The sequence below is a fragment of the Vombatus ursinus genome, unplaced genomic scaffold (assembly GCF_900497805.2).
Source record: "Vombatus ursinus unplaced genomic scaffold, bare-nosed wombat genome assembly UNPS02000580.1, whole genome shotgun sequence".
Classification (NCBI taxonomy): Eukaryota; Metazoa; Chordata; class Mammalia; order Diprotodontia; family Vombatidae; genus Vombatus; species Vombatus ursinus.
The window spans coordinates 4,736,625-4,808,713 of record NW_020940358.1 but is presented as its reverse complement, the minus strand read 5'-3'; the positions used below and the strand labels follow the sequence as shown (position 1 = coordinate 4,808,713).

The following is a 72,089-nucleotide window of genomic DNA, read 5'->3' as shown; positions in this document are numbered from 1 at the left end:
CATAGGATTTGGAATTTAGTGTTTATTTGGTCCAACCTCCTCATTTTACAGATAAAATTGAAAACCAGGGGAGTAAAGGGACTTGTCCAAGGTCACACATGTAGTATATAGAAGAACCAAAATCAAAGAATGTCAGAGTTAGAAGGTATCTTAAAGTTATCCAGTCATTTTCTACAATCCCATTTGATAGATGAAGAAGCTGAGTCCCAGAATAGGGGATTGACCTGCTCAGACCCAGTGGCAGAGTCAGGACTTAAACCCAAGTCTGAGTTCACAATCGGAAATCTTTTCCATGGGGCAGCTAGGTGGTGCAGTGGGTAGAGCACCAGCCCTGGATTCAGGAGGACCTGAGTTCAAATCTGGCCTCAGACACATAACACTTACTAGCTGTGTGACCCTGGGCAAGTCACTTGACCCCATTGCCTAACCAAGAAATAAATCTTTTCTATTCATCACACTCCCCGCCTCTTTAGCTCAGGTTAGAGTTCTCTGAGCACATACTGTTAAGGAAACAGCAGCTGGAGAGACAGCCAGAGACAAGAGGACATTACTCCTGAGTCAAGTGGAAAGGTCATTCTCATGGGCCACCTCTGTGTATTGTATCAGGCCCTGTTCTCCCATCACTAGAGTTTTGTAGGCCAAACCCTGGTCCATTGAATATCTCTTCCTGTTCTTACCTCGAAGGAGTTCCAGAAGGTTTCCTTTGAGCATCAGTTCAGTGATGATGTAGACAGGGTCCCCAGTGGAAGAGATAGCATACAAAGAGAGAATGTGTTTGTGGCGCAGCTTCTTCATGGCCTCAATCTCTGAGTAGAAGGTATTCTGATGCATCAGGTTATCTGCAGGAATAGAAAGCCAGCCATGGAGTGAATTTATTTAAACTTCATAAATAAATGCGTTATACAGGGAAAAGGGAGAAGATTCCTTCTGGGCCAGCCTCTTAGAAACAATCTTGAATCAATGGGGATATCTCACTAGGTCCCATGAAAGAAGTAAGTCATAAGATTTAGAGCTAAAAGGAAACAGAGATTTACTCCAACACCTTCATCAGTCAACCAAACACTTATTAGGCACCTCCTATGTGCCAGGCACGATGGTAGATGCTGGGGATGAAAAAAAAAAAAGAGAGAGAGAGAAGCAGTCTCTGCCCTGAAGGTTCTTACATTGGGAAACAAGATATAAACAGATAAATAACTCCTCCCTCTTTGGGGGAGTGAATCCATTTTGGACCTCCACTGTGGCTCAGCCATGCTGATTGGTGAGTGAGTGTCATCTCATCTAACCCATCCTATGGTCTTCCGCTGTCCATGTGTATAACCTGAGCCAGCTTTTCACCTCTTAGACTGGGAACAGCAATCAGATCAATACTACCACAGTTTCCGGAAAGGTCCTGACAATCTACTGCCCTATGGCTCTACTTACCATTCCCATGACTCCCAAGGCCAAAATTTCCTTCCCTGGCCACCATGCTCATATGCATGTTGTCTACCACCATTAGAATATAAATGCCTTGAATAGAGGAATTGTTTAACTTTTGTATTGTGTCCCTAGCATCGATCATAGTGCCTGGAACATCATAGGCATTTAAATGGTTTTTCATTCAGTCATTCATTCATAAGTACATACAAGATCACTTAAGAAGGGTGCTGGTATTACAAACAAAAGATATGAGGCTGAGTGAGGTGGCATGGGAGGAGAAAAGTCCTCCTTCCCTAAAAAAGACTTGAATAGATATGGACTAGGCTAAAAGAAGAGAGATTGGCCTCCTGTCCCTGACAGAATATATGGGTTGGGGGTGGGGAGTGAGACCCCTTTAGACCCCAACAAGCACAGAGGGGACTGAGGAAAGCAGAGCCCTTCTACTTCTGATTAGATATGGATAAGGCAGAAAATTCAGTTACAGAAGAGGCTCAGGAATATGTATATATACAATTAAGAGATTGCTGGTAACCTTGAGGAAGAAGTTTTAGTCAACTGGTTGGGTCAGAAGCCAGATTATGACAGATTGTGGAGTAGGAAGAAAGGAAGTGGAGGCAATATAGAGGACTTTTCCTAGGAGCTTGATTATCAAAATGTGGTAAGACATGGGATGATGAAGTCAAGTTAAGAGTTTTTAAGGAAGGAAGCAAACATTTATTCACAACTACGATGTGTCCAGCACTGTGATAAATAATTTTTATAAATATTATCTCATTTGATCCTCACAACAACCCTGGAAGGTAAGTGTTTTTTTTATCCCCATTTTGCAGTTGAAATTGGGGCGGACAGAGGTTAAGTGACTTGCTCATCATCAGACAGCTAGTAAGTGTCTGAGATCAGATGTGAACTCAGGTCATGCTGACTCTAGTCTCAGGGCCCTATCCTCTGGGCCACTAAGGTTGCCTCTAAGGGAGATCTGGGTTTTAGTAGGCAGCAAGAAAGGAGCCAATAGATAAGGAGAGATCAAAAATGAGAGTAAAATGATCAGAGGGATGAACTCTTAGAAGAGATAAGGTCAAGGTTACAAGTAGAGGTCTTTTTTTTAAAGGTTCCCTGGAAGTTCTCTGACTTGGAGAAACAAGTGGGAGGAATGGTGAGAACATGGGTGTGGAGAAGAATGCCATACCTAGGGAGTGATATCCATATGCAATTATAGATCAAATAGGAATCAAGGCTAAGTTGTGACCACCCAGCCAAGAAGAATGGTACTTACCCTTAGCAATGACCTTAATGGCCACTTTGACTTTCCCTTTCCAGTATCCTTCAAAGACTTCCCCGAAGTATCCTGAGCCCAGCTTCCTGGTCAGGCTAAATTCCTCCCTGGGTCTTTCCCAGTCATCCCAGTGAGGCAATGGTTTTGACTCATGCTATAGAAACATAGGAACAGGTTGGAGGCTGGTTACACCCAAGGGAGGAGAGCATGATTAAGAACTTACTCTAAAGCTGGTTGAGCAGGATGATTAGATTCATCCTTGGATTCCTCTGAAACCAACGATCATAATGGAAAATCCCTTAGAGATCATCTAGGACACTTCATACCCCCATTTTATAGATGAAAAAATTTGAAGCCCAGAGAAGACAGATGACTTACTCAAAGACACACAGGTAGCAAGTAGTAGAATCAGACCTGGAACCCAGGTCCACAAATTTTAATTCAACATTTCTGACACTATACCATGGAACAAGCCCATTCAATAAACATTTGCTGAGCCCTACCATATGTTCACCCTTACAGAAGGGGACAAAGGAGACAGCTTCCATATCAATTCTCAGGGGCCACCATTAGTTATCTCATTGGGGCAGTACTTTTTGATTTGGGGAGTACCTAATTATCATGTGGCCTAAATTTTCCATAACAGAATGGTCTGACTTTGGAATAGGTTCTTAACATACTACCACAGCCTCCCAGAAGTATATCATTCCCTTAGCAAGTGAGCAGGCGAAGCCTATAGAGGACCACACCTAATAGGCACCTAATAATTTATATTTTTATTCTCTCTATGGTTAATCCCTTAGTGATCAGTTCCCATGGGTTTAATTTTCTCAATGCTGATGATTCCCAAATCAATATAGAGTCTTAATCTCTTTCCTGAACTCTAGTCCTGAAATACCAATTATCTGCTAGATATCTCCAAATGAATGTTCCATAGGCAACTCAAATTCAGGGTGGCCAAAAGAGAACTTCTTATATTTCTACTTGAACCCGTCTTTCCTCTAAACCTTCCTATTTCTAATGAAGGAACCAGCAGCCTTCCACCTACCCAGTTTGAAAACCTTAGAGTTATCCTTAACTTCTCCCTCATACCATACATCCAATTGGTTCCCAATTTGTCAATTCTACCTCCACACCATCTTTGGAGGTGTGGTATAGTGGATATAGTTCTGGACTTGAAGTCAGAAAGACTTCTGTTCATATCCTACCTCAGATGAGTCACATGACCCTGAGAAAGTCATTAAAATCTTCTTAGGAAACTCCCTCAATGTCTTCTAGGTTCTCATACAACTCTAAATCTATTAATCTATAATCTTTCATCTGTTCCCTTCTCTCCACTCACATAGCCACCATTCTAGTTCAAATCCTCATCACCTCTGCAATGGATTATTTATTGCAGTTGCTTCCTAATTGGTTTCACTGCTTTCAGTCTTTCCCTGCTCATTTCCGTTCTGTTGCCAAAGGAATTATTCCAAGTCACACCTTTACTCATAAATATTCAATGGCTCTCTATTGCCTGTAAGGTAAAATATGAAATCCTTAGCTTTGCATTTAAATCCCTTTACTATCTGACTTCCACCTACCTTTCCAGCTTTATTTCATATTACTCCCCTTTGTATTCCCTCCATTCTGTTCAAACTATTGGTCTGCACGTGACATTCCTTTTCTGGCCTCTGTGCCTTTTTCTCAAGTAGTATCCCATGTTTGCAATCTTCACCATTGCCTCTTAGGAGCCCTAGCTTCCTTCAAAATACAGGTTATGTGTAACCTCTTATTCAAGACTTTCCTGAGCCACCTCACCCCCACCACCCCAACCCCCTTTTGAAATCACTTTGTATTTTCTTATCTGTCTACATGTTGTGGGAAGCTAGCTGGCATAGTGGATAGAGCTCTGGGCCAGGAGTAAGGAAGACTCATCTTCCTGAGTTCAAATCTGGCCTCAGACGCTTACTAGCTGTGTGACCAGGGGCAAACCTTGTTTGCCTCAGTTTCTTCATCTGTAAAATGAGCTGAGAAGGAAATAGCAAACCAGTCCAGTATCTTTGCCAAGAAAACCTCAAATGGGGTCACAAAGAGTTGGACAAGACTGAAAAATGACTCAACAACTATATGTGGTAGAATCTATGTACCGCTCCCTAATAGAAGGAAAGTCCTTTGAGGGCTAGGACAGCTTTGCTTTTATCATTGTATCTCCAGCACCAGTCAAAATACTCTGTACTTCATTGGTACTTAAAAACTATTTGTTGCATAGAATTGATATTTACTTACATAAACTTCCAAATTAAGGTTGCTCCCTAGCAAAATAAAAGAACAAGGTTGTACTAGAGACCCCTAATCTACCCCCAGCTTTGGGTAACTACTTATTCTTGAACTTTTCTCTCCAGATGTTCCTGAAGAGTCTATCTCTAGTAATGGAATAATAATATTAACTCACATTTACATAGCACCTACTAAGTGCCAGACACTGTGCTAAATGGGTTCCTTTAGCAAAACTCTCAGGAAAAGAGAGCCCTCGATCTCCATTACCCACCACCAGTATTGTAAAGCAGCTCAGAAGATGCCCCTCTTATGTACAAAAGGAGATCCTTGCTGAGTTTGAGAATCGAATTCTAAATAAATCAACATACTGATTCTTCCACCCACCCCTATGCTTCTTCCACATGAGGCCCTAGTCTACGGATCCCACCAGAGTACTAAAATGAGAGAGGAGAGGTGGTCTTTCAATGGTCCCCAGGCTAAGTGAGGGATGAAGACTAAGATTCTGGGAGTTCTCCCACTACACCTGTCCCAATTCTTCCCTTGCTCCAAGACAATCTTGTGCCTGAAGATTCCCCCGTGACCCTCCCAATACAATTCCCACATCCCCTTTCCAAAAGCCTGAAAGACCAGCTGATTCTAGATTCTCTCTGCATTTGACAAATTTTATTGAGAAAAGATCTTGCATGGTTACAGTAGGTGGAACTTACAACACAAACCAAACAAAAAATTCACCAACACAAGACATAAAACAGTGTAAGAATCAGGTGGGAGCAGGCGAGGGTTGGTGGTAGAAAGTACATCTCAGGAAAGGTTTGCAAATCTAGCTGGACTGACTGAGGACCTGTGACACTATGGCTAAGCTTGGAGGCAAATGGTTTACCATAAAAGTTCTAAAAGTGCCAAGGCCCATTCTGGGTACTCATAGCCTGGCAGGGGGAGGTGGTCCTCCCAGTCAAGAATTGGAATAGAATCCTGATCCAGACCTCAATTTACCTTCCAGCAGGGTGTGGCAAGCCTCAGGCCATGGGACAGAGTCTTACTTTTGTGATACTCCACTAGGCCAGCAAGATCAGGGAAGGACATAGCTGAATTCATGTGGTATCTCCCCTCAGCATTCCTCCAAATCTTGTAGTGTCTCACAATGTGGTTGTCCCGAACTGTGAAATCCAGAAGAGGGAAAAGGAGAAAAAAAGGTACATATACAGAAGTCATTCTTGAAAATTGGAGAGCTCCCCAAATCCAGGACTGGCAGACAAGCACAGATTCAAACCAGTGCCCACAGGGGCTGCATGTTTTTCCAAGGGAGTGTATTTCCCATCCATAAAAGGAAAGGCCTTTCATTTTCTGTGTCCAGAAGTGTGGAAGAGGTTGGAGCTTCTCTCCCAGGTTCTGTATGAATTGGAAAATTACTTAGCCTCTCATTCTCCTCATTTTCACATCACGAATATATTTTGGTTCATATCTTCTTCATCAGTATGCTATGAGACAAAGTGATTGTGAGCTCTAGGAGGGCAGGGCCAATATCTCAGGGAAGATTCCATCCCCCGCCTAGCTGCTAAATTGATATTCCTAAAACACAGATCTGATTATGTCACCCCCTACTAAAAAAAAAAAAACCAGTGATTCCCACTGGCTTCCTATTGTCTCTGTGATAAAATACCAAATACTCAGCTTGGCACAATCTGGCTTCTACCTATCTTTCCAGTCTTAATTCATATAGTAATATGAATATTCCCTTCCATTTCTTCAGTCTGGCTTGCTAACGGTCCCTTGCATATGACATTCTATCTTCTGCCTTTTTAACTTCACATAAATGGTTTCTCATGCCTGTTCTCTGACCTCCCAGATTCCCTAGCTTCCTTCAAGAACAGCTTATGGACTTCCTATAATCCTTTGTATTAATTTCATTTTGAATATGAGTTAACCATGGGAGGTGCCAGAGCTTCCCTAGAATTTTGTTATTGTTCAGTCATTTTCAGTCATATCTGACTCTAAGACCCCATTTGGGCTTTTCTAGGCAAAAATACTGGCATGCTTTGCCATTTCCTTCTCCAACTCATTTTGCAGATGAAGAAACTGAGGCAAACAAGGTTAAGTGACTTGTCCAGGGTCACATAGTTAGTAAGTGTCTGAGGCCAGATTTGAACTCAGGAAGATAACCTTGCCTGACTCCAGGCCCAGTGCTCTATCACCACCTAGCTTAAAATACTCCATGCATCCTTGATCTCCTCCCCTCCTATCTTATCTAGTAAATTAGAATTTAAGGAATACCCAACATATTTAATCAGGGAAGATACCAAGGCTAAAACAACAGGCCTAGATCTCACTTTTTAATCCCAAGCATTTTGAACTCACAGAAGCTTAAAATGAGCATAGATTCAGAGGATCACTAATTTACAGCTGGCAGAGACCTCAGAGGTCATCAATCAAGTGACCATTTAGCAGATATTTCCTATGTGCCAGGTACTGTGTTGAGTGCTGGAAACACAAAGAAAGAGCAAAAATGGTCTCTGTGGGGGCAGCTAGGTGGTACAGTGGATAGAGCACTGGCCCTGGAGTCAGGGGGACCTGAGTTCAAATCTGGCCTCAGAGACATAACACTCACTAGCTGTGTAACTCTAGGCAAGTCACTTAACCCCAATTGCCTCACCAAATAAATAAATAAATAAATAAATAGTCTCTGTATTCAAGAGTCTTACATTCAAATGGAGGGGGACAACATATGTAAACCAGAACATAGAAGATAAATAGAGAATAGATAGATAGTAACCTTAGCAAGGGTGGCATTAGTAGCTGGGAAGACCAGAAAAAGCCCCCTGGAGGGGGTAGTGCTTGATCTGAGTCTTAAAGGCAGTTAGGGATTCTAGGAAGGTGGGAGGGAGAACATTTTATTCGTGGGAAATAGCCGTTGGAGTCTAGAGATGTAGTGTCACGTTCAAGAAATAGCAAGGTGGCAAACATGGTTAGATAGCAGAATAGTGAAGGGTAGGATGTAAGAAAATTGGAAAGGGAGGATAAGGTCAGGTGGTAAAGAGCTTCAAATGCCAAACAAATGATTTTACACTTGGTTCTCAAGGTAATAAAAAGCCACTAGAGTTTATTGATCAGGAAGCTGACGTGGTCAGACCCGAATTTTAGGAAAATCACTTTGCCAATTGAGTAGAAGATGGATTGGAGTGGGGAGATATCTGCAGAAGAGAAAATTATTTTAAGGCTATTGCAACAGTCCAAAGGCCTGAACTAATGTTGTAGTTGTATGAACAGAGAGAAGGAAACATGTGTGAGAGATATTGTAGAGAAAGAAATTACAATATTTGGCAATAGATTTTTGGATGTGGGGGAAGTGGTGAGAGAAAGTGAGGAGTTGAGGATGACGCCTAGGTCAAAAACCTGGGTGACTGGGAGAAAGGTGGTCTCCCTTGATAGTACAAGGGAAGATCAGAAGAGGGGAAAGGGTTTAGGGAAAAGGAAATTAATTACGTTTTGTACATGAATTTGAGATGTCTATAAGGTTAATATAGTTGATATAGGAATGGTGTTCAGGAGAGAGCCTAAGGCAGGATATATAGAATCATCTACATAGAGATGATCTTTGAACCCTTGGAAGATGATGAGATCAATATATGATAGAGTATAGAGGAAAAAAGAGAACAGGACCCAGGGCAGAGCTTTAGGGGACACCTACCTTTAGTAGGCTTGACAAGGGTGAAGACACAAGAGAAGAGACTGAAAAAGGAGCAATCAGGCAGGTAAGATGGGCACCAGGAAAGAATAATGTCATGAAGGCCTAGAGATGAGACAGTATCCAGGAGGAAAAGATGGTCAACAGTATCAAATGCTGCAGGAAGGCTAAGAAGGACCAGGGTCAAGATTTGCAATTGATAACTTCATCTGAATGATGAAACTGAATGCCAGATTACAAAAGGCTTAAAAGGGAGTGAGAGTAAAGGAAGTGGAAACACCTGCTGTAGATGGCTTTTTCAAGGAGTTTAGCTGAGATAGAAGAGATGGTAACTAGTGACCATGGCATTATCTAGCGAGGGTTTTTAAAGGATAGGAGAGATTTGGGAAAGTTTGTAGGCAGAAAAGGAGTTAGTAGATAGGCAGAGTTGTTAGATTAGAGAGTGGGAATGATGGTGGGGGTAATTTACTGGATAAGATAGGAGGGAAGGAGATCAAGGATGCACGTAGTAAGGTTAGCCTTTGCTAATAGAAGAGCTACCTCATCATTTCATCCTGGAATAAAGGAAGAGATAATGGTCGATGCTATTAGAGAGATGAGATCAAGAAGGGAGAGAGAAGGAGCTCTCAGCAAGTGATCTCAATTTTTTTTTCTGTGAAGATGTGTGTGAGTTGAAGTCCTTAGGAGATAAGATGTAGAGAAGGAGCTTAAAGACAAAAGAAAGAGGCAGCTAGGAAGCACAATGGCTAGAGCACCAGCCTTGAAGTCAGGAGGACCTGAGTTCAAATCTGGCCTCAGACCAAACACTTGACACTTATTAGTTGTGTGACCCTGGGCAAGTCACTTAACCCCAATTACCTAAGGGGAAAAAAAGACAAAAGAAAAGGTCTGGAACCACCACTACTGTGTGGTGAGTGGGGATAGGGAAACAATTAGGGAGGAGTAGTAAGATTGCATTGCTGCTCTTGGGGCCCAATTGAGATTAATTAACAAACATGTATAGTAGCCCCAGTCAGCAGAATTTCATTACTTCCTCCAATTGTCTCTCTCTCTCTCTCTCTTTTTTTTGGTGAGGCAATCAGGGTTAAGTGACTTGCCCAGAGTCACACAGCTAGTTAAGTGTCAAGTGTCTGAGGCTGAATTTGAACTCAGGTCCTCCTGCCTTCAAGGATGGAGTTCTATCCCACTGCGCCACCTAGCTGCCCCTCTCCAGTTCTATCTCAATGATCTCAGTCATCCAGTCCAACCCCCTCATTTTATAAATGGGGAAACTAAGGCCAAGGGAAGTGAGATGACTTGCCCAAGTTCACAGATGTATTAAATGGAAAAATCAGGATTTGAACTTTGGTCCCTGACTCCAAATCTTAAATTGCAATATGAAACTCGTAGAGTGTTAGATCTGGAAGAGATACAGAGGAGGAAACTGAGGCTCAGAATATTGGAATAATTTGCTTGAGATCACATGGCCAGGAGGTGACAGAGCCAAGATTCAAATTGCCCAAGCCCAATACCATGTTTAAGGTAGCCCAGTTGGTCTTGGGAAACATACTGTCCTAGATTTTACCATTAGTGGGAGGGAGAAGGATCCTCCATGGTCAAGGTAAAAAGTCCCATTAAAGGGAGAGGGCATAAGGATGCAGAAGGAGAGGTGGATTGTGGCAGTGGGGATGTCCCAGGTCAACAGACAAATAGTAAGGCCAAATAAAGTTCTGCAGACTTTCAGAGGGAAATCAGCAAGTCAGCGGCCTATTCTATCAGAAAAAGAAGAGAGTTTTACCTGAGAGAACATAGTCTGCTCCTGTCTTCTCACTGATCCTGATGAGGAAGGTGCCAGTTCCATTCTCTTCTGCAAGGAGCCTATGCAGAGCTTCTGAACGAGAGATCTGCCCAAAAAACCATCTGCAAGAAAGAAATAAAAATAGTGTCCTAACACCAAATCCTCAGGAATGTCCTGGTCCACAGAAAGGTCATTTGTGCTCCCTCTGAGTGAGGGATCTCTGATCCTTCATCCATTATGCCATAGTCATAGAATGACTTAGAATGATAAAACAACAGCCCAGGAGCAACCCTAGTGGCTTACAGGGAAGCAGGGGCAGCAGCAGTGACTTGGTCTGGAGAAGTTGTGACATCAATTCAATTTAATTTAACCAGTATTTATTAAGCCTTTATTGTTCACCACTAGTCACCTAATTCTGCCCCTGGCTTGAGATGGCCCTAGAAACAGTACCACATAGAGTGATTTCTACCCACCCCCTTCATTTTCTTCTACTCCATGTAAGCTGAAACAGCAAAGCTACATTAGGGCAGAGCTAGGGAGGAAGGGAAACTTGCGGTATATTAATTATTTAATATATTAATTAATATAATTATTTAATATATTAATTAATATAATTATTTAATATATTAATTAATATAATTATTTAATATTACCCAAGAACCATATAACTCCTGGAAGAGATTACACTTCAAGGGGAATTGATTGAAAAACTATAGGAATAAGTTATCAAAGATTGTGAGGGGGAAAATAAGGCCTTTAGCACAGAATCAGTGGGATAGGGACAGTAAGGAGAGGTAAAATGTCATAAAAGTTCCCCTGACACATGGGGTTTGGGACTTGGAGGTGGAGAGGGGAGAGCATTAATATGTATACTCTCTGACTATGGGAGTGTTGCTTTCTTAGTTACTAGCCCCTTAAGATATATCACTAGTCTTCAAGTCTTAGGAATAACCTCAAAGTACAATTTGGGACCATGAGCTAGGGAAAATATACTGCCATGGTTTCACAGTCTCAGCACATTCATCCCACCAACCTTCCCCCACCCATTTTTTTTTTTTTGGAGAGGCAATCAGGGTTAAGTGACTTGCCCAGGGTCACACAGCTAGTAAGTGTCAAGTGTCTGAGGCCAGGTTTGAATTCAGGTCCTCCTGACTCCAAGGCCTGAGCTCTATCTACTGCTCCACCTAGCTGCCCCTCCACCTACCTTTTAACTGCTTGTGCTACCTCCTTGATCTCTGGATGGTACTACCTGCACAGTTGTTCAGCTCTTATCTCTAGGCCAGTTTCATGGAAACTTCTGCCTTCCTACTGACATCCCCTATTCCCTGAGAGTGGAAGGCATTCAACGGAATCTCTAGGAGCTGCGTTCTCAAACTGTCAAAGTGAGTTTCTTTCATAAATGTTCAGCTGGCTCAAATGTTAGAGAAAACAAATGATGCCAAGAGGATTGTAAAGAAGTCATAGCTCAGGTCATCGGTGTTCTTTGGGTATACATACTCACTAGTGGAGACTGCAGTAGGGGAGAATGGGAAAGGAAACAGGAAACTTATTTTGTTCCAAGGTCTCATCTCCAAACCATAACTACCAGCCATGAAATTACATAACACAAGCTCAAATGCCCAGCTGCTCATTCTCTAATTAATTTGGATATACTTGAGGGCAGTAGTGTAGCTGGGCCAACATCTTCCATCAGTTTGTTACTGCCAGTGGCGCACTGGCTCCTCAGAAGTTCTGAAGAAGCCACGTAGGAGGGGAAAACCCAACAGAGGACACCCACCTGAACAGCTGTCCATATTTGGCAACACAGCCTTCTCTGCCCTGCTCCTCCACCCTGCAGAGCTGGAAGGTGTTGCAATCCTATTTCCCTCCCCCACTAACTAGGTTGAGATTCCAGTTTGTGGTTGTTTTGAAAGTGAGTCCTGCAATGTCCCTCTTTCTCTGCACTTTGAAAAGTCAATGCAGGATTTCTCTCTATCTCAAACTGCCCCTATTCACCCACTCAGAAATTAATACCAACTGATTCTGTGTTGTCCTTCTCCAGGAAGCCTGGGCCACCATGACTGAATGACAATAGAGTTGGGCTAGTGGTTTACCCACTCTTCTCTGAACAAGGAATTCCCAAAGCTCCTAATCCCATCTCCTCCCAGACCCAAATACAAAACTATAAGCAATTGATTAAGCCCTAAAAGAATCAGACCTTGCTCTACTTTGCACTGTGAAATTTATGACTGTAACATGGAGCCTTGTCTTTGGTTCAGAAAGGTTAAGTGATTTGCCTATGGTCATGCTGTTAGTAAATATCAGAGACAGAATTTGAACCCAGCCCTTCCTAGTTCCAGATCCAGCATCTAGTATATGATATTGCCTCTTGTGAAAAAGACAGTCAGGCTTTTTTTTTTTTTAACCTTCATTTCTGTTTATGGCAAAGAGGATTGGGCTGCAGACAAATCAGTAATGATACTATAGCGATAACTTTAATGAATTTGTTTGGCCACTACAATTGTTTAAGCTGCCTGCTGAGGCAAAGAGGAGTCATAATCTATACTGGTGAAGGGAGCACCCAGGCTAGTGAAATCACAGCTCTTTGAGGTACAGACAGTGGTGCCAAGTGTTGTGCAGCAATATGCACAGTAATTCCTTGGGATGGCAGAAAGTAACCAAGAAGAACAGCAAACTAGCAGACCCTGGAGTGCCTGAATCTTTTTCCACTTGGGGTGGAAATAGCCCCACCCCACCATATACCCACCACCTTCAAAAAGCCCTCCCTACATGCCAAGGAAAGCCCCATAGGTCACTACAACAACTACTTTCAGGTTTTCTCTGGCTTTTCCTTTAAGATGCTCTAGGATTTTTAGTGGGACCTGATCCACTTCTCTGAGATTGGTAATTATAGAAACTAAGCACTAGCTCTGGAATGAGAAGGCCTGAGTTCAAATCCTTCCTCTGATGTTTACTACCTGTGTGACCCTTGGACCTCCCTGAAACTCAGTTTCCTCATCTAGAAAATGGCCTTTCAAGCACTACATCTATGATCTTATGATCCTAAGCCACATTGCCAATGCTAAAGGAGTAACTAAGGACCTTACTGGAAGCTACTTCCCAGAATGGGATCCACAAGCAACTAATGTGACATTCCAAGAGACGAATGAGTCCAGGCTCCTTCCCTCAGTTGGCTCTTACTTACAGTTCTGTCTCCATCGTCTCTTGTTCAGCTAAGTAATTGTGAGGGACGTAGCCTTCCCCCAGTCTCCTTCCAGCAGCATCAAGTTTTGTCACTTTCCACCAATCTTCCTTCTTCTCTGTTACGTGAAAAAGGTCCCCAGCCTGAAAGCTCAGCTCATCCTCTGTCCGTGCCTCAAAGTCCCAGAGACTAACGTAGAGGTACTTGGGACCCAAGTGCGAAGGACTTTTTGAATCCATGTTGAGAGGAGCTTCAGGATTCAGACTCTGGAATCCTCCTTTCTCTCAGGAAAGTGTCACTCAGAACACATTTCTCATCCCCTGGGAACTTTAAATATTTTGACAACAGAGAGTTGACCCAGTTGATCTCTGGACCTCACCCTGACAGAACATCTCAACTAGGAGTAAGTGATTGCCACCAACCTGCTGGGCTCTTCCCACAAAAGCTACACCACTTCATTCTGACTTCAGAGGCAACCTGCTCTGTAAGCCACTCCCCTGCTGATATATGACAACAGCAGAACCCCAACTAGACGATTGCCTTGTCATTAAGGTCCCTGGAAAACATTTCAACTCCAAGCCGGGATTCAATAGCTCCCCACGCCCACTCACACCACTCCCTGACCTCACTATCTTATGCATAGATGGACCTGAAAGGGGCATCTCCATCTCTACAGTTGTTCATTAGATTATTGTTTTTCTTTTTTTTCTGGTCTAAAGTCACTTCTAAATAGTAAGATCAGGGATGGAGAGGGAAGAAAAGGAAGAGAAGGACTGAGAAAAGGAATAAGCAAATGAGGGACCAGGCAATAGGGAATAGATGAGAGGTTAAGGTAGACAGAGGAACAAAAGGAATTGGCTAGCTAGGTGTGTCACTTCAGAAGACAACAACCTCAAAGCAATGAATTTATTGCATTCCTCCTTAAGCTGCTCCTCTCTGGGCACTATGGAGGATGGCACTTGAAGGACAGTCATTTTCAGTGATTTATGTTAAGTCATCTCTGAAGCTTCACCAAAACCTGGTGAGTGACCAGGGAAAGGCAGATGATGAGTCAAAAGATGGGAAAGTCAGTACTCATGGTCTGATAAATCTGTCTTCACTCACTCCCAAAGCTGCCATCCAAGTCTTGCCCTCTTTTTCTGGAACAAGATACACACCTACTCTACCTGCTAGTCTGTTCAGTCCAGTCCTGTCACCTTCCCTCCCTCCTTACAACCTTTTGGTTACTGATAGCAGATTTCAGGCTTTCACTCTTCACTATAAAAAATCAGAAAAACAAAATGGATTTTTCCAACTATAAAGCACTGCCATTAAATGTCTCTTTGACTTTAGGAAGGTCATTTCACCTCTTTTGGTCTTAGTTTCCTTGTTTATAAAGTAAGGGGGCTGGGCTTGATGATCTCAATGATCCCTTCCATTCCTTTTAGGGGTTTTTGAGGGGTGAGGGAAGGGAAGGCAATCGGGGTTAAGTGATTTGCCCAGGATCACATAGTAAGCATTTAAGGCCAGATGTGAACTCGGGTCCTCCTGATTTCAGGGCTGGTGGCTCTAACCACTGTGCCACCTAGCTGTCCCAAGCCCTTTCCATTTCCAAGTCCTGTGATTCTACACCATTTGAGAACCTTTTATTAACCTTTTATTAATAGTTTGTGAGCATTTAAGAAGGGAAGTGATTATTATTTCCCCACTTCAATTCTTTCCTCCATATAGCTGCCAAAGTGACTTTTCCTAAAACACAGGTCTGAATATGTCATTCATCTACTCAATAAACTCCAGTGGCTCCTTATTACCTCTGGGATCAAATACAAACTCCCTAATTTGTTATTTAAAGCACTTCACAACTCGGTCCCAATCTACCTTTTTAGCCTTATTATATGTTACTCCCATTCATACACTTTATGATTCAGTCAAACTGGATTTCTTACTGTTCCTCATACCCAACACTCCATCTCTCATCTCTGTGCCTTGGCAATGGCTGTCCCCCATGACTGGAATGCACTTCTTTCTCACGCCTGTCTCTTAGAATCCTTAGTTTCCTCTAAGGCTCAGCTCAAGCACCACCTTCTTTATTAAAGCTTTCTTGATTCTCCCTTCAAAAAAGTTCTTGTGTCTATTTTGTATATATTTCACAAATGCCTATTTTTGCACATGCATCCCCATTTGTAGAGTGAAAGTTCTTGGAGGGCTGGGACTTTTGTTTTTGTATCCTCAGAGACTAACGCAATGACAGGCTCACCTCAGGCACTTAATAAATGCTTATTGGTTGATTGAGTCATTGACTGAGTAAGGGTCAAGCACCGTTACAAGACAATTTCATTTCAAGCTAACCTTTCCTTTTTTAACAGTATTACTAAATTGCAGGTAGATTAAGAAAATGGAACCAACATCACAAAGTCTTTCAAGGTTATCACTGTGGATAAGATAGAAAGTTGGGGGCAACATGATTGAATAAGGAGAAGCCCAACATGTAGATGGAATTAAGACATATATACCACCTGCCTGCCCTCTCTCCCCATGAAAAGGAGCTGTCATCTGATACAGTTAACCATACCCTAAGGGGGCCTCCCTCTATACTGAAGCACTTACCCCTCCCTGAGCATAGGAGGAGGAAAAGCAAGTAGTTGAGCATCAATGCCCAGGAGCCCTACTTCCTAGTGCTTTGGCACAAGTTGCCCTTGACTCAGTCTAGTACTTAAGATGCAAAATCATTCTCATGCAATATTTTATAAATTTATCACAAATTAGCTAGCTTTCCCTTACTCAGAAATCTGGGAAAATCTCCAAATATAACTTTTGTCCCATTTCCCTTTAAAATTCTTACCTCCTCGCTGATTTCCTTTGACCCAGAAGGAAAATGCACAGAATCACAGAATTTGAGAGATGGAAGGGAACTCAACAGACATTTAGTCCACCCATCCATAAAAAGAACCCCCACCATAACATACCTAAGAAAGTGCTATCCAGCCTCTGCTCAAAAACCTCCAAGGAGGGGAAAACCACCATTTCTCCAGGAGCCTATTCCACTTTGGGATAGCTCTAATTGCTAGGAAGCTTTTCCTGATCCCAAGCCTAAATCTGCCTCTTTATGACCTTCAGTCCTTGCTCTGGGACCAAACAGAACAGGTCTAATCCCTATTTCACATGACAGCCCTTCAAACACTTGAAGATAGCTATCGTGTTCCCCTGAATCTTCTCTTCTACAAGCTAAATATGAGCAGTTCCTTAAATTGATCCTTATAATTCATGAAATCAGAAAGAGAAATATACAACCTGTGCTTCAGCTGCTTTTAAAATCATGGAAGGGAAAGATAAATTTTCCTTCAGTAAGTATGTCACATACTCTAAACTCAGACATTTGCTGGTTTTACAACCCTAGGAAAATCTCTGTCTGCCTCAATTTCCTCAACTGTAAAATGTGAATCATACTAGAACCTATCTCCCAGAGTAGTTGTGAAGACTAAGCAAGATAATATATGTAGGAGCAGCTAGGTGGCACAGTGAATAGAGCACTGGCCCTGAGTTCAAATCTGGCCTCAGACACATAATACTAGCTTGAGACTCTGGGCAAGTTGCTTAACCCCATTGCCTAGCCAAAAAAAAAAAAAAGACAATATTTGTAAAGTTTATTTGTTTCCTTCCTTCTCTCCTTCCTTCCTTCTTAGCTTAACTCCTAAGTAAAAATAAACTTCTCTCTAGCTTGAAATCTCTCCTCCAGTCCTTTGTTTCCTGTATCTGTTTATATAGCCCTTGAATTTTGACATTCCCAAGAAACTAGTTCCCAACCGGGTTTGACTCTGGTTTATGCTTGATTCAAACCTTCCAGGAAGAAGATTTTCTCTCAGCGCCAGTGATTGCTCCAATCACTAGCAAATGTTAGCCCCTTTGTGATGAGACAGGGCTTTGCTAATACCCTTCAAACTCATCCTCATCCCAATGCCCACCCCCTCTGTAAACTGGAGCATGAGCTCCAGATAACTTGGGGCTCCAACAATATTTGGAGCAGACCTCTTCAAGAGATATTTCGTGATCCCTGTGGGCTGCATGCACATTGGTGGATTCCCCATGGGGTGCTATATGAGCATTAGCTGTCTTACTCTACTCATTTTCTGTCTTCTATCTTCACTTGCCTACGGAAGGACAATGTATCACTTGTCACAATGTAACAAAATCACACACACACGTGTATATATATGTGTGTGTGTGTGTATATATATATACATATACACATATATACATACATATACATACATACATACATACATACATATACATACATATATATATATATATATATATATATATATATACAGAGAGAGAGATTGAGATTTGAGGTTTTGGTATGTGACTCACTCAGGAGATAGATCTCCTGAGGAATAGAATTAGCCCATAGCAGGAAGCCAAAGGTAGCCATGTCTTAGTGACTTGGCTGGTGTAAAATATATCCTTGTGGAAGTCACTCAATAAAAATAAAACCAACTACATATGAATATACACATTGTGCTGATTCTGGGCTAGGAAGAACACAGTCTTTTCCATGATTATATAGACCTTACAGGTTTTGAAGCAATTGATCACCTCACTTACCTTTGCAAAAATGGACATAGAAGTTATTTGTTAATCAGGTTCTGTGAACAAGCTTTCACCCCAAACAGTAAGTCCTGTGGCCTGCTGGGGATACCTCCATTATTCCTTAGTCATTCTATATTCTACTCATTCTTGTTTTTTATGAGCTCACCTCAACTCCAAAAAATACCCCCCATGAAGCTTTTGCACAGTGATGTTAATTTTGGATGGGCAATAGATTATACAGGTTATCCTTGGTTGACAAAAGTGATATGGTCACCTTTAGTAGCCTAATAGACTGACAAGGATGCAGGCCTGAGGAAAGGATATGAGAGTTGGCATATGGTATATATCCTCTAAAGCTGACAGAGCACTTCCACGAGCACTATCCCACCAAGCCACAATCTTGACGTCTGAGGAATCATGCTAGAGTTAGCGATGGTGTCTGCATCCACAACATCACTGGTGCAACTTAATCAGGAGGGGATCCATTGGACTCAGCTTATGATCATACTAATATGTCAACACAGAAAGGGGCCATGAAATGCATGCTGCCATAAAACACTGAAGTTTAGAAGGCAGATTGCTTTAGGCAAACGATAATTCCACTCACATTCTTAGTAAATTCTTTTTTTTAATTTTTAGGCAATTGAGGTTAAGTGACTTGCCCAGGGTCACACAGCTAGTAGTTTCAAGTGTTTGGTGTGAAGCTGGATTTGAACTCAGGTCCTCCTGACTTCAGGGCCGGCACTCTATCCACTGCACCACCTAGCTGCCCCAGTAAATTCTAATTAAATGAAAGTCTTGAACTTGCTGCTTTGGCTTCCTTCTTTCCACATCTGTTCTCAACCCCCTTGGATTTTGGAGCTTTCAAGAAACCTTAGTTCCTTACTCAGCCTCTAGCCTCTGTTTTATGTGCACTTAGATCCCAATTTGGACCCTGCAATGATTTCTACACAAGATTGGATTTCCATCAGCCCTCGTAACAACCCTGATCATCAGGATATCATCCCTCTGATAGAAGGATGTTATATTGATGACCCAAAGAGTCATATTTAATGGATTAATTTTAGCATGGAGAAAGATCTCTCAAGGAACCCTCAAGAATTTGTCCTTTTCCCTGTTCCATTCAATAATTTTGCCAATGAGTTAGACAAAAACAGAGACGGCATGCTTCTTCTTAAAAAAAATTTTTTTTCTTATTTATTAGGATTTATACTGTGCTTTCCCCAAATTACTGTGAAGTAGGTAATGCAAGCGTTATTTTTCCCACTCCACAGATGAGGAAACTAAAGATCAAAAGTGAGTGACTTGCCCATGGTGCCATAGCTAGGAAGTGTTGGAGCAGGGACTCTAGAATCCAGGAGCTGGAAGGGACCTTGAGAGGTTATCTGGTCTAGCTCCCAGACTTTAGCAAGGTGAATGGCTAAACCTGGCATTTCAGTCTTCCACATTCTGGCTCCTGGTGACTTTATCATCTCTTACTTTCCTACTTTAGCCCTTACTCAGGCCAAACTTGCCCACTTATCCTCCAAATGTGCCTTGTATATTCTCAGGTCTGCTCTTTTCCTTATCTGGAAGGCCTGCTTTTAAAAATTTTTTATCATAAACAATGTCCAGTTTGGTGGTTTTCATGCATATTAATTTTAATGAGGAAATAACAAAATTTTCCTGCTTTTGTGTCTTTCTGGCCCACTTTTTGTTTTCTTCTGCATGTTTATGAATGTTTTATTGATGCTTTTTTCCCCATCTCTAGCAGTTCTCAGCCCACCACCAATCTGGCTGAATAGACACCATCTCTTGAAAAAAAAAAACATAGACAAGCAAAACAAATTAACACACTGGCCAGGTCTGAAATGTATGTTTCTTTCTGCACCTCTAATCCATATCCTCTCTTTTTTTCTTTTTTTAACTTTATTAATTTATTTTGATTTATCAACAATCACTTCCATAAGCTTTTGAGTTTTAAATTTTTCTCCCCCTCCCTCTTCACCTCCCTCCCCAATATGGTGAGCAATCTGATATAGGTTATACATATACATTCCTATTAAACATATTTTCACATTAGTCATGTTGTAAGTAAGAATTAGAACCAATAGGAGGAACCACCAGAAAGAGGAAACAAAACACAACAGAAAAAAAAATAGCAAATAGTATGCTTCGATCTGCATTCAAACTCTATAGTTCTTTCTTTAGATGTGTATAGCATTTTCCATCATGGAGCCTTTGGAGATGTCTTAGATCCTTGCATTGCTGAGAAGGGTTAAGTCTATCAATATTAGTCATTGCACAACATGGCTGTTACTGTGTACAACATTCTTCTGGTTCTGCTCACTTCACTCAGCATCAGATCATCCAAGTCTTTCCAGGTTTTTCTGAAGTCTGCTTGCTCCTCATTTCTTATAGCACAATAGTATTCCACTACATTCATATACCACAACTTGTTCAGCCGTTCCCCAATTGATAGGCATCCTTTCAATTTCCAATTCTTTGCCACCACAAAAAGAGCTGCTATACACATTTTTGTACATGTGGGTCCTTTTCCCATTTGTATGATCTCTTTGAGATACAGCCCTAGAAGTGCTATTGCTGGGTCAAAGGGTATGCACATTTTTATAGCCCTTTGGGCATAGTCCCAAATTGCCCTCCAAAATGGTTAGATCATTTCACAACTCCACCAACAATCCATTAGTGTTCCAATTTTCCCACATCTTCTCCAACATTTATCATTCTCTTGTTTTGTCCTCTTGGCCAATCTGATAGGTGTGATGTAGTACCTCAGAGTTGTTTTGATTTTCATTTCTCTAATCAATAGTGATTTAGAGCATTTTTTCATATGACTATAGATGGCTTTAATTTCTTCATCTGAGAACTGCCTGTTTATAGCCTTTGATCATTTATCAATTGGGGAATGACTTGTATTCTTATAAATTTGACTTAATTCTCTATATATTTTAGAAATGAGGCCCTTAGCAGAGACACTGGTTGTAAAAGGTCTTTCCCAATTTTCTACTTTCCTTTTAATCTTGGTTGCACTGGCTTTGTTTGTGCAAAAACTTTTCAATTTAATGTAATCAAAGTTATTAATTTTTCATTTTGTAATGTCCTCTATCTCTTGTTTGGTCACAGTGCCTGGCACTTGATAGATGCATAATAACTGTTAGCTGACTTGCCTTGCCATCAGGCAATAGGTCTGTTTCAACATTGGTCTTATGAAGAAATTATTGATCACTGTCCTTGATTAGAGTTCTGAGGCCTTTCAAAGATGTTTTCCTTCCAGTTATGGTGAACAAATTGTTCTTGGGATTCTGCTAATTTCGTTCTGCATCAGTTCATATAAGTTTTCCCATATTTCTCTGAATCCTTCATATTTATCAGATAGTAAAATACAAGAATATTCCATTACATTAACATGCCACAAGTTGTTCAGCCATTCCCAAATTGATGAGTACCCACTTTGTTTTCAGTTCTTCACTACAACAGAAAGGGCTGTTCTTTATATTTTTGTATATGTGAGACCTTTCAGATGGCATGCTTTTACAGATGACATAAAGTTTGGAGTGGCAGCTTAAACACAGGATGACTGAGTCAGGATCCAAGAGACTTTTCTAGGCTAGAATAATGAACTGAAGCAAAGATGAAATTTCACAAGCATAGTATAAAATCCTATACTTGAATCCAGAAAACCAAATGTACAGGAATGGAATGGAGGAGACATGGTAATGGATACAAAATGGAAATAAGGTAGAAACCTAACAGTTTATGTGAAAGAGATTGAGGGTCTTAGTGAACGGCATTCTCAATATGAGATATCAATATGATATAGTGGCCCAAAAAAAAGCTAGTCCCAACTCAGGATGCATTAATAGAGGCTTAAGGTTCAGAATGCAGGTGATGATAAATAGTCTGGCTATGCTCTGGCTTGTCAGACCACATCTAGACTATTATATTCAGTTCTGAAAACTATGTTTTAGGAAGATCACTGGCAAACTACAGTACATCCAGGGGAAAGTTATTAGACTTGAAAGGGATTTGGAGACTATGCCATACAAGAATCAGTTGACAGAAGCTGGCATTTTTAGCCTAAAAAAAAGCACATTTAAGTGGAACAAGATATTTGCCTTCAAATAGTTGAAGAACTGTCATATGAGAGAGAGATTAGCCCATTTTACTTAGACCAAGAGATACAACTGAAAGTAATAATTGAAAGTTGTGGAGTGTTGTAGAGGGTTGTGGGTTTTGGTTCAATGTAAAGAGAATCTTCCTAATACAGTTATCCCTTCCACATCGTGGGGGTTAGGGGCACAGTGCCCTGCAATCTAGAAAATCCACATAAAATTTTTTGGCACTCCCTTCATACCAGAGAAGTTTGAATTATTATGGTATTAAAAGATAAAATATATTGATATTATAAAATACTGCACATATATTTTATGCATTTCTGAGTTTACTTTCAACTGGATTGCCATTATTATTAGAACTAAAATTATTATTCCCCTAAAGTGACCAAAATTCACTGGAAAAGGGGAATAGATCTTCCCAAGACAGAGCTCTCAACTTCTCTTATGATATAATATTGTTTTGTTTTTAGGCAATTGGGGTTAAATGACTTGCCCAGTGTCATACAGCTAGTAAGTGTCAAGTGTCTGCTCTGAGGCGGTATTTGAACTCAGGTCCACCTGGCTCCAGGGTCGGTGCTCTATCTACTGTGCCACCTAGCTGTCCCTATAATATTGTTCATGATTAGTATCATATCCTTCTAGTCTACAAACTCCATGAGAGCAGCAACCATGTCATAACTAAATTCTGCATGTCCTCCACACCCAGCACAGTGCTTTATACATAACAGACAGATAAGAAACTCTTATTGAATTAATTATTTTTATTGTTAAAATAAACCCTGCCTGGACTCCATTGTCCGAACTGGACGTACTTCTTCCATAATTTGGTGCTGGTTCATCTCCCATAGAGCCACTAGGTGGCATTCAAAGACTGTATTCCAAACTTCAGCTCATAACACAAGAGAAGTAGGGAATTCTGGCAAGGATCCCAATCTTAGGGGATGGTGACAAGTCTGACTAGACTGCAGAGGTGGGGAACCTGCGGCCTCGAGGCTACATGTGGCCCTCTAGGTCCTCAAGTATGGCTTTGTTCTGTAAAACTTGGACTCAATCAAAGGTCCACACTTGACGACCTAAAAGGCCACATGTAGTCTTGAGGCTGTAGGTTTCCCACCCCTGGACCAGAATAATGGTTCAAATAAGAGAGTAGTCCAAAAAACATGCTGGAAAGGGTGGAAAGGGTCAATGCATGGACAACTTGAATATGGGGTTTAGACATTCAACTCCCCAAAAGCTGAGGGCTAAGCCTCTGACAAGCACTAACCTACCCCCAACTTCCCCAACTTATTTGGACTGGAGTTGACCATAGAATGGGTTTCCCAGAGTCCTTGTCTATCTCCATTTCCATAGAGTGGCTTGTCCAGCCTCACATAGCAAAGGCAAGAGGCAAGATTTGAACCCAGGTCTTCCTAGGCCAGTGGTCTATACTGCCTCTCTAAGACAAAGTTTGGCCTAGGAAACAGTGAACACTATCGAGATCAGGGAGAAATATGTTTCTCCAAGTCTGTGGAACAAGAAGAAAAATAATTTGAGGGCCACATATAAAAAAAAAACAACTTAATTTAAATTTATCCTCTCATAGAAAGAGAAATACACAACTAGCACCTCACCTGCTTTTTTTTTTTTTTTTTTTTGGCTAGGCTATGGGGTTAAGTGACTTGCCCAGGGTCACACAGCTAGTAAGTGTTATGTATCTGAGGCTGGATTTGAACTCAGGTCCTTGTTTATCCAGGGCTGGTGCTCTATCCACTGCACCACCTGGCTGCCCCCATACTGTTTTTTTTTTGAAAGCCAGTTGTTAAACATTTACCAGTACACATCTAGCTTCCTCCCTTACCTTCTACAAGAAACCTTTCCCAATCTTTTCTTAATTCTAGTGCCTTCTTTCTGTTAAATATTTCTTGTTTATCCTATTCAGTTTGTTTGTACATAGTTGTTTGCATGCTGTCTCCTCTCCCCGGTTAAATTGTTGCTCCTTGAGGTCAGGAACTGTCTTTTGCCTTTCTTCATATCCCTATCACTTAGTATAGTGCCTAGCATATAGTAGGTGCTTAAAAAGTGCTTACTGGCTGACTGACTCTAAGTTCATTGTTAGAACCATTAGACCAAGGTCTGGCATATTTATTAACCACTGTTCCCAGCTCTTCAATTTGATCCTATCTGAAATGGATTAACCATGGGCATGCTCCTATAGCCACAGAACAGAAACACATTGACCAAAATGAAAGATCTAGCCCTAACTCCGTTTAGGGTCCTACCCTGGAAATGCAGCAGAGATGTTGGCTTTGAAAGCTTGAGCACCGACAGGAGCTGGGAAAGGTGACAGAGATGAGAAAGTCCCACAGCCCCTCCCCTGAGGCCCAGAGAACTTCCAGACCTGTTTGGCTTGTGGCTGGTGAGATATGCGAAGAATCTAAAGGTGTGAGGATGACCCACATACCTAAATATAAGGATTATTTCCAAATAAACTTCAAAAGCCTTTAATCTCCCAACTCATGCCCTTCTTTGCCTGACTTCTTCCCCCACCCCCACCCCACTGCAATCACAGTCCTCCTCCAAGGAGAGACTGGTCTTTAAATAGCAGGAAAGAACGAAACATTTCTAGTCTCCAGATGATTTGAGAGCAGGGAGAACCAGCCCTGATATCATCTACTCCTATATGTTCTTGTAGAGAATTTCCCTTCCATTTCACCTTTCTTTTACAATACAGTAGTATTTTTATTTTCCCACACAAGCTCCTAATATCAAAGAGAACAGGAGTCCCTTGGTCAATATGATCTTTTCCTTACAATCTCACTCTGATACTGGTCCTAATTACAATTAGTCAATGTTCCCAAAATAAAGTTGCTGAAGTTCTGACATGGGAATCATTCAGATCTTTTCCTAACAAGGAACTATTTTTCATAGTTGAAAACCTCTGATCCAGACTCTGAACTTTTCCTATCACACCACTTCTATCATCTCTCCCCTATTCAGAAACCATCAGTGGCTCCCCAGTGATTACAGAATAATGTGCAAACTCCTTATCCCAGAATTCAAAACCATGATAATCTTGCCCCAACCTCCAATCTTGTCTCCCATTGCTTCCTTCCTTATGTGGTTCTGTTCAGCCATGGTGGTCTTCCCTTTATCTCCTCCAATGTCCCTAAAATCTCCTAGTTTTATATCTTGGTGAATGTTGCCTCCAGGGGCAAGGTGATAGTCTCTGATTGTTAAATTGTCAGAATCATCAAATGCTAAAACTCTGGGCTTGATTGTTTTGTAGATTGTCTGGACTTAAGAAAGTGGTGGAGAAAATGTTAATGCAGATTAACTTTAAAATGTTTCATGCATACTTTTTTTGGGGGGGGGGGGAGCCAGTTGTTAAACATTGACCAGCTCACCTATGGCTGTCTCCTCCTCTCTGCCTCTCTGAATCCTTTCCATATTTCAAGGTCAATCGAAGTCCTTCACCCCCTCCAAGAAACCTTCTCTGACCACATAAGCCTGCAGGTCTCTCTGCTATCTTTGAACTGCATTTATCTATCATATCACTCATTTGGCATGTCCCATACACTATTTCATAGATTCAATAATATGTGCACAATTATATCGTCTTCCCAGCTAAATTACAAACTCCTTGAGGTCAAAGTGTGCTTTAAATATCTCTGTAGTCCCAGAAGAAATTAGTGCTTCATATGTAGCGGGTACTTAACAAATACATGTTGAGTCATCGATTGTTCATATGAATCCAGATGATTGCAGCAGTTTCTACAAACTTGATGGGAGTTCTACAGTTCTAAGTTCTACAAACTTAGTGGGAGAGATAATTAAATACGGCCTCTCAATGTCCATTCCAAAGGAGTTGACTGCAGACTCCCAGTCTCTTAGAAACTCCCCCATCATTCCTTTCTTCCAGGGCTATATGTCTTTGGGTGGGGGGAGACTAGTAGATGTGGGGAGTCGTAGAGGACACAGAAAACTGCATATTGCTTAGGTTGCTGTTTCATCAGACACACGCGCTTGCTTTTACCCTCCCTTATTCCCTTCCCTCCACAACCTCTCAGAAAGAGACTAATGCCTGTTCCCTGGTCAGAATTTTCACCACTTTCCCTGGCTCATACCTAGAGACAAATACTTTAACTACAGAAGCAACTCTACTTGTGATTAGTTTAACTTGGACCTGGTTGGGGACCGGGGATGGGGGGGGGGGGGGAGGGTCTCTGCCTCTTTCAGAGGGTAACACTTTCAGAGAGCTGAAAGAGACCCCTAGGGCCTTCTAGTTCAAGGTTCTTATTTTATAGATGAGGAGGCTTAATGAAGGCAATTGATTTGCCCAGGTCAAAGGTCACCCAGGTGATAAGCATCTGAGGGAAAAATTGGACTCTGGTCCTTTGACTGTAGATCAAGTGGATTTTTTCCCACTGATCATTCTATCCCACCAAGCTGCTGTAAAGGAGTTTCTTGACACACTGAAGACTTTCCTCTGGCTCTTTTAATATTTCATGGCTACCAGTGCATCACCCAGGCTGTCCATCTGTGGCCACAGGACTGCTTACACCTTTTTCTGGTGTATGTGGCCCTGATGGTATTTTTATGCCATTTCTTGAGAACAAATCACAGCTGATAATATGCTATAAGCTACTCAGGATTATAGATAAAGCTTATAGATTATAAAGTTTAGCACTAGAATGGTTCTTAAAAGGTCATCTAGCCCAATCTCAGCTAGGTTTTGCAACAGACAGAGCACTGGGCCTGAAGTCAGGAAGATCTGAGTTCAAATCCAGCCTCAGACATTTACTAGTTGTGTGAACCTGGGCAAGTCACTTAACCCCATTTGCATCAGTTCCTCATCTGTAAAATGGGAACACACTGGAGAAAGAAATGGCAAATCTTTGTCAGGAAAACCCCACAAAGTCCATGGGGTAACATAGAGTTGGACATGACTCAACAACAACATTTATAAATGAAGAAACTGAGGCACAGGGAGATGAAATAACTTGCCAAAAGTCACCAGAGCCTGGATTCAGTCCCTTGTCTGTGAACTTCAAATACAACACTTCTACTTAACCATGTTGCTTCCTGCCTTGTCTCTACATTGTCATTCGGGTCATTTGTGATACTGATTCTTCTAAAGTTGTGGTGTTCCAGACTGAGTAGTCATATAGCACCACTGAGAAAAATAATGGCATTAAAAGGATGGCTTTCGCAATAGCATGCAAACAGTATCAAGACTGTTCCCTGTGTGGGAAGCTCTGTGAGCCTGCTTTGCTCATAAACTCCTAGGACTCAAAGGACCAGGATTAGTCATATTTTCCACCAGGACCAATCAAATCATCCTGAGCACACACACACAACTTCTGGGGACAGTCAGGCATGGGAACTTGCCAAAAACTGAGCTCCAAAGTCACATTGCTAAACATTCACAGTTGGGAAATTTTTCTCTTCTGCTTAATCTAATTTCTATCTTGACATTTGGGGTAGGAGGATGGCCTGTCAAAAAAGCCTCTTGACAGAGATGGAATCTAAATTCTGGCCTCAGTTTTCCTAGCATCATAGAAAGTCAGAGGCAAAAGGGAGTTTAGATCACATGATCCAAGGCCCTTGTTTTACAAATGGCCAACCTGAAGCTCAGGTTTGTATAACCTTGCCAAGGTTACACAATTTGCACCCAAGTCTTCTGACTCCTAATCCAGTGTGTTTTCCTCCCTCTACAACATTATCTCATCCAATACTTTGGTTCCAATTAGATACTAGGAGACAAAAGTATTTACTTGACTTCAATTATCTGGATATTTTGTGGGTTGATGCCCTTGGGGGTCTGCCAAAGAGTTGGAGACAGCCAGTGATCAGGAAAAAAATTTACAGTGTGTCCAGACCCAGGGACTGAAGGGTTCAGGGCTATGTCTGAAAGAACATTCTCTCATCCTGAGGAGTCACAGCGAAACTATTCTGATGCTGTACGACTTACTTAGAATTAATTTGGATTTATCTAAAAATTCTGGATCTCATGTAAAGACAATTTATTGAAAACCTAAATTTGAATATTAGTATTTTTTTAATGTCCCTAGACTTGACACCTGAGACGTTTTAAACTCCAGAAAGTCTCATGTTTTGACTGCCTTTGGCAGTCTATTTTGTGTTTCTAAAATTATTCAGGGGTTCTTGATTTTAATATATCCATATCATTATGTTGGTTGCCTTTCTGCATTCTTCAGAAAGAAATTTTTTTAATTGGCTTCCCGTGTGTTTTATTTTCTGCATTTAAAAACATGATTCCAAGAATGGGTCCAAAGGCTTTACCAGACTGCCAAAGGGCTCTGGGATACAAAAGTTAAGAACTTCTGATTTAAATAAATCCAACAAGGATTCTTATAATGTAATCCTCTTTGCCAGATGACTCTGCTTGAGAAGCTTGTAAGCCTGGCCCTGGTGTATGGAAGTGTTTTTCCCCCTCCCCTTCCTCATACCTTAGTCTTATCTTTCCTTCAAGGTCCAGCCCAAGTCCCTCTACATCCCTGCTCTCTGCTGCATGATTTCAGGCTCTTTCATACAGTATTTTACTTAGCTCAAGCTTCCATAGGATTTAGAGCTGGAAATAGCCTTTGAGATCATTTAGTAGATTATTTGATCTGTCCTCTTTTTTGTATGAGGATGAGGAATCCGGGACCTAGAGAGGTTAAGTGATTTTCCCAAAGTCACATTGGTAGTTAAGTAGCAGAGACAGAGATTGAATTCGATCCCTGTGTGTAAATTCAGAGCTCTTCCCACATTCAGAGCTCAGAAAAACCCAACTCAGTTACCTCACAGAAAAAGTATTTGTCTTCAGATATAAACCAGGAAAAGTGTAGAGAATTCTGATCAAATGGAGTTTCTTAAATATCTGAGAGCACACGTTATGAATCTATGCTCTTTGGGATGTGTAGACATGTTCAAGTGTCCCTACATGTGTCCATACGCTTCTGTATGCACGAACTATCACTCTACTTTACCTGCCCCTCTGCTTACATAGTTACAGAACTTACATCATGCCAGAAGGGACCTTAGCAATCATCTAATTCAAAGATTCTCAAAGGGCAGTCCAGGGACCCCCATCCCCAAGGCCTTCTCACAGCACCCATTAAGGTCAAAACTATTTTTGTAAGAATACTAAGATGTTGTCACTTGTAGTGCATAAGTATCAATAGATACAACCCACATAAATCAAAACTGTTTGGGCAGTCAATAATTTTTAAGAATGTAAAGGGATCTTGAGATGAAAAAGCTTGAGAACCACTTATCTAGTTCAACTCCCATCTCACAGATGAGGAAACTGAGGATAAAATGGCAAAATATTTTGCATAACTTAGCTCAAAATGTCAACGGTGTGATATGGTAACCCATAAAGCTCATGTGACCTTGGGCTCTATTGACAGCAACAGTTTCTAGAAATTAAGAGGTGGTAGTTCCATGGACCCTGTTCTGGCCAGACCATAGCTGGAACATTTTATTCAGTTCTGGGCCCCACATTTTAGGGTAGACATGAATGAGCTGGAGAGGAGGGTAACCAGGATGGTGAAAGGTCTTGATTTTATGCCTTTACTAGAGATGGCTTTTCTTGCTATCATGCTAGATGACCATTTATCAGGTATGTTGTAGAAAGGGGTTTTTGGGAAGTATAGATTGGATTAGATGGTCTCTGAGGTCCCTTGCAACTCTGCCATGTAAATGTCAGATATCACTATTATTATTACTATCATCACTACCACTCCATCTCCCCACTCTGTCTGCCATGCCTGGAATACTCTTCCTCTCTATCTCCTGTCTTCACTGGCTTCCTTCAAGTCTCAGCTAAAATCTCATCTTCTTGGGAAAAGAAGCCTTTCCCAATTCCCCATAATGCCTTCCCTCTCTTATCTCCAATTTATCCTGTGTCTTTTTAATATGTTCACCCTCCCATTACATTGTGAGAGTAGGGACTGAGTACGGGGGTTGTTGAGGTTTTTTTTTTTCTTCTTTTTTTTCTTTGCCTTTCTTTGTGTCTATAATACAGTTTCTGGCACGGAGTAGGCATTTAATAAATGCCTGTTGACTTGACTATGTTATATGTATGTGTATGTGTCTTACATCTTATTTCTCTCAATCCTCCATCAAGGCAGGGGCCATGTCTTATTCACGTTTATATTCCCTGAAGCCCTCAGTATAGTCTTAGACATACTAGGTGTTCAATAAGTATCTGTTGAATGAACATATTGAAACTTATCCTGACTCAGTGACCCCATTGTTTCCAATCCTGCTTATAAATCAGTGTTGGGGGAGGCATCACCCAGTTTTCAGCTTTTATATTACCTGCTATCCATCGCGTAGCAGGACACCCCATACCTGTCACAGGTTATCTCCTATCTGTTAAACCACAAAGAAATAATTAGGGAGGAGCTGAGATGCAATGGCTCATCCCCTGCTGATGAGGACTAATCCAAATTGTCTTTACCTTATTACTAAAGTTATCCATAAAAGCTGGCTCCATTTTGAATTCCCTGCTTATCTCCAGCCCCATCGTGTTGCTACCTTGACATACTTTTAAACTCCTTTTAATTTTCTTTTTCCTGAGTCTTTCTTCATTAATCGAAATGACAGCCTGAACAAAGAATTTTCCTTTCAACAAACATATATTTAATGAAGATACACAAACATCAACAGGCCACTGGATGAATTCTATAGACATACTATTCCAAGTTATTTTCTTTCTTGACATTTAGATGTTCTCTGTACAGTATTTACATTAAATATTTTCCTAAGAGTGACTAGTAGTAAAGAAAGTTCCTTTCCTCCACATTCTATTCTCCCATAGGGGAAGGATAATGAGGAGGAGAAAAGGGGAGATAAAGGGGGAAATAGAAGAGGCAGTGCTGGGAGGTAGTGAGTTTCCCCTCATTAGAGATTTTCTAGCAAAGGCTAGAAGACCACTTGTCTAGTTTGCGGCAGTAGGAGCTTTTGGGGTATAGGTTGGTTTACATGGCCTCTAAAGACCCTTGCAATTCTGAAATTCTGTGAGGAATCTGACAGCAAAGGAGGATCCAAGCTCAATAAGTCTCCTGGTCACAGACCTGAGGGGCCCTTACAGGCATTCTCCTGATGCCCCCTTCCCCATGAGAGGGCATCAGGAAGACACTGGCAACTCTGTTCCCAAAGCCAGGGTGTGGGCTGGGGATATGTACAACTTTTGGTTTAGGGCAGGAGGATGGGAAAAGAAAGCAGGGGAAGGCAACAGGGCCTAGGTCATGTGAAGGTATGATGGAGATGTCTGTAGATGGAGCTGAGCTTCTCCCTGAGCACAGAGAAGGCAGGCCTCTCCTCAGCATTGCCCTTCCAGCACTCCAACATGAGCACATAGACTTCAGGGAAACAAGTGGGTGGACGAGGCAGCCTGTAACCTCGGGAGATCTGCTGAACGGTCTCCTGGTTGGTCATTCCTGGAAGAAACAACATTCATTGGTGTTAGGAAAGAAGGAAAGTCGAGATCCAAGGAATCCATCCCCTTCAAGAGGTTTTCCTTAGGAGGAAGACAGCCAAGGCGTAGGCTCTCATTTTTCCCAGGAAGACTTCCCTAATTAGCCATATTCATTACCCATTGTTCCAAAGCACAAAGAGCCTGTCAAAAAGATGCAATTTCACTACATCAATCAATAGTTGGTCTCCAGGGTATTAAGCCTAGCTGACTGAACAGCTTCCTAAATTGACTCTTCCGGTCTACAGATATTGTGTCTAATTCACTGTGTCTAATTTCATTTTCTTGGGCTTGTTTCCTTTCTATTCCCATCAAACTGGGGCCCTGAAGGTGGAGACCTTTTTTTTTTCATCAGGTAAGAGACTCATCAAAGGAAGAAAGTCTTGATTGTTTGCTTAGACCAGACACTGTCTGAGTAAAGAAAATTTCTCTGGCCTCAGATTAGGGAAGCCCAGGAATATGGAGCCATATCTCCTCCTCCCTTAGAATTCCCTACAACTCCTAACACAAGCCTGGAAGTCATACTGAAATTGACTGACAAAGAAGTCTTTCCAAATCCATCAGAAGACAGGAAGTTTCGAGCTCTATGAAGACAATATATTCATATATTCTCCAATTTAATCACAGCCCATAGATTTAGATCTGAAGAGACTTCAGAGATCATAGGTGAGAAAACAGAAGACTTAAGAGGTTAAGAAACTTGCTCAATTAAGAAAGTAAGTGTCAGAAATGGGATGTCTATTTCCTGGGCATGTTTCTTCTCTTCCTCCTCAGGTTGGGGATCCTGCAGTAGCAAGGTCCCTGTATTCCCATCTAACTGGAATTCCTGAAGACAGAGGGCTTTTTCCCATCATGTTAAGGACTCCTTGAAGAAGAAAATCTTGTTCAGATCAGAGAGTGTCTGAGGCAAGTCCCTGTCTCAGACTAGGAACTCCCAAGGGATAGCAGTCATGTTTCTTCCTCCTTTAGAATCTTCTACAAAATCTAACACTGACCTAAAGGATGTGCAGATATTGACTCACATGGGAGCCTTTGGAAATTCATCCAAAGTCAGACAGGTGTGAGCTCCATGGTAACAGTGGAGTTCAAAGGAGAAGCTAAAGAGAGAGTCAGCTTGGGACCATACCTTCATAGGGGCACTGTCCGTATGTGAAGACCTCATAAAGCAGGATCCCAAAGGACCAAACATCTGACTTCTGTGAGTAGATCCTATAATTGGCTGCTTCTGGTGCTGTCCACTTTACCGGGATTTTGGTGCTGCTTTTTGTGGAATAAATATCATCCTAAAAAGCAACTGAAAAATGAGTCATTCTGGGGGTAAGAGGAACCAAAATACACCCCCCCAGTTCCCCCTCAACCTAGGAACCTCAAAAAGAGAGGACCGACAAACACATCACCCCTTCCCACACCTCAGTTAGATCTGGGCTATAAGGGCTGCCAATCGGTTGGGCCTTGGACTTTGCAACCAACTCTCAATTATTCATGCTGATGGAAACAAAGCAAAGGCACAGATAAAGCATGGATAAACCAAAATCGTTTATGTCGTATTTATTTTAAGAATGCACAACATTATGCCATGTTGACTTCTTAACAATATTTCATTCTGATGTCACTAGAGGTCATTTCAGTTCCCTGAGCTTGAGTAGGTGTTGGGAGGGAGGCAAGACAGAAGACTACTGGAAGGCAAGGAGAATCCACCATAAGTTTAATGTGGACTCATAGTTTCAGGAAGTCAAACCTGGAAAAGGACCTTATAGCTTATCTAGTCCAACCCCATCATTTTACAAAAAGGGAAACTGGGTCCCCAAAGTGTAATGTCTTGCTCAGGACAAAAATCCAGATACCTAGTTTTAATACTAGCTCTGTTACTCACTACTTGTGAGATCTTAAGCAATTCCAAGGTTCTATGAACCTTACTTTTCACCTTGATAAAATGGGGAGCTTAGAATAGGTCACCTAAAACCTAAACACCCTAGGAGGCAAGCTCAAGATTCTAATATATGTCTTCTGAATCTCAACTTACAGACATTTCCCATTATATCAGAACCAGATTGTGGTCCAGTAAATGTTTCATTTATAAACCACATAGAATGGAGAAGGAATAATTGCTACAGAAGACAGGATTTAAAGGGATACAGATGGGAATAACTTGGCTAAGGATAGATTGATGGCAGGGGACAAAAGGAGAAAAACAGAAGAAAAACCTGGCCTGACCTTTAGCAGCCTGGCTAGGCCAAAGTCCGCAATCTTGCAGGTGAGGTCATCTCCCACCAGGATGTTTCGAGCAGCTAGATCCCGGTGCACAATGTGCCTCTCCTCCAAATAGGTCATACCCTCAGCCACCTGGCAGGCGATGCTCATGAGGTGGATGACACTGAGGGCCTTCCCTTCTGGACCTAATGGATGAGCAGAGAAATTCAAGGTCATGATCCTGAGCCAACGAGGGTGCTGATGGCTCCCTAGGGCTGGAAATCCAGAGACAGTGATATCTGCCAAGTGTTCACCATAGGTAGCCAGGGTCTAGATGTGGGAGGATCTAGTGAAGTAAATATATATAGGGATATGGGCTACCATGCATAGATGGAGTCCCCTTCCCCAAGGTCAGATCCAGAATGGGTTATTTTTCAGGGAGGGCACTGAGAGGATGAGGGAACACTGGACATTTCTAGTGCCTGGTACAGGGCCTTCTTCATAGGAGCACCAAGAAAGGGAGCATTGACAGAAAGATGCTGCTGGTCATTCTTAAGAGTGAGGCCTAAAACCAAGATGGAGGAAAAAAAATGAGAGCGAAGGGGAAGATAATTTGGTAGAAGAGATGGAAGAGAGACTACTGAGGAGAGAAACAGAGAGAGAGAGGAGAGAGAGGTAAGGATGTGAGAGTAGGTACAAGGAAACAATCTTGTAAAAGGGATGAAGAAAATAACATGAGGGGAGAGGGTATAGAGGAAAGAGGAAAGGAGAGTCAGGGGAGATAAGGAGGGAAAGCTGTGGAGGAAAGGGAGAGGGGGATAATGGGGAGATAGAGGTGAGAATGAAGAGAGAATAGAACAGAGGACAATTTGGGATGATATGGAGAGATGGGAGGGAGATGGAGAGGAGTAATAGGTAAGAGATGGGTAAGAGATAGAGTGTAAAGATTCAGGGATAAGGAATGAAGATGAGGGGCAGAGAAATAGGAAAAGGATAGAAGGGGAAGGGATGCAGAGGATGATGGGATAATAGAAGTTCCAGAGGGATGTAACAGAGGATTGGAAGGGAGAAGGCAGGAAAAGAAGGATCTAGGGAGAGATGAACAGGAGACTGTAGGAGGTAGAGAAAAGGACAATGAGGAGAGGAGATGTATGTGGAACAGAGAATATAAGAAAGGGTATTGGAGTTGGGTGGGGAGGAGAGAGAAGAGAGAGAATGTTGAGAGAATGGTATGGAGGGAAGAGAGCAGAAAAGGCCTTGGGAAAGCTGTGAGCCAAAAAAAGTATGTACGTGGTCCTTGTGTTCTAAATCTTTTCCATAGCAAGGCTGTAGGTAGTCCAGATCCTCTGGGTAGCATAGCTGTGGTACTGAGATGATTTCCAAAACCTTTCCAAATTCTTTCACCCTTGGCCTTTCAGGAAGGCTGATTCATCCAGGTAAAGAAAGGAAACTGGGTTTTCTAGGTCAGGACTTTTCACAGGTGACTGAGAATCTGTGACATTCCCCAAAGACTGCTTACTTACACCCAGGCACCTCCCTTCTATTCATGTTCCTAGTCCCAGGATAAGGTTGGGAAACTGGGAAATTCAGATAATCTCAAGAATCAGGGGAAGGTCACAAGTTGTGGGAGCTAAAGAGCTCACAGCCAGGAGTGTTCTACAAACTAGAACCATCCCAATAGTGACATATGGAAGCAGCTAAGCCAAGAGCTAGCCCTGCCCTGGTGAAAACAGAACTTGTCAAATGGACATCATTTTCCTTCTTAAAATGTGTAATTATTATCTATGTAATCAGAAAGGACTTTTTATCTTCAAAGAGCTCGGTACATGTTTCTTAATTAAGCCCCATAGACTCTCTGGAAAGTAAATCTGTATCAGTAATCTCATTATGCAGGTGGGGAAATAGAGGCTGAGAGGTTATTACTGTTATCATGAACATCATTATTATCATTAGTGAATACTTTGTAACTATGGATAGGGCCCTAACAATAGAACTAATGGGCATCTGGGTCCAGCTAGTGGTATCAGGGTCAGAGTTAAGGTTGAGTCAGGAAATAGGCTTCCTCCTCCATGCCCATGGATACTCCAGAGTATTTGCCTAGGCCAAATGGGGGCCTGGTCTCAATATCAAAGCCCCAAAGGGACTAAGGACCATCTGTTTATCTGCAAGGCAGCACTTTAGATTCAGCAAACTTGCCCATGAAACTCACATATAGCCCACAAGAGCATTTGTCTCTGGGCCACCCATCACATCACATTGTAACCTAGATTATTCTCTGAGTCTTTCATGAGTATTAGCCTCATCTAATGAGCTCTCCAGGACAGAGGCTGTGCCACCTTATTCTCCTGTCTATCCCACAGGCTAAGAAGAGATCTCTCACTACACAAAGCAATTGTTGAATAGTTTATCTCTTCATTAAAAGGGGCTGGAGTATCTGCTGAAAGCAGGGGAGCTATGGGGAGATGAGACTGAGAGGGAAAAACATCAAGGGGGGCTGAGCTGCTTATGAAAGAGAGGGGCCATAAGAAACACAAAGAATAGGACCTAAGAGGGAGGGGCCAAAAGAGGATGAAGAAAGGGAGATTGACAGGGAAGGACGATGGGGAGAACTGAGAAAGGAAACCAGCACCCAATCAATCATCTGTGGGGATTAGGCTTCCTCCTCCGCAGCGGACAGCAAGCTCTTGAGGTGTTTGGCTGGCAGAGGAAATGGGGAGAGGGGAGCACTCACTGCTGAGGAAGCTCTGGAGGTTCCCTTTTCTCATGAGCTCTGTCACAATGTATACAGGCTCCCCGATGGAGCAGACCGCATGCAACCTGATCAGCTTCTCATGTTTTAGATTCTTCAGGTTCTGAATCTCCTTGGTGAAGTCCTCAAGCTTCATGTCAGCTGCAAGAAAGCAAGCAAGCAAGCATGGCCCATGAAAGCCTGGAGGACACATGAAAGAGCAAGCACTGATGGCAACCTCCATCACCCAAGCTCAACCTTCTCCCCGATCACAGCCCTTCTGGCCTCTCAGAGACAGTGCAGACCTGAACAAAGAAGGAACAGTAGATTCTCAGACCTTGTCCAGGAGGGTATTGGGGCAGACAATGGCATAAGAGGGGAGAAGACCTGCATTTTCATGCATTTGGCTTTCTGTTACTTTTGACTGGTTAGCTACGAATGCCTGTTAATCAAATTTTCAAATAACACAAATCTGGGAGAGTTAGCACATTTGACAACTGTCAAGATATACAGGCCAGTACTAGGGACCAAATCTAATAGAATGAAGTTGAATAAGCAAAAATGCAAAGCCCTGTACTTGGGTTCAAAAAGCTAATTGTGCAAGGGGAGAGAGGAGGTCCAACTAGAAAAGGTTTTATGGAAAAAGATCTGCAAGTTCAATCTGTGTCCACCAAAAAAGCTAAAGAGATCTCATAGTGTATTAGTGAAGGCAGAGTGTCAGCAACAAGGGTGGTGACGGCCTCCTTGTCTCTGCCTTGGTCAAACTACATCTGGATAGTGTTCTGTTCTGCATGCCACATTGTAGGAAGGACATTAAGAGGTTAAAGCACATCCATAGGAGGGAAGCAAGGATAGTAAAGGGGCTGGAGACCTTGCCATTTCTGAATCTACTGAAGAATCTTAGCCTAGAAAAAAGACATCTTGGTGGGCAGGGGACATGATAGTCATCTTCAAATATTTTTAAAAAATCACTGAGGAAGAGTCATGTTCTGCTTAGTGCTAGAAGACAGAACAGGGAAAAATGGGTAGGAGTTGCTATAGAGACAGATTTAAGCTCGATGTAAGAAAAGACTTCCTAATAATTAGAGCTGTCAAAAAATAAAACGAACCGCCTTGGGAGGTAGTGAGTTCACCATCACTGTAGGTCTTCCACCAAAGGCTAGATGACCACTTGTTACGGATGTTGTAGGATAAGTACCTGTTCAGCATTGGACTGCATGACCTCTGAGGTGCCTTCCAACTCCTGAGGGCCTAGAATTTGGGGAAGTCTAAGCTTCTAGGTCCCATCCCTCTCTGGGTCAGTTGACTCTGTTCTTTCCCTGGCTACAGTCTCCAACCCCACACTGATCCTGATCTTATTAATTATCTCACTGAAAAACTATTTCCCTTACTTATCACCATGCGGCAAAATGGGAAAAAGTAAAGCAAATCACAGGTCCTGGCTCATCCCTCCCTAAACATACCAGATTTTATGATCTTTATGGCCACCGGAACTTTATTCAGCCACAAGCCTTCCCACACCTGTCCAAAATAGCCTTCTCCCAGCTTTCTTCGAAGGGCAAACTCAGATCGGGGCCGTTCCCATTCATCCCTCTCCAGAGGCCGCTGAGGGATGAAAAGAGACAGAGACAGAGACAGAGATGAGCAGGGAAGAAGAGGGAAAATGAATAGACCTGGTTAGGTTTGACATGTAATGAGCCTATTTACTTTTTTTCTGGCAAAAGTGCCTAAAGAAAACTCTCTCCCACACACACAGATAGCTGCTGAGATGAAGAAAGGAAGTCAATGAATTCGAGGTGTTCATCAGGGGAAGCTCCTTGGTCCCTCCCAGGAGGAAGCAGTCCTGCAGTGTGGAAAGTTTCCTTGCTGAAATCAGCGTCCTAACAGGTCTTTCTGGCTGTTTCAGAGGAAAGCAGGATGTGTTAGCAGTCACTATCCCTAAAAGCTGAAACCAAACCCTCTCTAGATTTCAAGCCTGGTTCCTGCTCGTGATCATGGAGGATAAGCAAAAATCTCATCTCAGAAAAGTTCTCCTCACACTTGGCCTGAAAGCAGGATGTTCTGGGAGCCCCAGATAATTACACGGGGGACTTAAGTAGCACTTTTCATGGTGTGTGTCCCTCATCAACCCTTTATAAACACTAATTACTACCTGATGGGAGGTAGAAGTGTTATTATTTCTATTTAACAGCTGATGAGACATGGAGGAATTTTATCATTTCCCTCTTGTATCAGAGCAGAAGAGGAGGCAAACTAGATAAACTGATTTGTCGTCTCAGCCCTGAGCTCAAATCCAACAGGTAAAGCAATGTTCCTACCAGGCCCTCACACCCACGGTTTCCTCTGTCAGGGTAAATGATAAAGCCCAGGGCATCTGGAACTCATTTCCCAATGGATCCTGATGGTGCATATTTTATGACCTAAGCCCCAGGACTCCTAACTGGGAAAAGCCTCCCCCTATCAGCAGTCCCAACTCAGAATAGTTCAGGAGTAGTCCTGACTATCAGCTAATGGGGCTGACATGGCCTCATATCCAACTGGTCCTAGTGTAAGAAAGGGTTTACTAGCCCTTTAACCCTGGTCTCTCCCCCTCCCCCACATATGGCCAGAGGTGAACACAAGAGTGAGCACACAGAAGTAGGCTTGGTAAACGTTTTTTTTTTTTTCATTGATGCTCTTCAAGCAGCTTTCCTGAGGAAGTGGGAAAAGGTCAAGAAGGAGGGAGAAGGTGAAAGGAGAGTAAGGAATAGGGAGGGAGGCAGGGAGATGGAAGAAGGAGGGTGACAGGGAAAAAAGGAGAAGAAAGGAAAGGGCCCCACCTCTTGCACACAGGGCTGCAGCAGGGGTGTCTGGATAATCTTCCAGTTGGCTTTGTAGTAGGTGAGGAGCTCCTCCAGGCTGGGGAAAATCTGACCTTTCTGAATATACAGGCCACCCTCTGGGGCCTTGGCAATTCGATAGTGGCAGACCTTGGCTTGTGTTCGAACTATGGAAAAAATGACAGGGAAGGAAGAAAGAAAAGGGAAGAAGATAGAAGGGGGAGGAAGCAAATGAGAAAGAGAGACAAGGATGGATGGAGAGAAAGACAGAGAAGAAGAGATTGGGGAAAGGGACAAGGAAGGAAAAGAGAGGTCAGGAAGGAAAGGAAAGGGAGTGGAGGAAAAGAGTGAGAGAAGGGAACATAAAAACCACAGTTAGAAACACAAAAACAATGATTTTCTTTCCCATTCCCCTGCCCTCCAGATCTACAGAAGATAGGGCTGTATGAAGGAATTAGATATTGATGGGACTTCAGAAATAGTTAAAATAGGAATATTTAAATTTAAGGAAGGGGGGAGGTAGCTTAACTTGTAGCTAAGCCCTAGATAATCTTCAATATCCCAGAAGGGTATTGTCCAAAGGGCTACCACCCAAGTAGCCCTTGCTAGCCCTACAGGAGGGCCCACAAGAACAGGATGGAAGGAAAGTGCATTTGGAGGGCTGCAGTTTGGGGACAGACCACAAACTGTATCCAGGCTTAAAGATAAGATTTGAGTTTCGTTATAGCTCTAATTCTGTTGGGGGTACCACCATCCTCTTTAGTCACCAATTTCACAACCCTCAGAATCATTCTGGACTCTTCCTTCTCTTTCACCCTTTATATCCAAATAAGTTGCCAAATGTTAATTTTACTTCCACCATACATCTTTTATTCACCCCTTCCTCTCCATACTCACAGCCATCATTCTTGTTCATGTAGTCTCACCTCTTGCCTGGACTAATCTCCTAACCTTCTAATTGGCCTCCTCCACCTCCAGTCTTTCTCCATTTCAATTCATTCTCCATGCGGCCAACAACTGGATATTCCTAAAGCATAGCTCTGGTCATGCCTCTGCCCAGCTCAAGAAACTCTAGTGGGGTCCTCTTGCCTCTAAGATGAAACATAAACTCCTGTTTGGCGTTAAAGACCTCCACAATCTAACGCCAGCCTCCCTTTCATGGATAATTATTCCATTGCTCTCTTTCACAGACCTTTCTACAATCCAGCTAAATTAGCCTCCTTATGGTCTCCTGGATATGACATCCCATGCGCCATCTCCATACACTGTATCAGCTGTTCCCCATCCACAAAATGCAGTCCTCTTCATCTTCACTTCCTAAAATCTCTAGCTCCAGTTCACGAACTACCTCCTATAGTAAGCCTATCCTGACCCTTCCAATTTCTAGGGTCCTCACCTATACATATATGGATATATGTATGTGTGTATGTATGTGTATACACATGCATACATTTATACACATGCACATATATACACACATAATATGCACATTTATGTATATATTGTATTTAATTTTTTATGTATGCCACCATCTTTACCCTGTGAATAATGTAAAAATGTAAGCTCTTTGAGGTCAGGGGCTATTTTTTTTTTGTTTTATATCCCTGGAACTAGCAGAATATCTGGCACACAGTAGACACTTAATAACTGCTTATTAAATTCAGCCTGACTTCTTATAATAAAACCAGTAATACACAAAGCAAGCAGGGAATACTCCATAAATACCTGTTAAATTGAATTTAACCCTTTCATTGGTCAGGAGCACTATACTTCCCAGGAAAACAAAGCATTTCATAATATCTAATGGGTAAACTAATGTTAGACCCATTTTACCTGGGTTAATTAAAGTATCCAGAATGGGAGGGAATTAGTTCCTGAACTTATAGTTAATCAGTGGGTAAACTCTAGGGTCAAGGGTTCTTTTCATTGGATTGCTCTGTTAGAGCCTCCTTCCCTTATGTCATTTATAGCATTATTTTTTTTTTTTTGGCACAGGGAAAGTCTTCATCCCGTTCATTCACCCAACAACAACTTGTGAGGCTCCCATAATTTCAAAATACTGCTATGACTACAGATGGCTATCACCAGGGACACAAGGCCAAAGACTATGGATGGATCTGTGTTGCTCATCTCACTTTGGGGAACATAACTGAAAGAACTGAATGGGTTGTATTCCTTCCAATTAACCTCGTGAGGATAAGTCACCTCCAATCTCTTCAAGTTTGTCCAAGCTAAAATCAGTTTGGTTCTGTCCAAATGGATCTCTGCTCTGCTCTACTGTGCTCTGTTATGTAAGAGTTCTCGACTATTCCAAAAGCTCCAGAGCCCCTCCAGACACTCACCCAAGCCCTAGACCTTCAAGGCCTAACCTCAAAGTCGAATGGCAAGCTCCTACCAACTCTAGAGCCCCACAATTCTTAGAGTCTTTTACACCTAAGAAATCAACAAAAGCTACAAAACAGGACTCAGTGTATTGTTTTTTTGATTGCTCAGACTTGAGAAAGTGATGAAGAAATTGTTTATAACAATACCGATTAAACTTAAAAGGGTGTCAGGGGTACTGGCTTTTAAACACTTATCAGCGTACCACTGCTCCAAACCCTCCCAGAATAGGATGGCGGGGCGGTCCGGGAATGTAGGGAACAGTGAGATGGCTTCTCAGGAAGAAATTACCTGACAGTGAGTAGTCTCCTCGACTGCTCTCACTGGGCCGAACCAGAAAGGCTCCGTGCTGGTTGGAGGAGGACAGCAGAAGTTGTTGGGCCTTGCTCCGGCTGATCCCATCAAAATACCACCTGTAAAACAACCCAGGCAAATAGATCACTTTAGAAGCCTTATTGAGGCAGGTCACCTACCTCATCCCCATTACATCTGCCATCACCACCACCTGTCAGCCTCCTTCAGGAGTGTGGAAGCAGCTATTTTTAGCAAGGTCTCTGACATGTATGTTAGGCTAGTTTGGTTCCCCCTCCCCTCAAAATGGCAAGGTAGCTATCCAGAGACTTGATTGGCTTTGAAGTGGTGGTGGGGGGGGAATGGCAAAGCTTGAGCCTTGAAGATATATCTCCCTAGTTACCTAAGGGCATTAAAAAACCCCACCCCAGAAGGAGTCAGTGCTCTAAATTGACAAATGTCCCCATTATGCATGTCACTGGGCAGCGGACCAAATGCATGGAGGTAAGGAGGGCTATTTCTATGTGAGCTAGGCCTGGATCATTGCAGTGTTTCCTTTGTATGCTATGAAAACCTTTTTTTTATTAACTGTTAGATGGACTTCAAAAATCTCATTTTGTCCAATCTTGAACCTGAACAGTCTGAGTCAGGCCTGGCCTACAGGTAGGGCAAAGGGTTAGGGCTGGGGTGAGGGTGTTCAATTCTACCTTTCATCAGTTCTATCAGTATCAATTCCTGGCACCCCTCAATATAGGGAAACTACCCTAATATGGATAGGACACCTTCATAGGTCTGCCTAGAGAAACCTACTCCACTGGAGTAGTCCAAGATCCTATATCTCCCTTTCTTTTAGAGTTGGGGTTCTTAACCGTGGGGTCCACATATGGGAAAACATCTATTTCAATAAAATTGGTTTCCTTTCTAATACTAAGTATTTTATTTTATGCATTTAATAACACTATTCTAAGAAGTGGTCCATAGACTTCACCAGACTACCTATGGGTCCATGACACAAAAAAGGGTAAGATCCCCTATTCCAGAGGAATAGCCCCTAGAAACACATAAATAGTCCAACACCAGTGCTCAGCCCAGTAAAGACCTAAAGAAACTTCTCAGTAATGGACCATGGTGCCTCAGGTCAGGCAGCAACTCAGAACCATTTCTGGAAGTTACTATCCCTCAGGCAGCTACCCACTAGGAAGCAGCAATATAATTCAACACCTTTTCATTGAACCCCATTGTGTACCCAGCCCTGTGATGAGTTCAATGGAGACAAGAAGGCACAGACAGACCTTACCTTTAGGTAGTTCACAGTCTATATGGGGACACAAGATTCACATACAAGTCAGAAGACAAGAAGACTGTACATGAGCAAATACCTATTATGTGATATAGAATCTAAATGCTCCAATGGTTCATAGGAGAGACACACAGGTATAGGCTGGGTACTTGGGAGAGCTTTAATAATAAATAAATAAATAAATAAACAAACAAACAAACAATCAAATAAATAAATAAAGGAGGTGATATTTGAGCCCTGAACAATGGATAGGTAGAATTTGGAAGGGTAAATAAAAGGGGTTAGAGCCCAGGAAGGGAAGGGTAAGGAGAAATAGTCCTAGCAGATTTCTGGAAGGGATTCAGTATTAACAGAAACATGGCAGTAGACTTATTGTTCCCAGTGCTTACAGATTGAGGCCCCAACTCTGGGACCTTGTGCATCAGGGTTCTCTCCTCCCCTCCCCCATCTAGGCTCTTTGCCAATCAGATTCCTGGAATCTAAACTTTTAATGATACCAGCTGCTACTTGTACTCAATCAGCCTGAGTCATCCGGTGAGACCTGCTATGGTTGGCTTGGTTCCCAGGAAGGAGAACTTTCTTGTAAGGAAGATGAAAAAGTTCTCTCTGCCTTGGTTCACCAATGTGTCAGATCCACTCTACTCTCACATAGGCCATGAAGGAAAACACCCCATTTGACTCTGACTCAACTTCCCAGAAAGACAAAGGTATTCCTGCTCTTACCTATTCTGGGTATTGGACATAAAGCAAGGGTAGTCACACTTCTTTTCATGAGGGCCCAAAACCCTCCTGCTTCCTCATTTTTTCCAATGGAAATTCTAATCCTTCTCAATTCAATAAATATACATCAAGCACCAACTTTATGCTTCTCTGCATGATGGAAAGGGCAATGAAATGGATGTCAGAAGACCTGTATCAAAAGCCAGCTCTGTTACTCTCTTTATGTAACCTAGGAAAATTTCATCTGTAAAATAAGGTTGGACTTCATGACATCCAAGGTCCTTCTAGCACTAAGACCCTATACTAAGACTTCTACACTGCCATGGGAGCTCAGAGAAAGGAGAGAGCAATGGTCTTGGATGCTTAGGGAAGGCTTCCTAGTTATGGTGTGCCTTAAAGGATGAACAGGGCTTGGATAGAGAGGTGCTTTCAGGAGGGGGGTTGAAACATAGATGTCTCTTACACCCACTCACCCAGAATGTGAGGCCCAAGTCCAAAATTTAATTCATTATCATTCCCCTAAAGCATTAACTTCTCTATTTCTATCAAGACCACCACCACCTTCTACTCACCCAGGGTGGTTCACAACCACAGTCATTCTTAACTACTCTTCACTTCCATTGCCTCCCAAATCTAGTGGACTGCCAAATCTTTTTGATTCTACTTCCACAACATCTCTACATCTGTCCTCCCCTTTGATCTACTTACATAGCCAACACCCTAGTTCAGCCCTCATCACCTACCTCTCCCCTGTTCCAAGAGCCTTCTAACTGGTCTCCCTGCTTCCAATCCCTTTCTTCTAATCTATCCTCCATAGCCACAAAATATAAAATCGAGGTCTGACCATGCCATTCCCTTGCTAAAGTGGTGTTCATTTGCTTCTAAAATAAAATTTAAATGTATTTGTTTGTCACTTAAAAACCTTCACAATCTGAATGCAACCAGCCTATCCTTTCCAGGCTGGTTTCACATCATTCCCCAATACATGCTTCACTTAACAGTCAAACTCACCTACTGCTCTTCCTCATACACAACATTCCATAGCCCAGCCCTGTGCTTCTGCACAGCTAGTCCTTCATACCTAAAAATAGTCTCGCTCACCATTTTCACCCCTTAGGATCCTTAAACCCTCTTGGAGCTCAAATGAAATGCCACCCCCCTGGCATTTTGATGCCTTTTCCAATTGCCTCAGCTGTTGTTGCTCTTTCTACCCCCACACCTCTGTCCCAAAATGATTTTTTATTAACTTTATATGTATTTTGCATTTGCATATGTGTGAAGATGTTGATTCCTCTGACTAGAATATAAGCTCCGTGAGGGCAGGGACTATTTCATTTTTGTCTTTGTATCCCTAAGGTCTAGCACAGTGCCTGGCCACAGTAAGCACTTAATAAATTTGAATTATATTGAATTTTAAGAGAGAAAAGAGGGGGAACATTCTCCAGGAGAAGAACAATGGGAGCAACACCATGAAGTAGTTGATGAATTTCATGAGTAGAAGACGGTAATAACATCTGGAGCAATGGCTGCTCATAAGGAGACAAAGCAAGCGTAACCTGCTCTCTGCCACATAGACCTTGAAACTTAGGCGTCTGGTCCGAGTCATCTGTGCAGCAGCTCATTCATCATCTTTGCTGCCCAACCTCCCATCTCTGCTCCCCTTGAGTATAACCAGAGGCGGGTTACCAAAGAAATTGCTCCACTGATCATTCCTTCTCTCTCATTTTAATCTCTCCTTCTCTACTGGTTCTGTCCTCTCTGCCTGTGAGCATGATAAAATGCCCCAAATCTCTTTTTAAAAAAGATAGACAAAAAGAAAAAGCTTTCTTTATTTCTTCTCCCTTTCCCTCCTTAACTTCTACTAAGCACAGACTATACACTCTACCTCCACTCCCTCACAGTCCACTCACTCTTTCACCCTACAATCTGGCTCCCACTCCCATTATCTATCCTTGCCCCTCACCAAGGTCTTCATCCTCTTTGACCCCTCTGCAGGACTCATCACTGCTGACAAATACTTCATTCTTGATACGCTCTCCTCCCTTATTTTCCTTGAAACTCTTGTCTGTTTCCTCCTCATTCAAATCCTTAGGCTTTTTCACTAGTTCCTCTCCCTCCTTCCACTCCCTAAGTGTGAGCATTACTTACACACACACATACACACATCCCTCTACCTTCATCTCTCTCCCCTTTTCTCTCTACAATATTTTCCTGATCTCATCCACTCCCACTGCTTCAATGATCACTTCTACACTCCTGATTCCCAGATCTATCTATTCAGGCTTGATTTCTTTCCTCAGTGCTCTGATTTTACATCTCCAGCTGCCTACTGAGCATCTCCGCCCGAGTGTCTCACTAGCCTCTCCAATTCAACATATCTAAAACTGAAATTATTGTATCACCCTTAAACCTGTTCTTCCTCCTAACATCTTCATTTCTGTTGATGCTGCCACCATCCTCCTAGTCACTTGGTCTAGAAATCTCAGTTATCTGGGATTCTTCCCTCTCCCTCATTCTCTATGTCTCTATGATTCTCTATCAGTTGACAACTCCCATTGATTATACCTCTTCAAGGATGCTCATATTCATTCCTTCCTTTCATTACTGCTACAACCTCAGTTTAACCTCATCATCCCACTCCCTCCCAACCCACTGAAACAGACTTCTTACTGAGCTCCCTACTTCTCATCTCTCTCTTCTACTCTCTATCCTCTACGTAAATGTCAAAAGAGTTGCACAGGTTGGACCACGTCACTCATCTGCTCAAACATTTTCAATAGCCTTCATTGCCTAGTAAAATATATATTAACTCCTCAGCCTAGCTTTCAAGGTCCTACACAATTAAACTTCAGATTGCCTTTTAAGCCTTATCTCATGCTATTCATCTTCAGGTACTCTTTGTTCCAGGAGAACTGGACTATCACACCTTGTCTGATCTTATGCTGATCTCTCCTACATCCTTGTATTTCTGATAAGCTATCCACCATGCCTGAAACACATCCTCTTCTCACTGAAATAATATTCTTCCTTCAAGGCCCAGCTCAGGCATCACATCCTCCATGAAGCCTCCCTTGTTTCCCCACCCCCTCAATCTGCTAATGATCTCACCATCTACAAAATTCTCTTAGCTTTCTGTTCAGAGCTTTTCTTTGTACTTATTATCTACTATCTTACACCATACATGGCATCACAGAATCATAGATTTAGAGCTGAAAGAAACCCTAGAGATCATTAAGTCTAATTTCCTTATTTTTACAGATGAGGAAACTCAGGCCCAGGAATGGTCATTAACTCTTCCAGAATTATGCAGCTCATGTATAACCGATATCAGACTGCTTGTTGTCTTGAGGAGCAGAGAGAGGAGGGAGAAAAATTTGAAACTCAAAATCTTTTTTAAAATGAATGTTGAAAATTGTCTTTGCATGTAACTCAAAAAATAAAATACTATTAAAATTTTTTAAAATAGTTATGCAGCTAATAAGTGCCTAGGGGTGAGACTTGAACCTGGATCTCACTGACTCTAGATCCAGCATTCAATCTAATACACTACCCTGCCTCTTCAATGACTCACGTGAAAACTCCTTAAAACTAGAAACTGCTGTTTTCCTTTTTTATACATCCCAACTCCAGCCCGAGGCCTTTTTTTAAAAATTGAATACAAGATTTGGAGCTAGAAATTATCTTAGAGAACATCTAGTCCAACCCCATCATTTCACACATAAGTAAACTAAGGCATGAAAGGATTTGCCTAAGGTCACTCAGGTAGTAACAGTCAGATGCAAACCTAGCTCCTCAAACTCGAAGCCCAGTCCTCTTTCCATTATAACATATTGCCTCAAAGTAAGGAACATCAGTCATTAAATACAGATGACACCACTCAGTTGTGACTCTAATCCAGCCTGGGATTTGGGGGCTGGGTTTGGAATCAGAGTGCCTGAATTTGGAGTAGGATCGAGCAAGTGTACTCCCTATGGGACCTGGGGCAAGTCACTTAAATTCTCTGGATTTCAGTTCCTTACCTGTAAAATGAGGAGGATAGACTAGATGACCTCTAAGATCCCTTCCTGGAGAAGGAAATGGCAAACCACTTCAGTATCTTTGCCAAGAAAACCCCAAATGAGATCACAAAATGACTGAACAACAATAACAACAACCAGGTCCCTTCCAGCTCTAAATCTGTGATCCCATGACCTTTCGATCCCTGGCTTAGAAAACCTTACCCATAAGGATAGGGAGCAGAGCAGGTAGCAAGGATCCTGATTATGAAAGACCCTGAAGATCAAGGGGAAGCATTATAGGGAAGTTGCTTACACATAATGAGGAAGTACCATGGATTTTGTGTATGTGTGTGTGTGTGTGTGTGTGTGTGTGTGTGTGTGTGTGTGTGAGGCAATTGAGATTAAGTGACTTGCCTCTGGTCACACAACTAGTGTCCAATGTCTGAGGCTGGATTTGAACTCAAGTCCTCCTCACTCCAGGGCCAGTGCTCTATCCACTGCACCACCTAGCTGCCCCAGCACTGTGGATTCTTGAGAAGGGGTTATGAACAAATTAAGTTCCTTGAGGACATGAACTATGTCAATTTTGTCTTTGTAACCCCAGGGTCTGGCACAATGCCTTACATGTAGTCAGGATTTGTGTTGAATTGAACTGAAACCATATCATATGTTTATTTCTTTAAGCAAAATGATATATAACATAACTATTCCACTTTGTTTTTCTGTTATTTTAAGAGGACAGAATATGGGTTACAGTTTCCATTAGCATCAACAACAATTATGCATTAGGACTCTCAAGGTGCCTGGACTAGGCTGGGAATTTTTCTGTCTTTTTTATTCTAAAAACATCCCCATCGCTATCATCCAGGAGAGGGGTCTTCTCCATCATGTACTCAATTGGTCTGTAGAGATAGAACACTGGGATTTTAGAGAAAGAAGAATAAGTTTGCCATTCATGTGGGGAGGGTAGAGGGCAGGAAATGGGGCTGACCAGTGATCCCCTCAAGAAAAGTGCCCCATGCCTGACCAGTAATCTTTTGGATGGGATTTTATGACCACTAGTGTGAATGTGAAAATGAGAGTTCTGGGTTGTCATCAGCCTAGAATAGCTAATGGTCTACTGTGAAATATTTACTGGCTTTCCAGAGGAAAAAATATACGCACCACACACTTTATCTCAAATTTGCATTATTAACATTTTTTCCATCACTTTCTTAAGACTAGAAATCAACAAAAGAACAAATCAAGCCCTAATTCGTAATGTTTGATTATTTCAGAAGTATAAATCTCCCACTGAAAATGTAACAATGGGGTCTTAGCCATTTGGAGCTGACTCTAGCACACCCTGGAGTGGAGATCAAGTAAGAAAAGTGACAGAAAAGGGTAATTTGCCACCAATGAAGAGGAAATTAAAGCAATAATTAGGAGCCCAACTTTATGCCAATAAATCTGGCAATCTAAGTGAAATGGTTGACTATTTACAAAAATATAAATTGCCCATATTAACAGAAGTGGAAATAAAATCAAATAAATAAAATATTTAAATAACCCATTTTGGAAAAAGAAATTGAACAAACCATCAATGAACTCCCTAACAAAAAAATCTCCAGGGCTAGATGGATTTACAAGTGAATTCTACCAAACATATAAAGAACAATAAATTCCAATACTATATAAACTATTTGGAAAAATAGGCGAAGGTGTTCTACCAAATTCCTTTTAGGACACAAATATGGTAATGATACCTGAACCAGGAAGAGCCAAAACAAAGAAAGAGAAGTATAGACCCATTTCCCTAATGAATATTGATGCAAAAATTTTACATGAAATATTAGCAAACTGATTACAGCAATTTATCATGAAGATAATAAACTAAAACCAGTGGGATTTATACCAGGAATGCAGAGCTGGTTCAATATTAGGAAAACTATTAGCATAATTGACCACATCAATAACGAAATTAATAGACATCATATAATTATCTCAATAGACACAGAAAAAGCTTTTAACAAAATACAGTACCCATGCCTATTAAAAACACTAGAGTGTACAGGAATAAATGGAGCTTTCCTTAAAATGTTAAGTAATATCTATCTAAAACCATCAGCAAGCATTATCTGTAATGGGGATAAACTAGAAGCCTTCCCAGTAAGATCAAGGGTGAAACAAGGATGCCCGTTATCATCACTATTATTCAATATTGTACTAGAAATGTTAGCTTTAGCAATAAGAGAAGGAAAAGAAATTGAAGGAATTAGACTAGGAAATGAGGAGACAAAACTATCATTCCGTGAAGACGATATGATGGTATACATAGAGAATCCTAGTGAATCAATTAAAAAAGTATTTGAAATAATTAACAACTTTAGCAAAGTTGTAGAATATAAAATAAACCCACACAAATCATCAGCATTTCTATATATTACCAATAAAGCTCAGCCAGAAGAGATAAAGAAATTCCATTTAAAATAACTGTAGACAATATAAAATATATGGGAGTCCACTTGCCAAGACAAACCCAAGAACTATATGAACACAATTATAAAACACTTTTCACACAAATAATATCTAAACAATTAGAAAAATATCATTTACTCATGGGTAGACCAAGCTAATATAATAAAAATGACAATTCTAACTAAATTAATTTACTTATTCAGTGCCATACCAATCAAACTACCAAAAATTATTTTATAAAGCCAGAAAAAAATAACAAAATTCATCTGGAAAAACAAAAGGTCAAGAATATCAAAGGAATTCATGAAAAAATGCAAGGGAAGGTGGTCTAGCCCTACCAGATCTAAAACTATGTTATGGAGCATCAATCATCAAAACCTTTTGGTACTAGCTAAGAAATAGAGTGGTGGTTCAGTGGAATAGGTGAGGTACACAAGACACAGTAGTTAATGATTATAGTAATCTACTGTTTGATAAACCCAAAGACTACAGCTTCTGGGATAAGAACTCACTATTTGACAAAATCTGCTGGGAAAACTGGAAAATAGTATGACAGAAACTAGACAACAATGAACATATCATACCCTATTCCAAGATAAGGCTAAAATGGGTACATGATTTAGACATAAAGGGTGATACTATAAGCAAATTAAGAGAGCAAGGAATAGTTGACCTGTCACATCTATGGAGAAGAGAAGAATTTATGACTAAACAAGAAATAGAGAACATTATGGAATGCAAAATGGATAATTTTGATTACATTAAATTAAAAAGGTTTGGCACAAAGAAAAGCAATGCAACCAAGATTAGAAGGAAAGCAGAAAGATGGAAAACAATTTTTACAGCAAGTGTTTCTGATAAAGGCATCATTTCTCAAATGTATAGAGAACTGAGCCAAATTTATATGAATACAAGTTATTCCCCAGTTGGCAAATGGTCAAAAAATATTAACAGGCAATTTTCAGATGAAGAAATTAAAGCTATCTATAGTCATATGAAAAAATGCAATTTTTTAAAAAAAATACTACTGATTAGAGAAATGCAAATTAAAACAACTCTGAGGTACCAACTTACACCTATCAGATTGGCTAATATGACAGAAGTTGGAGAAGATATGGGAAAATTGATACACTAATGCATTGTTGGTGGAGTTGTAAACTGATCCAACCATTCTGGAGAGCAATTTGGAACTATGTTCAAAAGACAATCAAACCCTTTGATCCAACAATACAACTACAAGGTCTGTATCCCAAACAAATCATTAAAAAGGGGAAGGGACCCACATGTACACAAATATTTATAGCAGCTCTTTTTGTGGGGGCAAAGAATTGGCAATTGAGGAAATGCCCATCAATTGGGGAATGGCTAAACAAGTTGTGGTATATGAATGTAATGGAATGCTATTGTGCTATAAAAATGATGAGTAGGCAGATTTCAGAAAAACCTGGAAAGACTTACGTGAATTGATGCTAAATGAAGTGAGCAGAACCAGGAGAACGTTGTACACAGTTATAGCAGTATTGTGCAATGATCAACTGTGAATGACTTAGTTATTCTCAGCAATACATTGATCCAAGACAGTTCCAAAAGACATGATGGAAAATGCTATCCACATCCAGAGAAAGAACTATGAAGTGTGAATGCAAATCAGAACATACTATTTTCACTTTGTTTTTTGTTTTTTGTGACTTTTCCTTTTTTTTCTGTTTCTTCTTTCACAACATAACTAATGTGGAAATATGTTTACATGATTGCACATGTATAATGTGTATCAGGTTGCTTGCCATCTTAGAAGGGGGGGATGGGAGAGAAGGATGAAGAGAAAATTTGAAACTCAAAATCTTATAAAAAATGAATGTTGAAAAGAATCTTTACATGTAATTCAAAAAAATAAAATACTATTTACCAAAAAAAGAAAAGTGACAATGGGATTTTGCTAGTACAATCTTAGATGTTATCCTCAGTTTCTTCTTGCAGACTGGCCAGGTTATACCAATATACACCCTCATACCCAGGTAGACACTACCCAGCCCTTTTCCCTGATCCCTGCCTTAGGAGAACCAGCCTTCCCTCTCCCCCCACAACAGGATGCCCTTGCATCTGGGACAGAGGAAGATACTAATTACATTTTGCCCTTTCATCTGGAGATCTCAAAGAGCTCCACAAATAATCATTAGCTCTCCCAGCCTGGCAATATCTCATTTTCACAGGGAGGAACATAAAACGAAAGTCAGGAAAGGCATTTGCCGAAGGCCAGCTTGGTCCCCAGGTCAGGAATAGGACTCTTGTGGGGCTGGTTAATGCAGTATATCTTGGACTCCCACCACCACTCCCTAACCCAGCCCTGACACTAAGGTTTCTATGAGCCAGAGCCTCCCTGGGACAGACAAGGAGTTAGTCCATTTGGCAGCTTCCCTTCCCAACCTTTGAACAACGAGTGGAGGAAAAAACAATGGTCAACATTCCAGTGGGAACTAGCTAACTCATGAAGCTAAACCCCATCCTCCTCCCTAACACATACAAAGCAGCTCTGAGTTTGTGAGTTTGTGGCCCAGACCTCACCAGCTAAATACATCACACTGACTTGAAAAGCCAGCTTTTTTTTTTCTCTAGCTCTCACCACCATTACCATGTCTATGGATGTTTCAGGAAATATGGGAGGCCTTACATGGTATGATTTTAAGGCCTGAGAAAGATTCCTCTATCCTCACCATCACCCCCCATGCCCCACCCCCAGGAACATCTGACATTCCACCATTGCAAGTCTTTTGCTTCAGAGTCTGCCCTTTATTTGAAAATAAAGCTCATGGGAAAGATAACACATTAAGCCTGTTTTATTGGTTATTTATTCTTCAGGGTGAATGAATTTACCAGACCCTTTCCAGAAAGTTCATATTGAAGGTGAGGGTTATTGGAAGGAAGGACAGTATTATTCTCATGGATTTCTGAGGAGTAAGGAAGGAAGAGAGAAAGAAAGGAAGGAAGGAAGGAAGGAAAGAAGGGAAGGAAGGGACAAGGGAGGGAGAGAGAAAGGAAAGGAGAGAGGGAGGAGATAAGCATTTATTAAGTACCTACTATGTGCCAGGCATGGTGCTAAGTAAGTACTTTAAAAAGATCTCATTTAATCCTCACAACAACCCATTTTACACTTGGGGAAACTGAGACTAATAGAGGTTGTGATTTGCTCAGGATCACACAGCTAGGAAGTGTCTGAAAATGTGGATTTAATAATAATAATAATAATAATAGAGGCCAACATTTTTATAACATTTACTATGTACCAGGTGCCATGCTGGTTTTTTGTTGTTGAGTTGTTTTAGTTGTGTCTGACTCTTCATGACCCCATTTAGGGTTTTCTTGGCAAAGATACTTGAGTGGTTTGCCATTTCCTTCTCCAGTTCATTTTACAGATGAGGAAACTGAGGCAAACAGGATTAAGTGACTTGCCCAAGGTCATGAAGCTAAGTGTCTGAAATGTGGTTTGAACTCAGGTCTTTCTGACTCTGGGCCCAGCGAGCTATGCCCTGTGCCACTTAGTGGCAACAGAAGAAGAGATTCTGCTAAGAGAAGAGAGGGCACTGAAAGAGGATGCTGAGAGCAACTAAAACCAATACGAGCTATATTTCAGTGTTCCAAGGGCTGGTACTAGTTACAGATCCCCAGAAGGCAGGCCCAGGGACTTGCTAGATCTGGCTCAGTTATCAAATTTGTGGCACTTGCAGAGTTCATAGATCTTCTTTGGAGTGTGGCATCCTGGTACTGGACATGGGAGTCAGAAGAGATGTGGACTTAAATCCCACCTCTGACACCAACTGGGTGACCATGGGCAAACCAGTTCCTCGAAGGCATGGACTGCTTCATCTTTGTATTCCCACCACCCTAGCACAGTGACCAGAGAATAGTGGGTGCTTAATAGATGTTTGTTGACTGATTGATTAGTCAGTAAAACCATACCTAGTACTTACCTCTGAGGGTTACTATGAGCTGCAATTTGGAAACTGTGTGTATATGTATGTATTTAAATAAATGTGTGTGGTGCCTGCAAAATTTAAGGGGCTATACTGCCTGGGGAATATGGCTAAACAAATTGAAGCACGTGGTAATAATGGAATATGACTTCATCATAAAAAATGATGAATATGGAAAAATTCAGAGAAGCACAGGAAGACAGAACTGATGCAGAGTGAAGTAGGCAGAATCAGGAAAGCACGATGACAGAACACGGTACAAAGAACAAAAAAAGCAGCAATATTGTGTAATAATAATAATCAAGCTACACCCCGCCCCAAGAGTTGTGAAAATGCATTTCCTTCCTATATTTGTGGAGGTGAAGGATTCTGTGGTTATAGCATTACATATACTATCAGCCTCAGTCAAGCTGTTGGGTAATTTTACTGAACTGCTTTTTCTCTCTTTTTTATTCTTTGTTACAAAAAATAGTTCATTAGGGAAGAAGCATAATGGAAAGAAGATGATATTAAAAAACAAAGTTTCTTAATAAAAATTTGAGTATAAAAATCTAAAGAGCTATATTGGCAGGTATTATTACTACTACTGCTACTACTACTACTACTACCACTACTACTACTACTACTACTACTACTACTATTGCTAAATTGATTTCTTCTGGGCCTATTGGCAGACCAGTTTCCATTAGCACATGCTAACTGGGGGGATCCTGCTTGGAACCATGCAGGTGCTAGTCTTCTCTGTCAGTATCTAGGAAGAGAGAGGAATTTTAGCAGAGACAAAGATTTGGGCTCAGACACCCACGGAAGAGATACTGTCATTTGTTCCCTTGATTTTCCATGAAAATTGCAAGTAGGTTTTTATCTGCTTAGCATGTTCAGAGATAGAATATTCCCTAAATATGGTTCTAGGAGATTATAGGGTCTAGGCTCAGGGGTAGGGAACCTGTGGCCTTGAGGCCCGCAGGTTCCCCACCCCTGGGGGATATGTCATTAGCATGGAAGAGTAGGAGAAAGGGGTGATCAGCTTAACATCAGAGATAAGAGAAATAGGGCAACCTTCTCAAAGTTTAGTCATCTCAAGAAGGGTCTCTTTTTTCCAATTTTTTTTCACCCAACCCTAATGGTTCATGCTCTGTGAGAACCAACTTCACTCCAGCCCTACAGAAAGTGCTGCCATTTCTCTGACACAACAAAGAGTAAAATCTAAGTGACTCATGTTCCTCAGAGCTCAATAAGAGTCAGATTATCTTCAGGGAGACTTGTCATGGTTAGGCAAGGAAGGATGAAGGCACTGAATATCACCCCCCAGATAACTATATCAGCCCTGCACTCCACTGTCCAACTTGGGTCCTCCTCATTATCCCCTTCCTTCACAGGGATAGGTGCAGGGAGAGCAATATTCTCAGAGAGAGTTCAGAGCCCTACTATGACAGAAGACATTCTTCCTTGGGTGAAAGAGTCTGACATAAGAATGGCCTACAAACAAATCTGATACCCCACTGGAGATGCCTCAGTTGCTCTACATTTCTGCCCCTGATTCTCAATGGGATCTTTAGCCATTATTCCTCTTCTTGCCTCAAACTCCCCATTTTCTCAAAAAGAAATAATAAATCTGGTGTAAATCCTTTGGCTCAGTGCTAGGGAAGACCTCTTTCTTGGATATACTATGAGTGGTTTGAGACTAAAAACACAGAAGCTAAATAACCTACTGATGGGGAATGGACTCAACATAAACTGTGCTCTCCTAGACAGAAGTCTTGTTCATGAAGCCTTCCCTGAATAATCCCATCTCAAAATGATCTTTCTCTGATTTTGAATTTTTCCAACACTTGGGAGATACACATTACTAAGCTCTCACATGCCTGCCTTGCTTTTTCATGCGTATATGCCATGTCTCACCAAACTAGATCACAAACTCCCTAAGGGCAGGAACTGAGCTTTCTGCTTCTTTTACATTTGTCATAGGAACTCACTTAATCCTTAATAAATACTCATTTTATTTCCTACTTCCTTCTTTCATACATATTGTCTTTGTCTACTCAAAGCAGGAAGACCCACATTCACCAAAAAGGGCAGACAGAGAATTATACTTGCTGTCTTTACTTTCATATGTCCACAACAGGAACCAGAGAATTCTAGCTATATTGAACAATAGTGACCTTTTTGCCCAGTTATGTGAGGGGACCATTCCTGGGAGCTCGGTTCTGTCTGCCCATGTTTCCATTGGACTGAGTATCCCTGACTTATCCCTCTGGACACAAGTCCAGAACTCCCTGAACAAACACTGGTTTTGACAAAGACAGAGTCAAGGGTCCAGAAGAACTGTTAGTATATAGGCTACCAGTTTAGGAGTCAACCAGGGATCTTAAATCATAGGATCACTGATTCAGAGCCCAAAAGGCCTTCAGAGGTCATCTAATCCAGGGGTGGGGAACCTGCAGCCTCGAGGCCACATGTGGCTGTCTAGGTCAAGTACAGCCTTTGACTGAATCCAAACTTCAGTCCAATCCCTTCACTTTGCAAATAAAGAATCTGAGCCTTAAAGAAGTTAAGTGATTTGCCCAAAATCACACTGATAATGATAGAATCACATCCTCTCACTCAGTATTCTTTCCACAATGATGTGATGCTCTTTAAAAGCTATTCTCACATTGAGAGACTTATTTGAACTGATATGGAGTGAAATAAGCAGACAGGAAAACAATATACACAATAACAACAATGCAAAGAGTGAAAATAACTACCACAAAATAACCATAAGATGAATGTTGCAAAATTACAAAAAATGAAGTTGGAACGAAGGAACAAAGATGAGAAGACATCTCCCCACACACATACACACACACTTTTGCAGAGGTGGGGGGGGGGGGTAGGAGGCCAGTCCACAGGTGTGAAATATTGCCTATAACATCAGATTTTGTTTGATGTGTTAATTGGTTTTGCTGATTTTTTTCTCTCTTCTTCCACTTTAAAAAATTCTTTGTTTGGCTCTCTCTGAGAGGAAGGAGGAGGGAAATAGGGAACTCCATCTGATTTGAAAACAAAAAATATCAAATACAAATCAATTTTTTAAAAAGTTTTTCTCAGGGCTCCTTGGTTTTCTTTTAGAATGTTATTGGGAAGAAGATGACAAGGATGGACCCTATTCACCCTTGGGAAAGAACAAGAATCAGGCACTTTCTAACAATTGTCAGGATTTAGAAATTCACTTCCTGATAGCATGGCACTGAATATGAAACTTTTCTAGACTGCTTCCATTTCCAAGGGCCTCGGATTTTCTGGTGCTACCAGAGCCCATTAGAGTAAGAAGTAATAAATAAGAAAGCTCAATCTCTAAGCATTATTTAGAGGAAAAGTCAGGAAAATCAGAGACATTCTCACTTGTGTCCTGGATTCACCACTCTGAACTCATCCCCCAAATAATAGAACTGATTGACTTGAAAAGTATAGTTTCCAGTGCAGTTATCTCACTGTTGAGGCCATCTCCCCCACCCCATCCCCCAAGACCTATAGTCAAACAATCAAGTGTAAATATCTATGATACTTACGGTTGGTCAGAGAAGGTCTCCTGGGTGGCTTTGGCCACATAATTAATGGGTACCAGCCCAGTACTTGGCCGACCAGAGAGCCTCCTGGCAAAGATGTAGTCACCCTCTTCTTTGATCACAAAGAGCTTGTCTCCTCGGCTCACACTCAACTCATCTGCACATCTGGCTGTGAAGTCATATAGAACGAGGAAAAGGACCGCAGGAGGGGAGCTGCTTGATTTTGGAGAGAAGGATTCTGGGTCAGGGTCAGGATCAAGGTCCATTGTGATGGGATTAGGACCTGGATATCTGGGGATGCAGTCATCAGGGATGCTCGTGGGCCAAAGCTTGTTCCAAAAGAATGATAGGGAAGTCAAATGTTTCCTTAAAAAAGGCTCCATCCCAGCTGCTGACAGACCCCCAGGGTACCAAGATTGTTTCATAAGGACCTGCCCAGTTGGAAACAGGAGATAGATCTGAGTTCACCTGGCCCGGATGGGACAGATCTCCCCAAGCATCTCCCTGCCCGTGTGAGCAACTGCCTCGGACTGCTCCCTCACTCCAGGAATGTCTCTGTGTTGTCTTTTCTATGCAAACTTCTGAGGGTGGAAAGTGAAACTGGAAAAGCCTGTACAACTTGTTTTCCTGAACTCCTTAGCTGAAACACACACACACACACGCACACACACACACACACACACACACACATACACACACACATCTGGGTCCCTAGCCACAGCTGGAGCGTCCTTAGGTTCAAGAATACAAGCACATTTTAAGGCTTAGGGAGATCATAAAATTTGACCTCTTGCAAGTCATACTACTTAAAAAACTTATTTCAAAAGGAAAACAAAGCTCAGCCAAGGGGAAGGGTTGGAACGGTGGTAGAAATTCTAATTTTTTTTCCTATTGTAAATCTCAGTTTCTTCATACCTAAAAAGATGGGCCAGATGATCTTTAAGTTCCTTTCCCGACATGAAAGCCTGGGATTCTAAGCCTTCTCTGTTCACCTTGTAATGAACAGGGATGTCTCTGTGATTTTGGAGGTAAATTATTCTTTTGCTTGGAAACAATTGTCTGTGTTCAATCCTAAGAAGATCCTAAAAGATTTTGTGATGTTTCTCTTACCCCTTTCCCCTGCTTAAGGAATAAGATACTAGTTAGCCAATGCTTATTGGGAACATGTGGAATGATTCCAAAAATTCAGCTCAGTAGCACTAACGACCGAGTTTAAAACCAGCCAACCCAGGTGGTTTTCCAGAAAGAATCCTGGGGAAGAGGTGATGCCTGCCAGGAAGCTAGAATGGAAGGGACTTTTACTGTGAGTGTCTTTTCCTAAGTAAATGGCAATTTCGTCATAGAGTTCTGGGACCAACCCACTTGAGAGGAACTAGATAGTTAGTAAACTTGGGAGCTATCCAGTCTACTATTGGATAAATTTCCTTTTTGTGAACTGTTGATTACCTAGAACCGTGTGGTAATATTTCTATAGTTCTTTCTACATAAAGGACTGAACTGTTCCATTCCGAACCCTGAAAATCTGTTTAGGTTCATTACCTACTCTCCAATTCATGTTCATGAGTTCCTGTTTCTGCTGAATGTCTCAGACCAAAACCAAAACTGAACACATGATATCACAAGGTAAAGTACAAACACAATGCAATGCAAATAACACATTGAATCAGGCAGCAAGTACAGGGTTCACTGGGAACAGTACTGCCTCTGGAATCAGATGATAGTAATAGGGACTATGATTTCATTGATATAGGGAATTAACAAATGAGGAAACTCTTTCTTTCTCCTAAGGTAGGTCAACATCTTGCAACTTGCAGACTTGGAAAGTTTCCTACAGCACTGAGAGGTTAAGTGATTTGCCCAAAGTCATTCAATCAATATGTATAAAGGGTGGGATTTGAACTTATATCCTACTGGCTTCAAAGCTAGATCCCTTATCCAGGGCAGCTAGATGGCTCAGTGAGAGAGAGAATACCAGGTCTGCAGTCAAGAAGACCTGAGTTCAAAGCTGGCCTCAGATACTTACTAGCTGTGTGACCCTGAGCAAGTCTCTTCACCTCTGTTTGCCTCAGTTTCCTCATCTATAAAATGGGAATAATCACCTACTTCTCAGTGTTGTTGTGAAGACTAAATGAGATAATAATTGTAAGTCACTTGGCACATAGTAAGCACTATGTAAATGGTAGTTTTTATTATCCACCACAGCATGCTGTTTCTTAAATCTTTTCTCTGATGCTTATACAGTGAGAACCACTCCCTCTCCCCATCCTGAAGGCCCCCCCTCCCAGGCATGGACAACGCTTTAATTCCTGGTTACAGAGACCACACGAGTGATTTGGGGGCTGCTTCCAGACATGTGGTGGCCTAGCATTGAAAGGCCTTTGCATTTTAGTAAAGCTTGGTATACTAAACCCAGAGTACAGTTAAAAGAGCAGACAACTTCTAGATCAATCCTCTTCATCATGACTTTTCTGTGTGCCAAGTGGTTTGCTCTATCTCTAGACTCTTGTGAAGTGGCAGGGTAGGGGACGTGCTCATTCTCTTCCCCTTATTACTGTTCCCTGGTGTAACCAGATCAAAGAAGGTGCTGTGTTCTACGAGCAAAGCAGAATTGAAGTAGCTGAAAAGAAATGGGAGATGTGCAGATTTAGAGAACCCACCCCAAATGTTCACCTGGACTATTTGTGCCCAGCCTTCGATAGAGCATTCTGAGCTCATATTGGTCTGATCAGCCACAGTGAGACACGCTGTAACATGACTCTAATATAGTGATGTCATTTTGGTCCTCTGCAAGAATGAAGGGCAACATCCAAGCAACACGGACTGTGGACTCTATTAGGCAAGCTTGTCCCTGAACTTGCAGCATCCTTTTCTGTTTAGGTTTCCTTTCTGGAGTAGGTGACCAAATACAGTTCTGGAGGCGGACATGTCCCAGCTTAGTGGGTAACCTAATGGGTTCAAAAGATCCAGAGATTGGGTGTCTAATAAGAGGAGTAGTTGGTTCAGGGAGCAGCAAGAACAATTTGCTGCAGAAGCAACTGAATGCAAAGTTCTGAAGACATTCAGGTTTTTGGTGGAGTGATAGTACAGAGGCAAGAAGAAATGTAAAATGCCCAGTCAGCAATGCCACCAACTACTTATATTCTGCTGAATTATCATCCTCCCAACTATTGTACCAGAACTTCTTTTTTGTTTGTTTGTTAGGCAATAGGGTTAAGTGATTTGCCCAGGTTCACACAGCTAGTAAGTGTTATGTGTCTGAGGTCAGATTTGAACTCAGGTCCTCCTGAATCCAGGGCCAGTTCCCTATCCACTGTGCCATCTAGCTGCCCTCCCCCCTTTTTGTTTGTTTGTTTTTTAAGCTTTTTTTCTTTTTTTCTTGGTGAGGCAATTGGGGTTAAGTGACTTGCCCAGAGTCACACAGCTAGTGAGTGTTATGTGTCTGAAGTCACATTTGAACTCAAGTCCTCCTGACTCCAGAGCCGGTGCTCTATTCACTGCACCACCTAGCCGCCCCCAGAACTTTTTTTTTTAAGCAATTGGGGTTAAGTGACTTGCCCAGGGTCACACAGCTAGTGTCAAGTGTTTGGTCTGAGGCCAGATTTGAACTCAGGTCCTCCTGCCTTCAGGGCCAGTGCTTTATCCACTGTGCCACCTAGCTGCCCCCTAAAAATATCCAGAACTTCTAAAGTTACTAAATCCTGTTCTGTTAATGTGAGGGTTTTTTTTGTTGGTTTTTTTTTTGTTTGTTTTTTTAGGCAATTGGGGTTAAGTGACTTGCCCAGGGTCACAAAGCTAGTGAGTGTCAAGTGTTTGGTCTGAGGCTGGATTTAAACTCAGGTCCTCCTGACTTCAGGGCCAGTGCTCTATCCACTGTGCCACCTAGTTGCCCCCTAAAAATATCCAGAACTTCTAAAGTTACTAAATCTTGTTCTGTTAATGTGAGGGTTTTTTTTGTTTGTTTTTTGTTTTTTTAGGCAATTGGGGTTAAGTGACTTGTCCAGGGTCACAAAGCTAGTGAGTGTCAAGGGTTTGGTCTGAGGCTGGATTTGAGCTCAGGTCCTCCTGACTTCAGGGCCATTGCTCTATCCACTGCACCACCTAGCTGCCCCAATGTGAGTCTTTTATAGTTAGCACTTTTATATGTAGAAATCATATATCTCCTCAATCTTTTCAGCAATGCAAGGATATCTAAGACATCTCCAAAAGTCTCATGCTGGAAAATGCAATCCACATCCAGAGAAAGAACTATGGAGTTTGAATGCAAATCGAAGCATACTATTTGCTCTTTTTTCTTCTCCTGTTTTGTTTTGTTTCTTCTTTCTTGTGGTTCTAATTCTTCTTTACAACATGATTAATGTGAAAATATGTTTAATAGGAATATGTATGTTGAGCCTATATCAGATCGCATGCTGTCTTGGGGAGGGAGGTGTGAAGGGAGGGAAAGAAAATTTTAAACTCAAAAGCTTATGGAAGTGAATGTTGAAAACTAAAAATAAATTAATAAAATTTAAAAAAAGAAATCATATGTCTCCCTAATGCATCGTTGGTGGAGTTGTGAACTGATCCAAGCATTCTGGAGAGCAATTTGGAACTATGCCCAAAGGGCAATCAAACTCTGCATACCTTTTGATCCAGCAATACCACTACTAGGTCTGTATCTCAATAAGAGCATAAAAAAGGGAAAAGGACCTCCATGTAAAAAAATATTTATAGCAGTTCTTTTTGTGATGGTAAAGAATTGGAAATTGAGGGAATGCCTACCATTTGGGGATGGCTGAACAAGATGTGGTATATGAATGCAATGGAATACTATCAAGAAATGATGAGCAGGTAGATTCCAGAAAAACCAGGACTTACATGAACTGATGCTGAGTGAAGTGAGCAGAACCAGGAGAACACTGTACACAGTAACAGCAACATTGTGTGACAATCAACCATGACTGACTTAGCTCTTCTCAGCAATACAATGATCTAAGACAGTTCCAAAAGACATGATGTAAAATGCTATCCACATCCAGAGAAAGAACTATGGAGTCTGAATGCAAATTGAAGCATACTATTTTCCCTTTTTTGTTTTGTTTTGCTTTGCTTTCATGTTATTTTGCTTTTGTTCTGTTTCTTCTCTCACAACATGACTAATTGTGGAAATATGTTTAACATTATTGCACTTGTATATATCAGATTGCTTGCTGTTTTGGAGAGGGAGAAAAATTTGGAATTCAAAAACTTATGAAAAATGAATGTTGAAAACTATCTCTACATCTAATTAAAAAAATAAAATACCATTTACCAAAAAAAAAAAAAAAAGAAATCACCCAAAGTATCTTTTTCATATCATCTTTTTTATTTTTGAATCTCTAGGCATGAGAAACAAGGAAATTTTTCCAGGAGGATTTAACAAGGCAATGAGTCTGAGAAAAAGAGAATTCCCCACTCTCTCTTAAAGGCAAGCTACCCCAAGACTGAACCCAGTAGTCCAAACCAGATATGCCTGGTTATACAACTGGGTACACCCAGGTCTGTAGTGACTCAATAGTAATTTTTCCAGTTTAGCCTTACTACCTGTGTGACCTTGGGCAAGTCATTTAACCTGTTTGGTTCTCAATTTTTTTTTATCTATAAAATGAGGGATTTAAGCTAGAGGGCCTCCGAGGTCCCTTTGCAAGTTTAGATCTTTGATGCCATTAAAGGACACATATGGCTCTGTGCTCCCTCTCTCCTAAATCTGCCCTACCCCCAGCAATGGTGAGTTGATCCCCAGAACTCAAATAATTCTTCCACTCAGAGTTCTAGAATAAACCTGGGGGTTATGAGTAGCTTTCTAATATTGTCATGCTCAAGCCTCCATGGAGTGTGTTCCCCCAAATATCATTGGACCAGTGCCAGTTAGTATCTCCCCAGTATCATCTAATCTGTGATTGGTACCCCAATATCATTTTGACCAGTTGATATCTCCTCAATATAATTGACATTAGCTTTAACAAAGGAATATTTACAGAGAAGCTATAGCAAGCACCAAAGTACAAAAACTTCTCAACCAGAAACACACTGTCCTCCACCACCCTCAGTCCATGGGGAACATGAGCTCAAGCTTACTTACATTGGTTGCTACAATTATTCCTCCCACCAAATTCGCCTCTGGATGTAGCAGAGCTGGTAGCCAAGTTGATCCCTTGCTTACATTATATAGCATCTCAGTGGCTAGGTTGATTCACTACTAGACTAGTTAAAGCAGGTCACTCAGTGCCTGACTCCTCACCAGGTTTGGCTGCTGTTGGACTGGGCTAGAAAGGTTGCTTTACCATGGAGTCTGGCAGCTATGTGGCACAGTGGTTAGAATGCTGGGCCTGAAATCAGAAAGACCTAAGTTTAAATCTGGCCTCAGGCCCTTATTAGCTATGTGACCCTGGGCAAGTCACTTAACTGTTTGCCTCAGTTTCCTCATCTGCGAAATCTGTAAAAATAAACAGCAAACCACTCCAGTATCTGCCAAGAAAACCTCAGATGGGATCAACAAGAGTAGTACACAACCAAAATGACCAAACAACACTAACAAATCATGGAATCCAGCTACTACACTTCTGATGGTTCTTTCGACTCAAAAGATCATAGCCTAGTTCAATGCTCATTCACCTAAGATCAGGCAAGAAAAAATATAACAGATAGAAAAAATAGCAGCATGATGTGTTAACAGCCACATGGTAGTCCAGATGAGATCAGGTAGCCAAAGTCAAGGCTCTTCTTTCCATCCAGAGGCTTACAGTTGTTTCTTCCTCACTTGAAAGCCACCAGGGAAGAGAGAGATGTTGATTTTCTCCTTTGGAGCCTCTTGTATGCAGTCTAGTGCAGTAGCCAATTAAAAGGTTTTTTTTTTAATCATCTTATGGTAAGCCAATAGAGAATAGTCATCAAATACCTGCCCATACTCTGAATCTGGGACAAGGCCCCTCCGTTATGTATCATGCTTTTCCAGAAGCAGGCTCACACAGCCTCCATGGGAGCTGATGCCAGGCAGGGCATACTGTGAATTCTACTAGATTCAACTGCTAGAGACTAGATTACCTTTCTCCAACCACCATTATAGTATTATCTTATATCACTCCTACCCCTCATTTCCCCAAACTGTCACCTCCTACATCTCCACCTCATTCATCCTTACTCTGCATACTTCCATACCTACTCAGCAATGCAATCAACAGAACAGAAATAGTGTTAATTATCCACCTAGAGGATGGCTGCTAAAGTCCCTCAACATGGAAACAATGAAGTCTCAAATCCTTCAGCCGTTGCTTCTGTGATGTTTCAATATCTCAAAGGGCTAGCACCAGCATGAAGAAGGGGACTCAAGAATTAGCCTCCATAGGAGTATGCTAAAGACCAGGGAAAGCACACCAGCTCTATGCCCATTTTTTCCCTCTCCCTTTTAATCTCTATCTTTTTCTCCCTTTCCTCATCTCACCTTGATTTTCCACAGTGAACCTTCCCCTTACTTCAATTCTCTCCAGAGACCTCAGCCCAGCCTTTTACTCCCATACACTCACAATCCATGCAACTCAGTTGATGAAACCACTATGTTTAGGAGCTAGGCATCCTAGGACTTGCGAACAAACAAAAATAATGGTGTAAGCATTCATTACTGAAAGAAGTGCTCTCTCTCTCTCTCTTCCAGCATCAGTAAGTCTCAGGAAGAACACATTTTGCTGTAGCAGTAAAAGGGGCTAGGGCAATAAAGATCAGGGGTAAACTAAACCTGGAAGACTTTTTTTATATTTAGTACAGTCTTTATATATTCATTCATTCGATTGTTTGTTTTTAACATTTTTTTTGTCCCAAATTCTCTCTCCCTCCAGCCCCTCCCTCACCTACTGAGAAGGCAAGCAATATGATACCCAGTGCAGTCTTATAATGTAGTTCAGAGACTAGAGCCAGGAAGTCAAATATTTAAAATGCTTAGAGATTATGAAAAAGGTCCCATCATCTCTGACTTTCCTCCTTTAGAATCATTTCCCATTGATGACCTAATTCCCTGGTAATTAAAGAGCTCATTCTTCATAAAAACTATAGACACCTTCTCTTTAGGGCATTTGCCAAACTTGCCGTCGGCGCTGAGCCCTGGGCTCAAGCACATTTTATGTGTATGTCACATGTCATTTTATGTGTATGTCACGAAGTAGATTGTGAAGGCTGGGACCATAAGTAAAGCCTTGATTGATTGAACCACATTGATTGAATCTTGGCCTCTTTTATATCCCTATCCAAAAGACCAGCATGTACTTGACGAGGAAAAACAGCTCTCTCCTTTCCCTGTTTTTGTTGGCAAGGGTGCCAGGAAACAGTGGCTCCAGGATCAGGGGGAATCCCCAAATAATGCCCCCAAATTATATTTCCCAAAATATTTCTCCCTTTACTTGGAACAGTTAAGGAAAAAAAATTATATGCAAATGATTTCAACAAATGTTATTGGCTAGTGAAGGCTTTGTGGGATCAGATCTGGAAAGTAATCCCTGATTGCAACTTTTTAGAATTTGTTAAGTGTGTATATCATGTGGATATCTATTTTGGGGGCACTTTGTATCTGCTCAATGTTTTACAAAGGAAATGCAGACCATGCATTCACCTGGAAGCAGAGATATATACAGGATGATATCTGGAAGTCCCAAGAGGTAGGAGTTCTATCATGAAAGACATGGACCTCACAATGGTGCAGAGACAAATGTCCCTTGGCATCTTTCTACACATCCTTCCAGAATAGGACAAGGACAAGGAATCACTGATTAAGGTGTATATATTTTTATAGAGAGTTCAGAAGAAAGGAAACCATAGATCATCAAATCTCAGAGACGAAAAGAACCTCAGGGGTCATCCAATAATCCATCCCCTTATCCAGCTTGCTTTTCAAAGGCTCATCCAGTCTTTGCATATATAATGCTGTGAGGGGGAAGTCCTGAAGTAGAAAATCCTACTGTGAGACAACTACTGTTAAAATGTTTTCCATTATGCTAAGCCAGAATCTTCTTCCCTGTAACCTCCATCCACTGGTCCTAGGTTGTTTTCTCTGGAAATAGTTGGAATAATCCTGCTCCCTCTTCCAGATAAGAGTCCTTCACATGTTTAAATATAACAATTATCATACATGCCCTCCTCTTTGATCACAAAGAACTTGTTTCCTTGGCTCATACTCAACTCATCTGCACACCTGGCTGTGAAGTCATTCAGAACCATGAAAAAGGACCGAAAGAGGGAGGCTGTTTGATTTTGGAGAGAGGGGCTCTGGTCAGGGTCAGGATCAAGGTCCATTGTGACAGGATCTTGAGACTCCATCTCCCCACTAAAAAGAAAACCTTTTAAAATAATTAAAAACCTTCAGAGAGTTACTATTTATTAGCTTATAAATTTGTTGTATAAATATATATTCACCTAGCAACATATATTTGCAGTCTTTCTTGGTCTTGTAATTAAGATATCAACTGATTATCATAACTCCCTTCTGCCTGCCCCCCCTCCCTTATCCTTTTATTGTTTTCCCTCTTCCTCATAATTGTCTTTTGTCAGGGACTAGTCTTTGGGGATTTCCCCTCATGGGAGGTTCTAGGAGCCTGGCTTAGGGGAGATAAAGGCTGGGCTGGCTGCTTCTCTGTTTGTGGTTTTGTTCTTTTTTTTTTTGCAATCATTCTCATTAATTTTTTCCTGGAAAAACCAACAGGACAATAAAATATGTAATATTTTTAAGAAAAAAAAAAGACTCCATATCAGATACATGAATAGGTCTCTAGCAGAAGGCAATCCATTTCCCTAAAAAGATATTATTCTACCTGGCTCACGCCTGAAAAAAGAAAGGCTGCCATCCCCACTGTGAATCACCAAATGAATCCATAGAGAGGACAGCACATATGCCAAGGCTGGCTAGGTAGATAAAAAGATTCATATTGCAGCTGATGGCTCACTCCGTACTGATTTTCTGAGAAAGTGATAGAGTCATAGTACTAAAGTCACTAGAATAAAATTCTATCTTGTGCCATGCCACATATCAGGAAAAGTTAAGAAATTTATCTAAGAGATGGAGACAAACATGCTTCAATGGCTTGGGAAATCACCTGATTTAAACTCTGACCTATGAGATTTCCTTTACATGACTAGCCAAGAGAGAGAAGTCACTAAATTCCTGACTCCTAAACCTTGGCTTTGTGACCACTAGACTACACAAACTACACAAGATCAGGGACTATGTTTTATTGAAACTTTGCAATCTGCCCTTAAGCTCTGAGCACAGTACTCTGCATAGGATATTTAGTGTCTCAGTCACCAAGCATATATTTAAGTGCATGCTATGAGCCATGCACTGTGTTAACGACTGAGAAACAAGGAAAGATATAAACAATCCCTGAAATAATATGTAAATAACTAGGCACATAAAAGACATATACAATGTAGATGGAAAGCAATCTCTTTTTTTTTTTTTTTTTTTGGTGAGGCAATCTGGGTTAAGTGACTTGCCCAGGGTCACACAGCTAGTGAGTATATGTATCTGAGGCTGAAAGCAATCTCAGAAGGATAGCACTAACAGCTGAAAGAATCAGGAAAGGCCTCCAGCAGAAGGTAGGATGTGAACAATCTTGAAGGAAGCCAGAGAAACCTAGAGATGGAGGTGAGAAGGGAGAGAAGGAATAGGAGTCAGTCAGCACAAAGGAACTGATGTAGGAGATGTAGTATTGTGTTCAAAGAACAACAAGTAATCCAGTATGGCTGGACCATAGAGTTTTGTGGAGGGAAGTAAAGTATAAGAAGACTGGAAAGATAGGAAGGGGCCAAGTTGTAAAGAGCTTTAAATGCCAGAGGACTTTATATGTGATCCCAGAGACAATAAGGAGGCATTGGTGTTTATTAAGCAGGTGGGTGATCTGGTAAGATCAAACCTTTTAGGAAAATCACCCTAGCAGCTGAGGGCAAGCTAGGAAGGAGCAGAGTCTCAAGGCAGGGAAACCAATTTTAAGGCAACTGCAATAGTCCAGGTGAGAGGTAATGAGGTCCTTAAAAAGGGCAGTGGCTAGAAGAAGATGTACAGAGATATTATAAGGTATAAATGACAAGACTTGTTATTGGATTGGATATATGGGGTAAGAGTAAGAAATCGAGGGGAATACTGAGACTAATAACATGGGTGACTGTGGAAACAGTGGTGCTCTCAACAATAATAGGGAAATTCAGTAAATGGGAGGTAACAGTCCATTTTCCAAGGCCATCTTGATGGCAGGTCAGAGTTTAAATCAGGTGATTTCCCATGCCATTGAAGCATGTTTATCTCCATCTCTTGGATAAATTTCTTAACCTTTCCTGATATGTGGCATGGCACAAGATCATTTTACAGTACTCTATCTTCATTTAAGAACTTCTGTAAATCAAGTAAAGGTTTCTTGAGGACGTGGGACATATAGGTGTTTTCAGCAATAGGAAAGGAAGAGATTGAAGACTAGTGAGACAGTTAAGATGAGAGGTGGGGCAATCTGCTGGAGAATATGAAATGGAATGGTATCAAAGGTATAGACAGAGGAGTTTGCTTTGGCAAGGGGATGAGTCAACTCTTCATTATTACTATTATGATGTATATTTTGTAAAATGACTTTGGGGCTATATGGACTCATCTACCACAATTGAATTTTGAGTCATGTCCAATAAAGGAACATGTGGATTTTTAAAAGAAATAAAATGTTTAATATATTATATATTTTTATAAAAGCAAGCTGTTCATAATAGGGACAGTTAGATGGCACAGTCAAATCTGACTCTTCATGACCCCATTTGAGGTTTTCTTGACAAAGATACTAGAGTCGTCTGCCATTTCCTTCTCCAACTCATTTTATAAATGAGGAACTAAGGCAAATATGGTTAAGTGATTTGCCCAAGGTCACAGAGCTAGTAAGTTTCTGAGGCTCGATTTGAACTCTTGAGGATGAGTCTTCCTGATGCTAAGCCCAGAGCTCTATCCTCTATACCATCCAGCTGCCCTAGAGTCAGTAAGACTAAAGTGCACTTACTAACTGTATTACCCTGGGCAAGGCATTTGACTTCTATCTGCCTCAGATCCCTCATCTGTAAAATGGGAATAAAATGGGAATAAAAAGAGCACTTACTGCCCAAAGCTGCTAAGATAAAATGAGATAATATTTGTAAAGTACTATATCCTTATAGTACTTAATCCTTAAAGTGCTATATAAATGCAAACTGTCATTATTATTATCAAGGTTCATAGTTTCATGCACAATGCTCTTTTTCTGTTCTACGTCGTACTTGGAAATGACCATTTTATTTGTTGTTGATTACAATCAGAAGAAAAAGAAAAGGAAAAGGAAAAGGAAAAAACTATTGATGGAGAGAAGGCAGAACTACTCAAGTCTTATTTTGCATCATTTTTCTTTACTAAGAAGAACAAAGTTTAGAGATGAAACACATGATAAGTGAGACATCTAGGCCATGTGATGAACAAGATGGTGAAATAGACCTTTTCTAGTCTAAGAATTATGCACAAGAGATAAAGCAATTTCAGTCTCCATATTCTAGGACACCAAGAAACCAAACAAGGTCAAAACACAATCAACTAATGACAGAATAAGTCAATAATCCCTAACTGAGCTCACTCCACACCCCCTCCTTTGCCACACTAGGCAGCAGGGCTGCACTAGCAACAGAAGTCAACTGAACATCCTACTTCCCTTCCCCCAGTTCTCCAGATATCCAAATTCCAAACCAGAAATTTGCATGGAAAATTTCAATAGCAGCATGACAATCTATGTCCCAAAAGAGCTTGGCTGGAAAACAGAGGAATAGAGGGAACAGGGGCAGGACATTGTTGTCCTTGCTAGCAATAGCTCAACTTTACACCCTGATTCTTATCATCCTCCTTCCAGTGAGGCAGAGATCCAAACTGCAAATGGCAGAATTTTGTTCAAGTTGCAATAGCAGTGTAGCAATGCTCTGCACCTCAACAGAGCTTGGCTAGAGAACTGAGGAACAGAGTGAATGGGGCAAGACAAATGTGTCACCATGTGGCACTACACTAAGCCTGAGGGAAAGTGTTCAGCTTCATCTGGGGCCAGTTCTATCCCTTACCTCCCCCCGCCCCCATCCCAGAAATCAACTTAGGGCAGAAATCAAGACTGCTGAACAGCAAATTGCCAGTGTAGAAGGATGCTGAGACTGAGAACCAACCTCCAAGGAAACCATTATCAAAGGGAAGGGAGTCAGAAAATGAGCAATGGAGGTGGGGGAGGAGGAAGGAGAAAAGAATGAAATTATCAAAGATCTCAGGGAGAAAAAAGTATTACGACCGTGAGCATAAGCACATAAACCAATAGGGAGATATTAATAGTAGAGGAAAATAAGGCCCCCAGATAAAGTGAAAAGAATCCAGATATCTATGAATAAGGATTATAAGGCAAAGGAAAATGAATCGAAATTTGATGAAGATGAAAAACATGTAGATTGCCAAGAGAGTATGGAATCACAGCAGAATATTTGTGAATAGTTTAAGAATGAAGAATTGTGAAAGCAGAATTTATAACCTACAAAGGAGAAATAAATGGCAGAATAGAAAGCTTGAATCTACAATGGCAAGTCTCATAAAAGAAACAAAAGAGAGGATAACCGATTGGACATGCAAATATGTGGAAGTGAAGGATAGCCTGGAAGAAGAGAAGCAAAAAGCAATAACATTGAAGGAAAGCATGATCTCCAGACAAACAAAACACATTTCTCTCAAAGACAGGATGCACAAACACAACATAAGAATTATAGATCTTAAAAAAAATTAAAAAAAAAAAGAATTACAGATCTCCCAGAAGAATTTCATAAGTCAAAAAACCTGAACATCATAATACAAGAAATATACAAGAAAACTTCCCAGAACTTCTAAACATTGAAAGCAGAAAGCCATTTGAAAGAACCTATAGATCA

The 72,089-nt window shown here is 41.4% G+C and overlaps 2 protein-coding genes across 3 annotated transcripts in view; both read right to left on the bottom strand.

Annotated features, from left to right (window-relative positions):
* The window catches only part of PTK6 (protein tyrosine kinase 6), a 20,194-nt gene extending 6,127 nt beyond the window's left edge, over window positions 1-14,067 (bottom strand). The window contains exons 1-5 of the mRNA XM_027848277.1: window positions 13,595-14,067; window positions 10,411-10,532; window positions 5,945-6,108; window positions 2,693-2,846; window positions 678-839 (exon numbers count right to left, since the gene is read on the bottom strand). Of these exons, the coding sequence (XP_027704078.1) occupies window positions 678-839; window positions 2,693-2,846; window positions 5,945-6,108; window positions 10,411-10,532; window positions 13,595-13,830 (838 nt within the window). The 5' untranslated portion in view covers window positions 13,831-14,067. The remainder of the gene's footprint in view (window positions 1-677; window positions 840-2,692; window positions 2,847-5,944; window positions 6,109-10,410; window positions 10,533-13,594) is intronic.
* Window positions 14,068-30,894: 16,827 nt separating this feature from the next.
* On the bottom strand, window positions 30,895-58,692 carry SRMS (src-related kinase lacking C-terminal regulatory tyrosine and N-terminal myristylation sites). Of its 2 annotated transcripts, XM_027848118.1 has the most exons (8): window positions 58,146-58,692; window positions 42,152-42,273; window positions 39,479-39,645; window positions 38,123-38,264; window positions 36,663-36,821; window positions 33,956-34,137; window positions 32,868-33,024; window positions 30,895-31,706 (listed from the first exon to the last, which is right to left on the bottom strand). In XM_027848118.1, the coding sequence occupies exons 1-8, from the start codon at window positions 58,565-58,567 to the stop codon at window positions 31,513-31,515; spliced, it is 1,545 nt and encodes a 514-aa protein (XP_027703919.1). In that variant the 5' UTR covers window positions 58,568-58,692; the 3' UTR covers window positions 30,895-31,512. The 2 variants fall into 2 exon arrangements, with proteins under 2 accessions (XP_027703919.1, XP_027703929.1); XM_027848128.1 differs by lacking the exon at window positions 30,895-31,706 and having other exon boundaries at window positions 32,884-33,035.
* Between the last annotated feature and the right edge of the window lie 13,397 nt (window positions 58,693-72,089).

Bases quoted from the DNA above. Each gene is read 5' to 3' on its own strand.
- SRMS (XM_027848118.1), bottom strand. From the start codon at position 58,567: ATGAAACAATCTTGGTACCCTGGGGGTCTGTCAGCAGCTGGGATGGAG. The intron at 39,646-42,151 runs GTAATTTCTTCC...TTTTTTCCATAG, and splicing joins AGGAGACTACTCACTGTCAG to TTCGAACACAAGCCAAGGTC. The intron at 38,265-39,478 runs GTGGGGCCCTTT...TTCATCCCTCAG, and splicing joins TGCAGCCCTGTGTGCAAGAG to CGGCCTCTGGAGAGGGATGA.